This window comes from Panicum virgatum, chromosome 7K (assembly GCF_016808335.1).
Source record: "Panicum virgatum strain AP13 chromosome 7K, P.virgatum_v5, whole genome shotgun sequence".
Classification (NCBI taxonomy): Eukaryota; Viridiplantae; Streptophyta; class Magnoliopsida; order Poales; family Poaceae; genus Panicum; species Panicum virgatum.
This window is the reverse complement of record NC_053142.1, coordinates 46,119,624-46,187,808: the sequence shown is the minus strand read 5'-3', so window position 1 is coordinate 46,187,808 and position 68,185 is coordinate 46,119,624. Positions and strand designations below refer to the sequence as shown.

The following is a 68,185-nucleotide window of genomic DNA, read 5'->3' as shown; positions in this document are numbered from 1 at the left end:
CTAACTTCACCCGAAATGACTGCACGACGCAGTCACGCCATCCGTGCCGTCGGCTGAGAATCGGAGGATGCAACTCAGAGCTGCAGGTCTGGCCGCCGCACTCCTCTACTATCTAGGCCTTGGCCTAATAACAAGTACATCCATCGATCGCCTTTTGGCGCTGTTTTTTTCCTTTTTGGCGCGAGTTCCGTCTCTTTTTCCGCGAGAGAGGGTTTCGGTGGCGTCGGAGTCGGCGATCGGCTTTTCCGCGAGCATGAGAGTGAGGCGATTGGCTGCTGCTTGAGTTGTGTCGCCATGAACATGCTTGCAGATCTGGATTCCGTCTCTCCATATGTCTTTAGATTGCATCAATATTCTTCTAATTTGTTTGCCACCCTCCCATCCGGTCACCTCGTGTTAGACTTGATTAAAGAAACATCAACTTGCGTTCATCAGAAAATAGAATCAGAATATGTGAGATGGAAGAAAAGAGGTGTGTAACCCATGCTTGCTTCTTTCTCCCTCATACAGTCTGATATATTTTGGTTGCTTATTATACCCCCACCAAATTAAATATCTGTTTGCTGTAGGGATGGATTTTCCCCAAGTTTCTTACCTCAAATTGGCATGGAATTCTGTAGTACAGACGAGGCTTGGATGTTTTGGGTTAGCTATGGTGGACAAAAAGATTTTGAGGTTAGAAAAAGGTACTTAAACAAAAGAAAATTGGATGGAAAGATTAGGTCGAGCAGATTTGTCTGTGCTAATGAGGGTCACAGGTTGAAAGACAAAAGAGATCATCTAATAAAGTGTCCAAGAGCTGAAACTAGAATAATTTGTCAAGTTCACATGGGTCTCATACTAGACTGGGAGCAGGGAAATTACAAAGTCACTGAGCTGATTTTGGAACACAATCACGCCCTTCAGTTGCCACAAACCTCACATTTGTTGGTGTCTCAAAGGAAAATTTCAGAGCTACAAGGTTTTGAAATCGAGACTGCTAACGATGCAGGAATTAGGCCCAAAGCTGCCCATGAGTTGGCTTCCATTCAAGTTGGTGGCTCACTTAATCTCAGTTACACTCTTAGAGACCTCAAGAACTATTTGAGGGCCAAACGCCAACGTGAGATGGCATATGGTCAAGCTGGAAACATGCTTATGTATTTTCAAGAAAAAATTGCTGAGAACTCGTCATTCCAATATGTATTGCAAATGGATCGGGAAGAACAAATAGCTAACATTTTTTGGGTTGATGCTAAAATGCTCACTGACTATACATATTTTGGTGATGTAGTCAGTTTTGATACTACCTTTGGAACAAACAAGGAGAGTAGGCCTTTCGGAGTATTTGTTGGGTTCAATCATTTTAGGGAAACTGTGGTTTTTGGTGCTGTTCTCATGTATGATGAGACATTTGAGTCATTCAAATGGCTATTTGAGACCTTTTTAAAAGAACATAATGGCAAACAGCCTAAAACAATATATACTGATCAAGATGCAGCAATGGGAAAAGCTGTTAAGGAGGTCTTTTTAGAAGCTTGGCATGGTTTGTGCACTTTTCACATTATGCAAAATGTTGTTAAGCATCTAGTTGAAGCTGACGATGAAGAATCATATACTCCAAAGAGAAAGGCCAGGAAGAGAGCAAGAAAGGCCAGCAAAGAGGAAGGCTAGCAAGAGAGCGAGATGGGAAAAGCTGAAGCTGAAGAGAGCGAGAAAGAACCAAGTATTCTCGCAGATTTTAGTGCATATATGTATGAGTATGAAGATGAAGCAACATTTCAAGAAGCATTTAACATCATGAGGACAAAGGCCAGCAAGCAAACTTAGTTGGATAGTATATATAAGGTAAGAGAGAAATGGGCTGAATGTTATATGAGTAATGTGTACATATTAGGGATGAGGAGTACACAATTGAGTGAGAGTCTAAACATTGACTTGAAGCGACATTTCAAATCAGATTTTGATATCATTCGCTTTCTTAAGCATTTTGAAAGGGTCGTGGAATTTAAAAGAAATAAAGAATTGAAGCTGAATTTGAATCAAGGAAAAAAATAGCAAGACTCAAAATGAAGACACCTATGCTAATCCAAGCTAGCAAGCTGTACACTCCAAAAATTTATGGAGCTTTCCAATGTGAATATGAGAGGTCCATGGCAGCAGTGACCACGACGTTGGATGGTAAAAATGAATATCTTGTGGCAATTGGGAGTCTTGATGAAAATTTTACCCTTGAGAAGATGTACAAAGTTATTGGTGATCTGGCAAACCAAACCAGCACATGTAGCTGTGGGCAGTTCAATAGAATCGGAATATTGTGTGGCCATGCTTTAAAAGTTCTTGATTTGATGAATATCAAGTCACTCCCGAAACAATATATATTGAAGCGATGGACCCGAGAAGCACGCAATGGGACAGTACAAGACAACCATGACCGAAACATCATAGAGGATCCAAAATTAGATAATATGATTCACTACAAAAATATGACTCGCAAATTTCTTAATCTGGCACATCGAGGTGCGAGTCATCCACGGTGTGCCTTATTAGTAAACAATGCACTTGACATGGTTAGCAAGAAGAACTCACAGGTTTTCCTAGTGCAATGGATCCAACCAATGTTCCCACAAATGATTCTCCCCCAATTGATCTGTTGAGTACAGCAAGCCTAAAGAAAAAGGAGGTGGAAACTAAAACCTCAAAGCGTAAAAGAAATTGGCTTGACAAGAGACGCAAAGTTGCAAAGAAGGGAGGTAAGAAAAAGGAAAATGGCTCAAAGGTACGTGATAACAGAAAATATATTTGATTCTCTTTCACTGTGTTCAATTCAATGTGGAAATATGTTTAATTTTATTTCTTTTGTTTGAAGGAACAAGAAACTGCAAAGAAGGGAGGTAAGAAAAAGGAAAAGGAAGTAGCAGTACATGAAACAACAGCAGTACAAGACACTGCAATAGTGCAAAATATTTATCCTAGTATTTCTTTGCCTATGAAAGAAATGTCTGAACCATATATGGCCATCAATACCTTCTCTCAGATGTTGACAGTAATATTTCAAATCAGTACATCGGTTTTCTAAACCATACGTGGCATAAAAACATTCTCTCAATTGTTTTTTGAATCTTTTATTTCATAGGTGCCAATCACAGATGATGTTATTGCTGATTTCTAGTAGTATGGATATCTTTTGTCATCGATGTGCAATCTGAATATCTTTTGCAAGTTTAATTTGTATGACTTTCTTTTGCAATCTGAATATCTTTTGCTACCATGTATGTATGTTTACTAAAATGAGAGCATCTGAAGCTCTTTTTCAAACAAGACATGATCATTATTATGCAACAATCTGTACATCCAGTCATTCACTTGGGTAATTCGGTAATCACATTCTCAAATTTCTAGTCACAATATCGCTCTACAATCTCACAGTCCTATCTAACGACTCTTCTCTAAAACTACCAGCAGCTCTGCTATTTACATTACTGTCTGAACAACTGAACAGCATGTCCTTCCCCTTGGAATCCTGAAGCACATGGAGAAGGATGGAGTGTTGGTGGTGCTGCGTCAGTTGCGGCCACGTTGAATGGATGGGCGCTATTTGCTGCATCGTGTACCTCCATGCGGAGCAGTCGGAGGGGAAGAAAGGTGCGGACCACAGAGGACGGCACCTACCCATGGACGGCGATGCGGACAACGGAAGCGAACACTCGGCGACGAGAGCGGCAGCGCGGCGCATGGAGGCTAGGAGCTGCGCGGCACGTGGCAGGTAGCAGCTAGTTGCGGCGCAAGCGCACGGCGGCTACCGGCGGCACAGTGCTAGATGCCGGCGGCGGCAGCGCTCAAGTGCTCCGGAGTTGCGACTCAACGAGCTGTGGATAGCATGGGCTATAGTTGGGCCGGATTAGCAGGCCGTGAGTGTATAAATTATTGACGGATGCTGGCAGACGTGCGATCTTCAGCCGACGGCTCAGATGGCGTGACTGCGTCCTACAGTCGTTTCACGTGAAGTTAGACTATCTTGTTGCAGCCGCTCTTGAGCGCGCTCAGGAAAAGCAAGGCCGCCGGCAGGCGTGCGTGGGTTCGGTTGGCGACTCGGCATCGGGTTCCCGTTGACTTCGCGCGAGCTCCCCACTTCTTGTTGTTGCTGCGGTTCCTGCCAGCGGCAGCGGGTGTCCGTGCCTTTCGTCTTTCTGGGTTTGGTCCCCGGGGCTTGATCTTGTTTGGTGCTAGAATTGTAGCGCGCTAGGAATAGTAACAACTTTGACCGCTAATTACGGTGTCAAACAAAGTCAGTTTACAAAACCAACTTCAGAACCCTTGCGCTAGTGACCATAAAGAATCTAACGAGGCCTTTGACCGCGCGATTAGATGATGATTACTGTAGCATCACTGTAGTAAATCATCGATTAATTACCGTCATTAAATTCGTTGTGAAAAGTTACACCCATTCCTAAAAATATTTTGGAAATAGACTTCATTTTGTGCTTCATACATGCGAGATTTTTTTTCCGAGAAGTGTGCGTGCTAGGAATCTTGCGGAACCAAACAAGCCCTTGTCCTCCTTCGGCTGCGACGCGAGATCGCCCGTAGCCCCCGTACTCGTTGGCCGTGTGCGCACCGCGCGCGTATTCTCGTTCTTCCTCGCGCGTGTTCTCGTTCTTCCTCCCCGTTTACTCCCGGCACGACAGGGACGGATCGTTTCATTGATGCTCTTACCTTTTTCGGGTTTTTAGTCATTTTGCCTCGCGCACACTCGTGGTTGGCGCACCCGTGATGAATCCCAAATCGGGAGAGTAGTACGTTTCGTCCAGGAGGAGGTGTCGGTCAATTTTGTAATAAGTAGACTGTGGGCTCACAAAATAATACTACTATGTGTAAAAAAAAGTAATACAAGGCTAGTCTATCTTTTTGTATAAGAAAATAGGTGTTGGGTCTGGGAAAAGGATTTGCTGCTGATGAGGTCTTTTGGCACTAAGGTTGCTGATCATCTAGAAAAAGAAGTCCTTTCAAAAAAAAATCTAGAAAAAGAAGTTGCGGATTTGAATGTGTGTATATATGCAGGACTCGGTGCTAAGGTTTGGTTGACCTGTTCGGTCCAGTGGAGTTGTTGTTGCGTGCATCTCGCGCTCTTGGACTGACGCTCTGTCCTCTCGGCAATTCGGTGATAGAAAGGGGACTGGACCTGACACGTGCCCGTCACAGAGCCACGCGCGCCCGGTGCGACGCTGCACGGAGTTGACAAACGAGCCGAGGCACACACGCGCACGCATCCAATCGGTGTTTTCCAAAAATTTGACAAACGGAATCTTGGCATTTAGAAGGACTAAATGAAATTTATTTATAAAATTTTTTACACGGATGGGTTCTAAATCGCGAGATGAATCTAACGAGTCTAATTAATTCATCATTAAAGATTATTTACTGTAGCACGACGTTGTCCAATCACGACCTAATTAGACTTAAAAGATTCGTCTCGAAATTACACCCGGAGATTATGGAATGAGTTTTGTCAGTTATCTACACTTAAGACTTCTAATTAGTGGTTAAACGTTTAAAACTACTCTAGCGCGGGAAATTTTTTGGACCTTTTTAAGGAAACTAAACACGGCCTAAGGAGGACAAAATCTAGTCGTCAACCACGTACGTACGTTGTTGGTACACGATCAAGGTCAGGTGCGTGAACTGAACTGGTAAGAGCGGCGGCACATGTCACAACTCTTCACACGGTTCAGCGAACCGGGGCACCCAGCCGATGCGTCAGCAAACTTTCGTGGTACATGGCACTGTCGCGCGCTGACTGACCGGGCGCGACGTGCGACGGGGCGTTCTCTGTGGCCATGGATCGTCGTCGTGTTGTATGCGACCGTGCCGTCGCGGTCACGGCGAACGAGCTCGTCTCGTTTGCTTTGCCTCGAAGACACCGGGCGGGGGATCAGGCCGCGGAGCAAACAGCCAGCAGGGCGCGTGGCATGGCGAGGCTTGGGAATTTGGGATGGTTCGGCGACTTGGGTTTGTCAGTTCTGGGCACACGGCTGCGGCGCTGCGTGAGCGCGTCGCACTCTGAAGTCTGAAGTCTGAAGTCTGAACCCGTCGACGATGGAGCAGAGGAGGGATGCGCTTCCAGGAGGAGACGCGGCCGTTCAGTGGCACCGATCGCGAACTGGATCAGTTGGGTAGCGAAAGGGAACGCAAACTGAACTCTGCTGCCTCAGTTTGACGCCACACAGGGTAGCGCATTTTCTTTCGTGGCACTCGTTGCAACTAGAGGTGACCTGCCGATGGATGGCTCCTGGCTGCGGCCTTTAGCAGTGAGCCCCTTTGTCAGTGATTTCTCAGCTCCCCGCCACTCTGTACTGTGATGTGCTGTGGACCTGTGGTGTTATGCTCTTTGGGCTGACAATTAATGGGCCCGTACCCATTAGTTGGCCCTCCAACCTCGCAAACAAAAGCACAATTACAGCCCAGTTATTAAACTAAGGCCTAGGGCCTCAATATAGTTGACCGGCCCAGTTGTTAACAAGTTGCACTATCCCATTGCAGAATCTCTCTCGCTCGCTCGCTCTCTCGCTCTAAGGACGAAAAACACACCGGAGGAAAAGAAGAATACAAGCGAGATTCTGGACAGGAGAGAGAGAGCCGCTGTGCTCCATGTAATTTACTCTGTAAATTTGTTTCTATAGTAGTGCAATAAAGTTCAGGCAACTCAAAGGTTGCCGTAGTTTTCCTCAGAAAAGATTCTGGACAGGACGCAGAGGTGGCGTCCATGAACCGTGGTCAGGATTTTTTTTAAAAGAAAACCGTGGTCAGGAATTTGAAGCGTAGATAGCTTTCCTAGGCTACTTTTGAACTGCATCCAATGATCCAAATGGCCGGGCATCTGGTAACAGGAACTTGCCCCCGTGACCATACTTCCAGTTCCAGTGTGGATTAGCTGTACGGGACCCATTCTGATGGCACCCCACGCTCAGCTGGCCAAGTAGTAGCCAAGGTCGGGAGGCCTGCAGATGACATACACAGAATATTCAGGCTTCAGAGAAATGTTTCGAGATGAGACGCCACACCACGCGACCTGTATGCCTGTATGCATGGAAATGCATCGGGACATTGGTTGCAGAAGAACATAGCTAGCCCCTGCGTTGGATTCTCATGACGTGCGTGACTCATCAACATGAATCGACGTGTTACATCAAAAGAAAAAAAAGAACTGACGTGCATCTTTTTTTTTTTGAAAATTAGGGCAGGAGCACTGCCATGCCATTTAAACAAGAAGAGAATGCGAGTGTCTTATATATATATATTTGTGATTACATAAAAGAAGCATAAACTCAATACTCGAAAGAAATTTAACATGGGAAACTAAGATACATCAGGGGCACCGCAGGCCCTGTAGCGCAGCTGCATTTCCTCCTTGATAAAAGTTGCAGGATAATCTTCGGCTCGGCTGCTTTACCTTCCAAGACTCTTCTATTTCTTTCTTTCCACAAGTTTCGTGCCGTGTACATGAGATAGGCTGCTGCCTGCTGCCTGCTGCCCGCCTTCTTTCGTTCCATGACGTGCGTCTCTCAGCAGCAGATCGTCCGAGCAATACAAAAGCAGAGAGACACGCACTCATCCCTATAGTTCCTTCCCAACAAGCCAAATCCATTCGCAACATCGACACATAGAACGAACAGCAACATCACTACTAGAAAACGGGCCTTGGGCACCGGCTGAGAAGGGCCAAAGGCACCGGTTTCCCAACCGGTGCCCCACAACCGCGACCATTGGCCTCGACTTAAGACACGGGGTTTTTCAACCGGTACCTTAGGCTTCCATTGGTACCGGTTGGAAATACCAGCCGGTACCAAAGAGGCTGCCACGCTGACGTAAGGTGGCAGCCCCTTTGGTACCGGTTGGTATTTCCAACCGGTACCAATGACATTTTCCCTTTTTTCCCAAATCCAGTTTTGTTTGTTATATTTATTACTGTTTATTCTTTTATAATTGCTAAACGCAATCAAGCTCTACAGTACTCTACGTTCATTGGTCGTTCGTGTTCGTTTTCAGAGAATATTTGAAACTAACTAAAAGTGAAATGCGAGCATATAATTAAGCTAATTAGATGAACTAATATATTTGCAAATTTACAAACATCAAGGCATAATGTTTAAAAATATTTACAAATGTACAAGTCATGTTAGTCGTCCAACTACTAGTCCCCTCAGGATGTCGATGGAAGTCCTCTATAGATGTGACCGTCGTGGTAGAACTCGCCTCTAGGATCCAAGATCTCGCTCAAAATGAATCCGGCGAGCTGCTCGCACACGGCGTTGATCCGATCAGTAGAGTAACATTCATCCCCCATTTGAGATATCTATCATTTAGGAAAAAAGCATTAACATTATGTGCGTTAGTATAATTATGAAAATATACTAGTGAACGGTTTAGGCGTACTCTCGTTTCTTCATCAGTAGCCTTCCCGCATGGAGTCATGATGTGCAAGTAGTCGCATACGTAGTACCCGCACCAATCAGTTCCTTATTGTTGTCTCGCACACTTAAGGAGAAACAAATAAATTACTCAATTTAGAACAATTTGGGATTATATACTTAACTAGACAAATCTTTATGAATGAACATACCGGATAATCCATGTTAACGTTCAGTTCGGTCCTCCATTGACCACGTCCTTTGTTATTTTTCACAATTTTTTTCCAAACCCTGCGCTCAAAGTTAAGTTTGATATTCAGGAATTGTTATTAACAGAAAAAGGATTTGATTGTGCAAACTAAACTTACCTGTTCAAGGGGTCTATGATATGTTGGATCGCGGACTTTGGATTTCTCATTGAGTCAAAGACTATAAATTTGCCGGTCTCTACGGAAAGTATGAGTAAAATCTAATGATAACTGCAGATATAGATAGGATATATACATAAATGTATTAGACAACTTAGTATTTATTTAGTAATATAACAGAGGTTTGAGTCAATCAAGGCTTACCCAAAGTTGTATGGTATGAATATATAGGATTTGTAACTTTGCCTAGTCAACGAATCGTACATGTTTTCGCACGTTTCCTTGTAACTTTCGTTGATCAATTTCTGGTTGACTAGCAAAGGAGACATGAAGCCGATCTGATGACATCCATGTTTTCGGCTTCTTTGGGTCTCCTGTCTAAACGATGCAATAGAAATTTTATAATGCACACATATAATTATGTTCTTGTTAATAAAAAGTATTAATCTTGAGGTAAGTGATACTTACAAAACCCAAATGGTGATGATAGAGGCGTCGAGGGCTTGTCGATGGTAAATGTGATATAAATTTTGGAAGTACACCCAGAAGTCGTCCTCCGCGCGGAAGAAATCATGGTCACGATACTTGACTCCAAACATTTTCCCTTCGTCTTTCGCCATTCGCAGGTACCATCTATGCAAATTGAACATCTGCGTGCCTAGACTTTTCTCCTCTTCCTCAGTGACAAAAGGTTTTCCATGCTGGAATGGAGTAATAGTGCGAGCGACAGGGATTTTTACCTCCACATGCCCCGTTGCCTCCTCTAGCGTTAATCCAGTTTCAGAAAGAAATATTGCGGCCTGTAGGTCCGCCTGGAGTTGTACGTCCGTCGGGTGTAGGAGTGGCAACCCTGGCACCCGGAGGGGCTCGAGTTCTTTTTGTTGTGTGCCAAGCTGAGGAATGGTCTTGCCACATTTTTTTCTTCAGATTTCTCACCTTGTGTGCCTTTGTCAGAGTACGATCATAGTCCGAGGGTAAGCTTTTCGGTTTTGGTGGGTTGTCTAGGTTTGCGAGAAGCTTTTTCCCTAGTTCTAGAGGTACCTTTTCCCTCGGCGGGGGGACTTTAGGCTTCAATTGTTCTTTTATATATCGAGCAGTCTCCTCTTCCAACTCCTCAGCAGTTTTCTCGTAGGTTAATTGTCTTTCGACCGTTTTCTGCTTCTTCTTTGAGGGTCCAGCCGCTGGGAGGGATGCTGTCTTTTTCTTTCCCTTTTCTGGTGCAGGAGGAGTTGGAGTACTCGTGGCCCTTTGCGCCGGCGGAGACGGTGGTGAAGGAGGTGGCAGTGGGGACGGCAGTGAGGTAGGCTGCGGAGACGGGCGATCAGTCTGCACGGGAGCCGTTGTGCTTGCAGTAAGTTTGATGTCGGCCTTGCGCCATAGAACGACCCCATGCAGTGCGTCTCCCAATGTCTTCTCTCCATCCCCTCCAACGAAGTCGAGCTCAAGATCCTCATTGTTTCCAACTATCTGCTCGACTGTGACGGAGGTGTAGCCAGGGGGTATCGGCCTTCCATGAATTGTAGTAGAGGGATTCAGGGGCAGGGCTGACCCGTATACGACATGAATGGATATATTTCTTGCTCGCACGGTGTCGGCATGGTGACATCATCCACTGGATACCTCTGGTCATCTACCGCCGTTGGCTCAATCTGGGGTTGCTTTTCCGCTTGTACGTCGGGCGCCGCTGTGGATGCACAGCTACTGCGTCGCTGAGAGGCCGGGCTTATCACAACATCCGGGTGCGACCCAGCAATGCCCCTTTGGCTCAGAGCTAGCTGCACCGCCTCATTGACCCTGGCGTCCATTTGAGATTCCAAGGACGCAACCTTCTTGTTCATCTTTTCTTCTATGGCACGAAGTTTCTCTTCCTGTTCGGCTTTGCTCTTTCGGTGAGTCTTGTAAGGGGGATCTCCGGCCCAAGCAACTTTCCATGGGACCACGCCGATGCCGCGGGCTCGTCCAGGGTGTTGCGGATTCTTTAATGCCCTTGTCAGCTCATCATTCTCCCTTTGAGGAAGGAATGTTCCTTGTTGAGTCTCATCTATTGCAGCGACTAGATCGCGGGACACTTCTTGCATATGCTCGGGCACGACCAAACTTCCATCCAACTGGTTTAGTGTCACGCCATTAGCAAATAACCATCACTTGGATCTATCCGGCCAATCCCAAGTCGTTGGCCTGATGCCTCTATCCATAAGGTCCTGCTCCATCTTCTGCCATTTTTTAACTGACTTCTTGTACCCGGCAGCCCCAAGGTGGTGGTTGTACTTCTTATTTGCTGCATTCATCTTGGCTTGTTCGGATTTTTTTGGGCTTCCTCTGATAGTTTATATTGTTTGAACTCCTCCCAGTATGGTTTAACCTGAGGAAGATCGTCCCAGTTCGGCTCCTTATCCTTCTTGATGTAATTGGTGTACAACTTCTTCTTGAAAGTTGCAAAGGCACATTTCTTCACAAGTTCTTAGTCAACTCCTTCAGAAAGAGTGAACATATCCTTGAGTTCTGCCCATAGCATTTCTTTCTGATGTGCAGGCACGGCGTGTTGCTGTTCTTCGGGTTTGGTCGTTTTCCATAGTCTTGTGGTGATCGGAATTCTTGCCCGAACAATAACCCCACATTGGTTGACAAATTTTGTGCTAGCATCCTCTGGAGCACTTGGACAGCCCTCTGTGTCCACTTCTGTGATGACCTGTCTTCCCTCCATTTTCTTGGTTGGCCGGCGTCTCCCTTTTGACTGGCTCAACGAAGTCGATGCGGAGGTCGACTAAATTACAGAAAAGATATGTTAATCGCAAAACTAATCTACCGAAGTCACCATGCTGTTGTTAATCGCAACTTCTTCTTGAAAGTTGCAAAGTCATCATCTTCTTCATCGGCATCTCCAGACATATTCAGGAACGAATCAGCTGTCCGAGCATCTTCTTCAGCAATTGGCTGGGTGGTGTTGGCCCTCATATCTTCGTTTATTGCGTCCAACATGTATTGCCCGGCAGCCTGCTCATCACCGAAGGGGTCCATCCTTAACTGAAACCGTAAAAATGTGTTAGAGTATTTGTCCATCCTTAAATGAAGTAGGAGAATTCAATTCTTTGAACGAATATGCGTGTTTGAGAGAGAGTGTGTGTGTATGTTAGAGGGACAGAGAAAGAGAGAGAGAGTTAGTGTGTGTGTTAGTGTGAGTGTGTTAGAGTGTATTAGACAGTGTGTGTGTGTGTGTGTGTGTGTGTGTGTGTGTGTGTGTGTGTGTCGTGGAACGGGGTCGAGGAACTGGGTCGAGGAATGGGGTTGAGAGTCGAGGGTCGAAGAACCGGGTCGAGGAACGGGGTTGAGGGTCGAGGTCTAGAGTTGAGGGTCGAGGGATGGCGAATGCGTGAGTTAGAGAGCGAATACGAAATTACTCGTCGTCGTTACTCATCGTTACTCGTCGTCGTTACTCGTCGTTACTCTTCGTCGTTACTCGTCGTCGTTACACGAGTTACATGATAAATACATGAGTTACAGAAATACATGATAAATACATAAATACAAGCATTATTCACTCTCTATTTAAATACATGATTAAATAAAGTCTCTCTAATAACTAAATTCTATAACTAAATTATACACTTTATATAAAGGATATAAAGTGGCTCGGAAAGTCCTTATAGGTGTACAGTATTAAAATGCAGTATGAAAATGTATTTAAAGTGATAGGTGTTGTTCATGTTATACTTGTCTTCCTCAAACTGCTCCTACTGCTCAAACTGCTCAGAAGATGGCTGCTCTGGGTACTGGTACTAGGGGCTCCTCAGATGGATCAACGTCTACTCACGAACACATGGCCAAAACAATACACAACATAAACATACATGCAAACAATGGCATATACTAAGAAACAGTACAACAATACATAAAAACAGCAAACAAAACTAAACTAGAACTATTCTACGCGTTACAACGATCGCGTGGACATAAAGAACGCCTAAAACGGAGCTAGAACGCGAAAACTAGGCCTAAAACAAGGTCCAGGGGCTTAACTGTAAGAAAAACAGAGTTTCTGGGGGTTTTCTGCAAAAACCAGGGACTAAAACGTAAAAACCGAAAAGATCCAGGGGCTAACGCGTGAAAAGGTCAGGGGTGGACGGCGGGTTCTAAAAGGGAAAAACACAGGGGCCTAAGTGCTAAAAACTGGGCTTAACTGGAAATATTTTTGAAGGCGCATGGACTGCGGGTTGATTCTAAAGAAATGGAGGGGCTCTTTAGAAAAAAAAGGTGGCGCTGACCGGTATCTGGTATGTTTGACTCGGGCTCGGGTTGACTCGGGCCGTCCGATCTGGATCGTGCGGCCTGGGAGGGACTCGGCGCGCGGGCGGCGGCGTAGGGTCACCGGAGCTGAGTCTCCGCGGCGGCGCGGGGCTGGAAGCGCGCCGGCGTTGGCCGATCTAGCGATCCAGAGCTTGGTTCGGCCGGAGGTTTGGCTCAGAAGCACGAGAACGACACGCGTGGTCCACCTGAGGCGACATTTGGGCACGAGATGGCTCGGAGCGGGGTGTTCGGCGGTGAGGGCGGCTCGGCGTGGCGGCGCATCGCCGGCGCAAGGTGTTCGAGGGGTTCCAGTGTGGGAACCGGGGTGCAGGGGGGTCGTGGGGGAACAGGGGAACGCGTGGGTGCTCACCGGGCCCTGGAAACGGGAGGAGCGTCGATGCAGAGGGGTCGACGGCGAGGATCGGCGACGAGTTGCGGGCGGCGCTCGGGGATGGGCCGCTGTAGAGGTCGTTGCAGAGAGCAGCGAGCTCGGGGAAGTTCTAGGCGTCGAGGCCGAGCGCAGAGAGGAAGAAGCGGCGGCACGACTATGCGACGGTGCGCGTGCGGAGATGGAGGACGGCGGCGGTCAACCAGAGGAAGGTGACGAGCAGTAGAGATTTGGGAGGAAGAAGGAAACGACTTTATACTCGTGGCCAAGGGTACCGGGTAAAAAATCTAACTGGTGCCTTAGGCAGGCCTTAGGTACCGGGTCTCCGCATAACCGGTTCCTGAGGGCCCAACGGGCGGGAAATGAAAAGACCCTATGGTACCGGGTGGATATCCAAAACCTGTACCTTAGGCCATTTAAAGTTCACTTTTCACAAATCTTTGACCCAGTTTGAACGTAATTCTTCAGTATCTCAATGGTAACGCACGGTTATTTGGGCTCCGCGGCCACGGTTCGACTCCCGCGCGACGCCCCACTTTTTTTTTACCCAAATAGGACCCTAAGGTACCGGTTGGATTTTCCAACCGGTACCAAAGGTTCTCTTTTCTTTTTCTTTTGTAAATCTATTAATTGCCTCATAATTCATAATAAATATGATATTTGCATAATAAATCTGATAATTGCCTAAAAAATCTGATAATTATCTAATAATTTAAATAATTATCTAATAGTTAAAATAATTGTCTAATAAATTTGTTATTTTCTCAATAAATTTATTAAGTGCCTAGTAAATCATTCAACTAATAAAATATTAACTATGGTTTTAGATGCACAATAATAAATCGTTTAAATGTGTTATTTGCTCAATAATTTTAGTTACTACATAATAAATCATTTAGGTGCATAACTAATTATTTTAATTACATAATAAATCAAATAATTACATAATAAATTATTTAAATGCAAAATAATTCTAAATACTACATGATAAATCATTTAGGTGCATAACTAATCATTTTAATTGCATAATAAATCAAATAATTGCATAATAAATCATTTAATTGTTCAATAAATCAATTCATTGCATAAGAAATCTAATAATGTTCACAGAAAATATTATAAGACATAATCATTCAACTAAGGGAATATTAACGATGGTTCGCTTTACAATCGTCCCTTCATTATGATCATGACGTGCGTACGGAGCCTCCTCTTCGGCTAAAAGAATACTTGTGTCAACCTCCACTGCGAACGGAGTCATATCTTCAACCTTATTGTATTCTTCTTCATCTGTGACATCGTCGACTCCCACAATTTTTCTTTTTCCTGCCAGAACAATATGGCACTTTGCCTCATCTCCGGCACCTACAAAACTTGATTTATTCCTGGACTTATCCTTTCTCGTTTTGCTAGACATGTCCTGCACATAGAAAACTTGAGTGAGATCTTTAGCTAGGACGAATGGTTCGTCTCGATAGCCAAGCTCTTTGAGGTCTACCGTTGTCATTCCGTACTCGTCGATATCGACACCTTTTCCTGTGAGTTTAACCTATTGACAACGAAATAGAGGTATCTTCAACGGCCCATAGTCGAGTTCCCAGATCTCTTCAATGTAACCAAAATATGAGTTCGTTTGGCCACTAGAGTCGGTGGCATCTATACGGACAACACTATTTTGATTGGTGCTCTTGTTATCTTGGGCTCTTGTATAAAATGTGTAACCATTAATTTCATATCCTTGGTACATCAGGATTGAATTTGCCGGACCCTGGCCAGCCAAGCTAGCTGCTCATGAATTTGATCGTTGGCCATGACTTCCTTCTGCAACTAGTGGCGAATGTATCGTTATGATGTTTTGTAACCCATGTCTCAGACTTCAAAGGGTATATACTTCGCACAATTTGCATGTGCTCCTCCATGTATGGAGCCACCAAGGCTGATTGTTGCAAAACTGTGAGATGTGCTTTGCTCAACGTGGCATGATCTGTGGCATTTACTGATTTTGTTCCAAGTGTGCCCTTTCCAATCAGCCGCTCCTCATGACGTGATACTGGAATCCCAATTGGGCAGAGTTCTTCCACATAGTCAACACAAAATTCAATGACCTCCTCTGTGACGTAACCCTTCGCAATGCTTCCTTCTGGACGAGCCTGATTACGAACGTATTTCTTTAGTACTGCAAAGTATCGTTCAAAAGGGAACATATTATGAAGGAAAACAGGACCGAGAATACCAATCTCTTTGACCCGGTGAACTAGAAGATGTGTCATAATATTGAAGAATGATGGAGGAAATATCATTTCAAGACTGACTAGACTTTGGACAACATCCTCTTGTAGCCTGCTTAAACTCGATGGATCGATTGCCTTCTGAGAAATTGTGTTGAGAAATGCGCATCGCTTTATGATTGTTGCTCAAACATTAGCTGGTAGAATACCTCTAAGTGCAATTGGAATCAATTGCGTCATCAACACGTGACAGTCATGGGACTTTACGTGTGCGAATTTCTTCTCTTTCAAGTTCAGTAGCCTCTTTATATTCGAAGAGTAGCCTGATGGGACCTTGATACTGTTCAAACAGTCAAACATACTTTGCTTCTCTTCCTTACTAAGAGTGTAGCACGCAGGACCTAGATAATGACGTCCTTTATCCCTTTTTTCTGGATGTAGGGGCCCGTTGTTTCATACGTTGAAGATCTTGCCGCTCTTCCAATGTATCCTTTGGCTTACCGTAGACACCAAGGAGGCCTAGAAGGTTCACACAAAGATTTTTTGTTAGGTGCATCACATCAATTGCGTGGCGGACGTCTAAGACTTCCCAATAAAGTAACTCCCAAAAAATACTCTTCTTCTTCCACATAGGTGCACGTCCGTCATCACTCTGCACTGATCTGCTGTTGGGTCCTTTTCCGAATACTACTTTTATATCTTTGACCATTTCAAACACCATTTTCCCACAATGGTGCCTAGGCTTGGTACGATGATCTGCCTTTCCGTCGTAGTGAGCATGCCTCCTCCTTAATGGGTGCTTGATCGGAAGAAATTGACGATGACTCATATACACGATCTTCCTACAGTGCTTGAGGTACATGCTGTCGGTTTCTTCTAAACAATGGGTGCATGCCCTATAACCCTTATTGGATTGTCCGGAGAGGCTACTTAGTGCTGGCCAATCGTTGGTGGTTACGAAAAGCAATGCACGCAGGTTAAAATGATCCTCTGCGTGCGCATCCCACATACGAACACCCTCATCTTTCCACAACAATACAAGATCCCCAATCAGTGGTTTCAGATACACATCTATATCGTTACCGGGTTGCTTCGGGCCGGGGATAAGCACCGGCATCATAATGAATTTCCGCTTCATACACAACCAGGGAGGAAGGTTGTATATACAGAGTGTCACAGGCCAGGTACTATGGCCACTGCTCTGCTCACCGAAAGGATTCATGCCATCCGTACTTAAGCCAAACCTTATATTCCTCGCTTCATTTGCAAATGTTGGGAATGTTCTGTCCACTTTTCTCCACTGCGACCCATCAGCGGGGTGTCTCAACATATTGTCTTGCTTACGTTCTTCTTTGTGCCATCGCATCAATTTAGCATTCGTTTTGTTCATGAACAAACGTTTCAGACGTGGTATTAGAGGAAAATACCACATCACCTTGGCAGACACCCTCTTCTTGACACGCATCCCCTCAACGTCGCCTGGATCATCTCAAGGGATCTTATACCGGCATGCGTTGCATACATGGCATGAATCCAAATTTTCATACTCACCTCGATATAAGATGCAGTCATTAGGACAAGCATGTATCTTCTATGCCTCTAATCCTAAAGGACAAACAACTTTTTTTGCCTCGTATGTTGTCTCCGGCAAGGTGTTACCCTCAGGGAGTAAGTTTTTTTATAAGTTTTCAGCAACTCCTCCAATCCCTTGTCAGACAAACCATTTGATGCCTTCCATTGCAATAATTCCAATGTGGTACCCAACTTCTTTTGGTCTTGTTTGCAATCAGGGTACAACAATGTTCTGTAGTCCTCCAACATACGCTTCAGATCTCTCGATTCCTTTTCTGTTTCGCAACCTTCCTCAGCTTCGCGCAGCATCTGACCAAGATCATCTTCTACAACGTATCCTTCAGTATCTTCTTCAGGCTCACCCATTGCAGTGTCGTTGAAAAAGGAATTATAATTGGCTGCAAAGTCAGGAATCATGTCCTCTTCTTCTACATTATTATCCAGCACATTTCCTCTTTCGCCATGCTTGGTCCAAACATAGTAGTTCGGCATGAAACCACTATTGAACAAGTGACTATGGATGGTTCTTGATGATGAGTAATCCTTCTCATTCTTACAGAATTTGCATGGACAACGAACGAAACCACCATACTTGTGTTTCTCGGCCGCTTCTATGAATTCATGCACGCCATCCATGAACTCCTTTGAACGCCGGTCGGCCATGTACATCCATTGCCGACTCATCTGGGTTCACAATACATTTATATACATCATTGTACTGTACAAATAGTTCATTTATACTACCAATTTATAACAATATATTTATATAATTGATAATGCATATAACTATAATAAATAGATGTTATTCACTTATCAAATAAATTGAAAAAACATATAAATACAATAATTTGATAGTATTCAAATATCAAATAAATTGATAACGTATATAACTACAATAAGATGCTACAAATAAAAATAATTACCACATATATAAACTAAATCAAGTAATAACTATTTCTAAAAATTAATTGCTAAGTTATAAAGAAAAATAACTGCCATGAACAGTGAGTTCACGGCAGCTTGAGAGGGGGAGGGGCTGGGGTATTTATAGGCTCTGGCCAAAGGCACCGGTTGATTTCAATGACGCGGTGCTAAAATTAATTCAATAGCACCGGGTCAAGGCACCAACCGGTGCCTTAGGCCCGAGCTCCTGGCAGCTTCCACGTTTCATTTCCATAGGAACCGGTTATTCCTATAAACCGGTGCCTTTATCGCCGTCTTCATTTGGTACCGGGTGGTGGTTCAGACCGGTTCCTATGGTCATGCATTGGAACCGGTTGGAACCACCACCCGGTGCCAATTGCCCTCCACTAGATCGGTCGATGGCCAAAGGTATCAGCTGCTGTTGCAGCCGGTACCCCATCGGTACCGGCTGCAACAGCAGCTGGTACCTTTGGCCAGGACCGATGGCCCGTTTTCTAGTAGTGCATGCCAAGATCGCTGAATGCTCTTGCAGGAGCAGCAGCTAGGGTTGCAAATAAATAACTCTTAGATGCACCTTCAACCCTCTTTAATTCAAAATATTATACTAATTTTCCAAACTTTAATACAATTTTGAAGAAGTAGTACAAAGTTTTGAACTGAAGAGAGTTGGAGGTGCCCATAAGTGTCAATCATTGGCACTCCTAATTATTGTACCATGATGTGTAATGCAAGCAATGCCATTCTGCCCCTTTTTTCTATTCATGCCCCCTTTTTTTATTCATGCTCGACGTCCATGGCGGCCACCAAATCGAGGTCCCCCGTTCCTAGCACACGGGATCAACGAACAAGCCACAAATCAAGTTGGAAGCAAGCAGCTCGAGCAATAATCATAACAACTTCAGTTGGGGGAACGCACACCCTAAGCAACACGGATACGGATACGTGTATCATTATCGGAAGGATACGGATACGCGGATGCGGCAATTTCCCAAACAACCTGATACGCGGATATGTTTTAATTATTTTTTAATAATTAATAATTGTACATAATACATTACAAAATAGATATTCTAGTTTAACATAGAGACATTAAAGGTCTATTACACTCAAAATAACATGATAGCAGCAGGTTCTAAGTTAGGAAATAATTAAAAGGCAATAGCAAACTAGCATCAAGCCATCAACATCAAGCTTCAAGCTTCTTCCTCATTCCCCGTCTCCTCCACAACTTCAACCTCGGCATCACCCAATCCAAATGATACAGCCTGCAACTCAGGTTCATCAACGGAGAGGTCAGCAACTTCAAGAAGACCTACACCACTAAGGGAATCAAAAGAATCTCCTCCAACATCCCACATTCTTGTCTCTCCTTTCTTGTATGCATCAGTTCTTTTTGACAAATGTCTCAGATTTGAGTGCACAAAGACCAAATCTTCAGCCCACTCAGGAGTTAAGACATTTCTCTTGACACTATGGATGAAGCTATATGTGCTCCAATTTTTTTCACAGCAGAAGAAGAGGTCGGTTGGCTGAGCAGTTTCATGGCCAAACTCATCAAAAAGGGACAGATTGTCCATGATTTGTCCACCATGTCATTGGGGAAACAGCCCATCTATCATGTATAGAATCAGGGCCATTGAATTCGTCTGAACCACTAGAAAACCTTGCGTATTCTTTCTTTACTGCAGCCAACTCTTGCGGTATACGAAAGAATTTCTTGAAGCAAGTCATCCTCATTTGTGATATTTCCTTGTCCTTGTGGGGGTGGGGTGGGGGGTAGTCGGCCAGCACCTTCTTGAAGCCACATGTTGTTGTAAAATCTGGAATCGGTAGCAATTTAGATCATGATCAACTGAAAAAATAAAGAGCAAAGAATCTGAATTTTGGTTGAGTGCATGAGCCAAACAATGAAGTGGATCATTGCCTTTTGTCCACCTAGCAATCAATATATCATGAATAACAGAGTAAGGTCTGACTCCTCATTTGGTTCCTTCCCTTCATACAAATATATTTCTTTCTTCACTTTCTCAATCATTGAATCTCACATCTCATAGATTAAGTGAAGACACGGGTTGTCGGTGGCCGCAAAGCGTATCATATCATAGATAGGACTGGTGATATAGAGTATCATATACCTTGAATAAGGGCATGCTTTCTTAAAATGCCATGTAGTGATATAGAGTAGGTTAGAAGAACTTGTGCGAGGTCCTTCACATTTTTGGCAGAATAAGCTTATCGCATCATATAGTGACAGAACTCACAAATACAGGATATTAAGAATTACATACTTTAGTGATATGAGCTGGCTAGTTGTATGATCTCTGACACTGAATTCTTATGTCTAGTGCACCAATTTTCAAAGAGTTGTTTGTTATACAATTGTGTTTGCATTTCTAATCACTCTTTAGTTATTCAGTATCCCAACCTGAAAGATTTTTTTCTTCTATTATTATGAAATACAACGATGAAGAATTGCAACTGTTGTTATTAAATTGGATCGCGGACAATGGTTTTTGTTGTCCTATAAAAAAGATAGAAGCCTCCTCATTTGATTTCGACCAACTTCAACCATGTTCAAGCAACAAACTCTACTTTTTGGTAGAGCTTCAAAGGAACAAGGATGATAATATGAGAAGGACTTTGGGTGATTATAAGTTAATTCAGTCTACTGTTCACAGAGAAGGAGAGGTTGTCCAGAAAAACATATTCCGGTTTCAAAAAAGAAGAGCTAATTTAAAAGGAATAAAATTGGTAGAATTTAGTAAAGCTGGTGGGCCTAAGGTATGCCACTTTACATTTTTTTTCTACACTTTATACTTGAAATTTTCTACACTTTACCTTTTTTATTTATTTTTATTTTTATTTTCTTAGGATAAAGTTTTATGGAAAATTATTTTCAATAAGGATGAAAAAAAGGAGGAAGGCCGAGAATGTGCCCTCGAGTTCAGTGGTATGGTCGGTAATTTTACCCAACTTCACAAAAAAGGTGGGGTGAAGCTAATTTTTTATGGAGTGGAGTGGAGCAGTTAGATCTGTTTGGGTATTCTTTTGCGGAGTGGAGTGCTCCCAAACACTCCCTTAGAAACCGTTCATACTTTCACTAGGCTAGGGATCTTAGAAACTGTAACAGACCAAAATGAAATGAATTCAAATAGAAATCATCCAAATAATTTGAATAAAATTCATTTGGTTTTATTTGGGTCTTCTCATGTTTTTGTGCATAAAAATTCCTTTTTGTGAATCAAAAGAATTACTAGTAAAAAAAGATGAGTAACACCCTGCTAAAAGTGCTAGGTTAACCTTGTCAAGCTTCTCAATATTTTGAACAAAATTTTGTTTGAATTTAAACTCTATTTTGAATCCTTGAAAATTCAAATCAATTCAAAAATACAAAAAAAGAGCTCCCTCTTTCTGGGCCGAAACCCAACCCAAATCGGCCCGCAGCGGCCGGTTCCCCTCCACTTCCCTCTTCTCACTCCTGGGCCGGTTCAACCCGCCGCCGCGGCCCACTCCAGCCCAGCCGCGCCTCCTTCCCCGCGTCGCCGATGCGCCGGGCCCGCGCGCCAGCGCCAGCGGCGCCGTCTTCCTCCTTCCACCCCGCGCCGCCCGCTGCTTCGCCACAGCCCGGCACTGCTCCTCCGAGCCGCGTCACGCAGTAGTACAGCGCGGCCCGACCTTCCCCGTCCCTGTGGCCGCCGCCTCGGTCGCCTCCTCCTTGTGATGCGGCGGAAACGGCCGGTGCCTCGCTATCCAATCGCGCCGCCCGGAGCCAGGGAATGCGCTGGACATGAGCATTAACGCCCCAGCGTCGCACGCCATCCACGCGTTGCCTCGCTCCGACCAGCTCGCCGGCCATTCTCCTTTCCCCTCCTTCTTTTCCTCTCTCTGTTTCTAGTCAAGGTGGAGCTCGCCGCCGGGCCCCGCCATTGCCATCCTCATCCCCTCTCCTCTGCTCTGCTCTGCCTGGCTTGACTGCTCCGCTAGCTCTCCTCCCTCCGCGATGATTCCCCCTTCCCCTTCTCTTGCCCCTGCATCGGACCACCACCACTCGCCACCGAGCTCCACCCACCATGGTGCCAAGCCCCGCCACCAGCAGCAGCTCTCCCTTGCCCCTCAGCCCCTCCCTCTACTTCCTCCCTCAAATCCAAGAGCAGCACCAGCAGCCGCCCATGCTCCACCGCTCATCTCCTTCCCCGTCTCCTCATCCCCTATTTCTGTACAGAGGACAGGGGCTGGAAACGAGCCGAGCCGAGCTGAGCTCGGTTCGGCTCGGCAAGTGAACGAGCCGAGATCGGCTCGGCTCGCTATTTTTGCGAGCCAAAAAATCTGGCTCGGCTCGGCTCGTTTGAGGCTCGCGAGCTGCTAAGAGCCGAGCCGAGCCGTTCCGAGCCCGAGCCGAGCTACGAGCCACGAGCTATTTTTCCAGCCCTTCACAGCACCCCTCGTCGATCTCTGGCGTTCGGCCACCACAGCTCGATTGGTTCGACGGTGAGCATCCCCACACCTTCCTCCACCTCTCCCAAGCTGCGACCCTCCCTATCCCTTCCTGTACAGAGCCCTCCACGAGCTCGCCGGCCGCCACCCATGGCCGCCCGTGCCCCCCCTTTTCTGCAGCAGCCCTCGTTGGGAAGCCCCAAGATCGAATACCCTCCCTCCTCTCTCTAACTGTGCCCTCAGTTTTAGGAATGGTGGCCGGAATCACCACTTCGTCGGAGCTCAGATGAGCCCCTGTCTCTGGCCATCTATGTAGCACCGATATGGATAGGCGTATCAGTATCGGCCCGATACGGATACGTGGATACATCAAATTTCTGCAAAACTTAAAAGCACATAGGTGTATCGAAGTATCGGATACGGATACTGATACGGGGTCATGCTGAAGTATCGGGGTTACAGAGCTGGCCATGGCGCGCTCAACCAGGGGAGCACGAGCCTCCGGTGCTGTCCGTGCCTCTCACCTGTTATTTCCCTGGGCTGGTCCACTTGTGGGCTCAGGCGGGAACTATTGGGCCATGGGCCATTAGTTCTGGTCCACATCCGCACAAACCAAATCACCCATCACCCGCGACCTACTAATCCAGTATGCACTAGTTACATCATTTTAATTTTCGGAATTAAATAATAGCTACACACTATACAGCCATATCTCGCACATATGAACTCCGATTCCACCGATTCTTTTTCCACAAATCATCTAAAATCGTGCTCTATCAAATAGTGATTTTACTTTTGTCTGTTGGCTGCTATAGTTAGCACTTTGCACATGGCACGCTTTTGTTCGGTAGAACGGACGCCGAGCCGTTCGCCGGACGAAACGTTGCCGACTCGTTGCCACGCGCCAACCTCCTCCTCAGGGTGCCCCTCGCGGTGCAATCCCCTTTCACTGAGCACACGACACGTGCGAACCGCACTCAAATGCGTCGCGACACTATGGCCCCACGATGAGACCGCACGTCACTGTTCGGCAGATTTCGGCGCCGTTCCATACTGCGGCCCCATCTCGCTTTGCCGCCCCCGCCGGCTTTGCCGTCTCGTCTCGTGTATGTCAGCAACGCCACTTCTCGCTACAGCGTTGTCTCTGTTCTTGCACCAGTATCCAGTCATGCCACTGTCGGTCACTGCCTCCTCTTGGTCTATAAAAGGTGCATTCGCGTAGCTCCTCCATAACTCCCAACTCATTTCCGACCAACCTGGCTACCTTTCCAACCTGAGCTCACTCGCCCTATCTTTTCCGCCAAAGTTAGAATTTGCTCGCCGCTCTCTCATCCTGACGAGCTCGTCGTGTTCTTGGTAAGCACTGCATGCTATCTGGCCTGATTCTTCTTCCTAAATTCATCTAAAATCTAGCTCTAACTGTCTTTGTTAGTTTTATAATTTATAGAGTTCAGTTTGCATTTATGTATGTTTTGTTTGTATGATTTGTGCCGTGTAATAGCCGCGCGAGAGTTCGTGAACGACGACAAGAAGAAGAAGTCTAGAGTCCGGTGCCGCGAGATAGGAGGTTCGTACAGCAAGCAGGAGCTTGGAGCACGTACCGCGAGCACGAGGACTAGTACCGCGAGCCGAAAATCGAAACGCGTACCGCGAGTTGAACTACCCGTTTGTTAAGCGAAGGCAAGTCCAACCATTTCCCTTTTGATCATATTTATCTCGGTTTTTAAACACAACCCGTAGAAGCCTATTTAAAAATGCATTCAATTTGTATATGAAACCTTGAAATATTTTACTGCTTGATGTAGTTAACCAATTGAAAGGCCATACCTTGCTATTGTTTACATCTTGATTATTCTTTGACAATCTAAAATTTATCTCTAAACATTATTATCTATGTTTAGAGGAATGCCTTGATAAATAATACTAGAATGCTTAGGATTTATTTATGCAATATTACTCACTGTTATTTATCAAATGTAATTATTTACAAATGAGAAAAATGGGATGGTTGTTTTAAAAGGTGTGAGTTAAATTTATAAAGTATAATGAACATGATGATGATGATGGTGATTACGCAGAGATGGGCGGAATAGGATCCATGTGTGGGACTACTGGAGATTTGACTCGAGCCTGTGTGGTTCGGTCTTTAGTTATCCGCCTTGTCTTGATTAAGGACCGGTAATTGGCAGGATTCTAGTCAAGTATTACAGTGCAACCATACGGCTAAATGGACACTGGCCTTAGCTTATTAAGTCAGTCGGCCCGAGAAGATGCTACCGTCCGAGTGCTCGAGGAGTTCGTCAATATCGGGGTAGCTAACCAGGTCAGATGTATGGAGCCGAGACACTCGTACAGTCTGTCGTGTAGCATATTTTGGGTCCGGTTGATGTAACGGCTCTGTCTTATTAGCTTGCCGACACATATAAGGAATTGTATACATGCGCGCTGGCTACGCGCTGGCATCAAAGCGAAACATGTCGTATGGGTAAAATGTACAACCTCTGCAGAGTGTAAAACTATTCGAATAGACGTGCTCACGGTCAAGAGCGCTTGAACTAGACAGCCGGTTTTAGAGCTTTTTAAAACCTTTTTGATAAAATGGGACTTGGGTCTGATTTTGGAAATGTCCGTCAAGAGTGCCGTGGGCTACTGCGGACGGAGTGTCCGGTAGCATTAAAAGTTGGACTCACTTCTTTTTATTTATACTCATAAATATGACTATATTACTCTTTTGCTAAAATGTCTTTACCAAAATCAACCATGCATGAGTAAAAATCTGTTTTACGCAAAATAAACCTCAGCCATTTCCTTGTACTCTGTTATGTATGAACTTTTATCCCCCTCCGTAGGGCGGGGTTGGTCTTGCTGAGTACTTTTGTACTCACCCTTGCCTGCGTTTACAGAGAACGGTTCAACGCCGGAGAAGTCCATCCGTAGTCGTCGCGTCCGCACCCGACTTGCCTGTGGCGTGGAACATCACGATGCTGAGTTGCGATGCTGAGCGCTTCCTCTATGTTGTTTTAGCTTTAGCACTAGCTTACTTTCTTTTTATTCTTCTTTTATTTTGGATTGAAATTCATAAACTGCTGCCATATCCATTCTGCCGAAATGTGTATACCAGCCTCCTGGGACTGAAATTGTACCACATGTGACTCCTGTGCAAGCGGGGGTCATGACAGAAACCATTCATGCTTTCATCTTAGAAGTCATCTTTCATGTTCCATGTTTGCACGAGTTTAGAGTTAGATTGTTCCAGACTGTATTTTTAACTCTAAGATTGGATCAAATCATTCTAAAAACCAATGTTATCAGTAGCTATGTTGCTAGTCAAATGCTAGAAATAAATTTGGACAGAACCTATCTCCTGGACAATTGCTAGAAATAAATTTGGACAGAAGTTATTTCGCTAATAGAAGTGGAACCACAACAGCTTTATATAAGAATGAATGAGAGGAAAGAAATGAGAAACGTATAAGATAACACCATCAAGTGGGGGCCATTTGCCCATATGCGCACATGATATTTTTCGATATTTTTTTGCCTTCCATCTCATGTTGTGATATTTGAAGCCAATGTTCTTTTCACATCATATTTGGTTACCGTTAGAAGCTTCTCACAAGCTATTGGTTGCCCATGTTGTGATATTTGTTCAGCAGTTGGGGTGCATATTTTCTGTAATGTGCTATCATTCATGTGGTCCAGAGATTTTTTTTTAGCCCCTGTCATATCGAAAGGAATCTTACTATTTTGAAGTATCAAATAAAATTTGTTTATAAAACTTTTGCACAAATAAATGCTAATTCGCGAGACAAGTCTAATGAGCTAAATTAGTTCATAATTTGCTACAGTAAATATTTGCAAATTATGAATTAATATACCTCATTAGATTCGTCTCGTAATTTAGCCACCCCAAAGTTATGTAATTAATTTTATAATTAATCTTTATTTAATATTTCTAAACGTTAAGATTCTCTTTGATGTGACATGGTTAAAGTTTAGCACTTAGATCCAAACAACCCGGTGTGTAACCGGAACAGGATAAAATAATCCATTCACTGGCGCTCACGTACGCATGTGCGCATCATCTTGTTCATGAAACAAAATAGAAAGCAGTTGATTTCACGTTCGCTAGCAGCCTAACATCATGCGCCGAGATGGATATTGGACAGAATTTTGTGCAGCATGTTTCAAGAATTGGTGCTTACTGTTCTCTGCATGTCTTCTTGGAGCTGCGGTCTGGCATATGAGCAAGCCTTTTGAGTCGGTCTTCATTTGAAATTGTCATTAAGCTTCTAGTTTAGCCTACACGCCCAGTTGCCACCATTATCCCAAACCGCTGACTGACCCCGGCTGGTTGCAACTCTCCCATGGGGCACCAAAGAACTGTTCAAACAAACAAGAAAGTTGATCGCAAAGGGATAATTATTGACCAGCAGCGGTTCGGGATGCCCACCAACGTGTTCGCGCAGGGGAGAGGGAGCCGGGAGCAGGTGTTCTACCTTGTTTTTGAATGTTTGATCCCACCGCAGACTTCCACAACTACACCGTCCTCCGGAACCCACACAACATGTGAGTTCACTGATCGTGCATACATGTCTTGAATATATACACACACTTACAAAAAGATTCGTAGTAACTCTAAATAATACATCTACGAGCTGCACAAAACAGCATGAGATTTTCTTCAAAACCAAAAGGAGCATGGTCTTCCGGGGGAAACAAACTAAGATGACAACAAAAGGATGTGGCCTAGGGCACGAATTTGGGCAAGAATGGGGGTCTGGATAGCATCTGCTCGAGTGGGAAACCTGTTGTGGACATGCAACAATTAATGTCAGGAATCCGAAATTGTAGCTTGTTTTGAACTGTGGGACACTATAATACTATATTACCTCCACGGGGCGAATATTCAGGGGTATGGCCTTGCTCGGGCGCCAGTGGTCCACCAGCTTGCAATGCTTTCTCTGAAGAATATATAAAGAAATTTTACAGTTATTGCATGAAGATTCGAATAAAAATGTGAGGTCTTCTTGTTCAGCTAGCTTATGTGCACGAGAGATCTAATGCAATGATAAAATACGTGGGGTTCTATGATACTATGGTACCAGATTATACTATGTTTTTTGCACATCATCAACATGTAAACTAGAAAGCAAATAAAATTATGTCAGAAACAGGGCAGACCGGCGAACTTACCAAGTAGCATCAGCTGCATCCAACCCCTTATCTTTGCTGAACCTGCTTCTGAAAAAGCTCCTTCAGTAATCAGCAAATAAAACTATATTTTGATGAACTAAACATATTATTCCTATTTTGTGCATATAATGCTATACGAGGTGATACTATCTAGAGATGCCAAATAACATGTGTTACCTGAAAAATTAAGACTTGCCACTTGAGTCGAATTAGGCAATCTGCACAATTCAAAAAGCCAATAAGCCCAGCGTGAGTGCAGCTAGTGTTAATTGTGCAGCTAGAGTTAGTGTTACCTCTTCTTCATCCGAAGATAGAATTGTGCATAATCGGTTGACTGTTTGCGCCATACAGTATTCACATGACGCCTTCGATGAAAGCTACCAAGATCAGATCACATGACCAATCATGTCACAGTTAGTGTTAAACGATCGTGCTATACTTGAAGAAGAAGCTTGCCCAAGCAAGTACCTGGACGCAATGGGCACTACATGGCACAGGTTGTGCGGGCCTCGCGGGAAATACAACCTGTCCTTAAGCTCCGGCGTCTTGCAGACCATCTCCTGGATCATCTCTGGTCTCTGCCGCCTTGTTTCTGACGAGCTGCCAGTTCAGGAAGTCCCTGAAGCAGGAATAATCTCAGAGAATCAAGATATGCCGCACAAATGGATTGATCGTACTTGGATACACGGGGCGAAAGGTTGGGCGGCCGAGTTGGCTAGCCCAGCCCGGTAGCTCCCACGAGGTTATGAGTTCGAATCCACGAATTTTCGCTCGTGGGTAAAAAAAAAATTCTCTCGCTGTGCTCGCCGCAAGGCTTGGCTCTCTCAGGCATGGGCCAAGGTTCGGAGGTTTTTCTGTGGCCGGGAGAAGCCGTAGTCGCTTCTCTTAATGAAAAATGGTGGAGTTCACCCCTCCGGCCCCTTTTTTTTGGTACTTGGATACACGGGAGGGGCATCTTGGATAGACCGTACCTGGCATGATCTGAGCGCAGGAAGAGGACATCGGCAACGAGGGTGGCAAAGCAAGGGTACTCCGCGAGCTCAGGCTCTTTGTAGATGCTTAGGACCCAGTCCGAGAGCAAGCATGCCATGATGGTGACGCCTTGGGCGAGGTCGCTGAGGGACATTAGGTCCTGAATGAACAGCAGGAGTTGTGTGGCATCGTCGCTCATTGAGTCGGAGGGAACGAAGCCGATGATGTAGGAGGCGGCCACCCGCCATTTCCCTGTCTTGACCAGCTTCACCAGGTCCTTCACCTCGAAGATCAAACGCGTCCTCCTGTTCATCCTGCGAAATTGATCCGCCAGCAGATCGATAAATAAATCCTATCAACGGGTGATCGACGGGCAGACAAATCGAGCAAAGAGGGGTTTCCCGTGGAAGACATACGTTGTGTAGACCTCCTCGTGCGTGTACCGCCGGTGGTAGGCCAGGAGCCGGCGGAGACGGAGGCGCTTCGTGCAGGGATAATCCAGGCACCGCAACAGGGAGCTTCCGCCGTCGCCGTCGCCCGCCATCGCTCTCGTCAAGGTACTGGGATTTCTTCGATCTCGTGTCTCACTCGGTGTGAGTGGGTTGGATTGAGTTGGGGATTGGGGGCATTGGGCGTGGCCGGGAGGGGGAGGGGGAGGGGGAGGGGGAGGGGGCTATGTTAGGCTATCTCCAACCATTCCCCCATCCAACTCCCCCCAAACATACTATTTACTATATTTTACTATTTTCCTCCAAAAGATTCCTCCCCCTATAACTCCTTCTCTCCAACCATTCCCCCATATCTATTCCCCCTATATTCTATCACTCATTAACTAACTATTTATTTAACATTTTTGAATTTAAAAAAAATCATACAGTATTTGTACTGTCATAATACACATTATCATCATGTTACGGGACTCAAACGTGATTAATATCGTGAAGAAACGGTGTAATTAGAGATATAGGGGGAGTTGAAACTCACCCTATATATGGGGGGAGTTTCAACTCCCCCGTATATAGGGGGAGCTATAGGGGGAACCGTTGGATCGGATTTCCCCCTATAGCTCCCCGGATATGGGGTGGGGGAGGGATGGGGGGCACCGTTGGAGCTAGCCTTAACGTCGGGGAATTTTTTTTATTTTAATCTTTTTTAATCTAATATTTTAATAATAACTCATGCAGATCTAAATTTCCAAAAACTAACCATTTTGGTCGCTCCAAGCTCCATGGCGCGACTCCCTGGAAATTCGTGCCACATGCTTTGGCGCGACTAAGCTGCCACGCTGGAACGCCCGCGGCCAGACAGCTGACGTGGCAGCTGACGTGTCAAGGCTGAGTCGCGCCACATGCGTTGGCGCGACTGAGTCGTGCCATGCGCCGTGGCGCGACTCAGCTGAATATAGGCCCACTCGCTGGACGGCCTCTTTCTCCACCTCCCTTTATTTTTTTCTTCACTCCCCACCCGACCTGAGCTCCATGGCGCCGCCCGTCGCAGTCCCCCTCTAGATCCACTCGATCTTCCACCCGATTCAAAGGGGAAACGAAGGGAAATCGATCCCTGAAGGTAGCTCCTCCACTCTATCCGATTGGTTTTCCTCCATTTCATGGTTTTGTTAGGGTTTGAGCTGGCTAGAGTTTAGGTAGGGTTTGAGTTGATATGGGGGATTGAGTACGAATCGGGTAGGATTAGTTGTGGTGTATCGTGCAATTGAACGATGGTGACACTTTTGTATCGTGTAATAATTGCTGCATGTATCAATTTGGAGGTGATAGTGTTGTTTACATTTTTTATTACAAAGAGTTATAAAGTGTGAATAATCGTCATAGTAGCAAATCTATTTTATGTGTATTTTGGTAAAAAAATCTTATGTTATGCTATATATAGTTATATTATCTTAATCGTGTATGAAGTAATGAAGTGTGTGGTACTTATAATGAAATAATGACATATATCTTCTTCATTTTGTGTATATGTATATGTGTAGATGGATCATTTAGTCCGTTTATTTTCGGGTGGGACGATTAAAGAAAATGAAGAGTTTGCAAGAATGAGGCAAGAAGTAGCTTTGATGTGGCACCTTCATTCGATGATATAATGTGTCGAGTAAATTCATTTTTTTAAGTAGAAAATAAGCATATGGAGTTAAGCCTTTGTGGTAGGTTTGATGCTGAAAAGGAAAGGTCACACTATGTGATGATGCCAATTGGTTGTGAGAATGATTGGTTGTTTTACAAAGAGTTGGTCAGAGGTTCGCAAGTGGATTGTGCAGAGATAGTTGTTGATGTGTGCAATCGTAGTATGGATGCCCCTACTGAAGATGGTTATGATTACCCCATTGAACATGTAACTCAATAAGCCATTTCACCGGATCATGATTCCGATGCACCCGAGGAGGAAGATAAAAGTTATGGTGATGATCTTTCTCATGACTCAGATGATGATGACAGTGGTGATGAAATTGGATTTGACACATGCCATGTAAACAATAATTTCGATGAAGACGACTTTGACAATGAGAAGGTCGATGATGATGACATCTCAGAGCTCGGAAGGAAATGAGGGTGGTGAAGACGACAATGATATGTTACTTCCAGAAACAGATGGAACACATATTGCTTCTGTAGGTGACGTCACTCCTATAGTATTCTTGTCCTTCGTGTCTTCTGGTGGTTCAGGTGGGTGCCCTCCAAACAACAACTCCACTCTATCTCTCCATCCATTTGGACATATGCTCTCGGTCACAAACCATTTGTAGGAGGGGATACCGTGGGTGCTGTGCCATCTACATTAAAAAACAAACAAAAATCAAAGATCATATTTTTTTTCAAAATGATTAACACAGATACAATCAAAGGCCATGGTCCTTAAGCTCAAATGAAAAAAAATCATACTTGAACAAGATTAGGGAATATGCTAATCAATGAAATAGTTCATTGCATTTTTTCCACTTGCAATTAGGTATAATCCTTATATAATTCAGTAATAAAATTTAAATTTTACCGAGAAATTCAATTACCAAGAACATAAATTACATTCTAAATCTTAAATTCAACAGTTAAATACAAATACTTCAAACATACTAGTTCATGAAAGTCTCGATTATGTCATTCTCATCCACCTAAAAGAAACTATCCCGCTCAATGAATTTGACAAAGACAATCATAAAAAAGAGCATCACCCAACTTATTTCTTTTCTTTTCTTTGACTGAAGCTTTTCTTAGCAATATCCCCATTACCCTTTATAGTTCAATTGTTCAACAGATTACAGACAAAGTAATAAAGTGCATCAATAATCAATGATATGGCCAAAATCATGTACCATATAGACTATAATTTTAAACAAACCTTCAGAGGGAGCAGGATCTAGGGGGCGTTGGCCTCCAGACAGGCAGCAGGGGGCGCCGGCCTCCAGGGACCAGGCGACCAGTCGGCCTGTAGAGCAGCCGGGGGCACCGACCTGCAGGGAGCCCAGAGTGGCCGATGAGGTCCTGCAAGGAGGGGGCGAGGGGCAGGGGCGGCATCAGATCTGCAGGCGCCATGGCCGGCAGTTGTAGGCAGGTTAGGGTGCCGAATGGGGAGGACAAACCGGGGAGGCGTCGCCGGAGGGGAAGGCGAGGGGGAGGAGGTCCACTCCCGGCGGCGGCGGCGGCAGCAAGGCGGCGAGCTCGGAGATAGCGTCGCAGACCTTCTTCGCGATGGGCTTCGGGGGGTCGGACTGGAGCGCGGTGAGGAGGTGCGCCTTGAGCGCGGACTGGCCGGCGGGGGAGAGCTGCGTCCCAGAGGAGGCAGAGGGCGCCGCCGGGCGAAGCCCCTCCGCGGCGTCCCAGAGGAGGCAGCGGGCGACGCGCCCTCCGCGCCCGCCCAGGGAGGCGACGGCCGGCGGCTCCAATGAAAGAAAGGAGACACAAACAGAAAAGAGAAAGGTGGGCTAGGATTCCTTGTTGGTCCCAATGTGTATCAAGCTGAGTCGCACCACGGCGCATGGCGGGACTCGGTCGCGCCAATGCATGTGGCGCGACTCAGCCTTGCCACGTCAGCTGCCTGGCCGCGAGCGTTCCAGTGTGGGAGCTTAGTCGCGCCAAAGCATGTGGCGCGACTCTTCAGGGAGTCGCGCCACGGAGCTTGGCGCGACCAAAGGGGCTAGTTTTTGAAAATTTAGATCTGCATAAGTTATTATTAAAATATTAGATTAAAAAGAATTAAATTAAAAAAATCGCCAGCGGGGGTACCGTTCGGGCTCGGCAGGGCTTACGCGGCATGTATGGTGTGCGCTTCAGATGGGCTCGCCGATAGCGTCACGAACTTGTGGCCGTGGAGGCCCACTCCAGTTTCGCTTGAACTAGTTAATGGGCCGTCAGAGTTATGGGCCTAACGCCCAGGTTGTATCTTCCTAACTCTGGGCCGCCGCTCTTGTTGGACGGTCCGCGCGAGCATTCGGCCCATAAAACATCGAGTCAATCCATAACTTCTGAACCTCACCATTTCTAAAAGCCTAAAAAAACAATTTCTGAACATTCATTTTTTTTCTCAACGTTCATTTAGACGGGCCTCGCTGTGTTCGGCCTGATTCCTCGGTATCGGCGCATGATCATGTGTTGATGGAAATCTTGAGGTGGTTATTACTTCGATATTACAGCCAAATGATTGTGACGACGTGCAGGAGTGTTTCAGTACCTTCAGTTAGCATACTTCGAAGCACGAGCAGAGCACATGCGTGATCCTTTTCTTCCCCTGTTAGTTTTTTTTTATAAAAAAACCGCTGGAAATTCGTGGAGACGCACATGAGAAGCCTCCTCGCACAACATGGCCATTGGTTAAGCTAGCCGCGCAGGGAAAAAAATGTCAAAAGAGCAATTTAATTTCCCTATGACAAGTCAAATACTAGATTCTGCCGAAGTGGCTGGTTTCGAGCATCTGAATCAAATCTCGCGGAATTTAATAGTCTCATTAGATTCAAATCTGAATCATTTTGTCCATCCGTGCTTGAATCAGCGTGGATTGAATTAATGGGTTAGATCTCCGAAATCTCACCAACAGTATCCGCCCTTGGTTTTTCTTTTCTAAAAAAAAAACTCTTTAATCGCAACGCTTTGATCGATGGCACCACAGCTGGTCGGTGGACGGCGTGCCGGTGCGCGTGTTCAGGAACCACGAACCCGCCGGCGCGCCGTACCAGGGCGCGGGCAGGCCTTGCGGGTGCACGGGAGCCGGCCTGCGGAACGACGAGAGCTGGGGGACGCAGGGCGGCGCCGCGTCAAGACCAACAGGTCCGCCGCCGCGCCGTTCGTCGCGTCGTACGGCGGGTACGCGGCCACCGCGTGCGTCGAGACGGCGGGCGGCGGCAGCGTCCCGACGAACGCCTCGTCGCCGCCGGGCGACGCCGACGCGTGGATGGACCGGCAGCTGGGGCCCGAGTGCGTCGCGTGGGCGCGGGAGAACTACATGATCTAAGACTACTGCGACGATCGCTGGCGGTTCCCGCAGGGCCCGCCGGCCGAGTGCAAGCTCGATCACCTCGGCTAATGGCCACAGGGTTTGTGTTCGTGTCGCTCTGATGGAATAGTGCTGCTGGTCTGTTGCTTGGTACTCGCATCGAAAAATGTTGGGTTCTGAAGAAACCCTGCTTGTAAATGAAGGCGCAATTCATGAAGAAAGCTTAATCTTACAGAAGCTAACGGAGACTATTCCAATGCTGTAGTTTGGTTTCTCGGAACAAAAATGTGGAACCATGCATTTATATCATGGTTTTACATGACGAATCAATAATGCTAGAACAAAGCAACAGCTCTGTCAGAGAAATGTTGATACATCTGATGACCCGAGAAGGAGTGAAGCAGCAGCCGGAGCTAGGGAGACCAAGCAAATCACCAATCTAATAATAAAGAATCAAAATTGTACCTGTGTGTCTTGTCTTCAGATGTACAGAAACAATCAGCGGATCAATCGAGAGCCCAACAACAATCGTCGATCGTCGCCGCATCAGTATTGGGCATCATCGTCTACGGATGCAAGCAATGCAAGCAATCAGACCCCAGCTCGCTGCAGGTAGCACTCCTTGGGGAAGTCGGACTCGTTGAACCTCTTGTGGTCGGTGCAGTAGTCGTAGATCCGGTAGTTGGCGTTGACCCACTGCAGGTCGGCGAGCGTCTGCTGGTCGAGGTCGAAGCGCGCCGAGTCCTTGGGCTCGGCGCCGCACCACGAGACGCCCGGCGACGGCCGGCACCAGGTGGTGTTGTAGTTGCGGTAGTAGGCGACGAAGGGCGCGTTGGACCAGTCGGTCTTGACGGCGCCGCCCTGCGTCGCCCACTCGTCGGCGTCCCACAGGCTGCCGTACACGCGCTGCTGCTGCCACGTCGGGTACGGCACCCCCTGGTCCTCGTAATTCTTGAACGCCCGGATCGCCTTCCCGTCAACCCGGATCCTGCAGTATGCATGTAGTTCGCGATCAGCTAGCTAGCTAGCAGCTGAGATCGACGGTGATGTGGATGCATGGTAGTAGCAATGGCGGAGTACTCACACGATGTACTTGGGGTTCCACTCGATGGAGTAGGTGTGGTAGTCGGCGGTGGGGTCGAACCAGAGGTAGTACTGCTGCTCCCGGCCGCCGACGCCGTTGGCGAAGATGTTGGTGTGGAGCGTGATGGGCTGGCCGGAGACGTTGCCGAGGAACTCCAGGTCGATCTCGTCGTGGTACGACCAGGGGCCTTCGGAGATCGTCTGCAGGGCATGCACGCGCATCGAAAGATTCCACGTGTCAAAAAAGTCAACTCGATCTCCACGATGCACACTGGCATGCACGCATCATGCATGTGTCTCTCCCCGTTGAAATTAAAAACGGGGTGACTGGCATGACAAGTTAGCTAGCCGCCTGAGGGGGGAAAAAAAGCTGAGATCTAGATCGATGATCGAGATCTTACGTAGATGGTGGCGACGACGCCGGCGGAGTTGCCCTCGACGAGCTTGATGTCCATGCTGATGGTGCCGTAGAGGTACGTGTTCTTGGAGCGGAAGCACGAGCCCTGCTGCTCGTCCAGGGAGAGCGCCAGGGACTCGGTGTCGGGGCCGTCCATGAAGAAGTAGGTGTGGCTGGCGCCCCAGATGAGCTCGATGTCGTCGTCCAGCGTCGCCGCGCACGGGCGCGTGCTGCTGCCTACTAGCAGCACCGCCACGCCGGCGACGAGCAGTAATAAGCTGCAGTGCCTCGAGAGGCTACAAGGCAAAGCCATGGCTAGCTAGCTAGGTTACGAGCTGGGGAACTAGCTGCTGGTGGCGCGCGGCTAGCTAGCTTCCGGACCTCTACTAGCTAGCTAGCTAGCTCCCACTGTGGAGAGGTCAGAGGCCTGTTTATTTATAGGGAGGGAGTCAACGGATGGATGGAGATCGGGGACGACGAAGGTGGCGAGGAATTGAGGACCGGTACGGTGTGCCAAGAGGAATTTGCGGAGGAGCTAGGGCGCGGCAACGGCAAGGCTACCAGTGAGGAATTGAATGTCAGGCTGGCTGCCCGAGCGGACGGAAAACCTAGTTCGGGAATCCAACACAGGAGCTGATCATTCGATCGACTTGGAAAATGCCGGCCGTCGTCACGCGCCGAGCACATGCAAAAAAACGGGGACTTGTAGCTCTACGGATTTGCTCCATGTCAAAGCATGGACGAATGAAAATCGACCGAGCGCCCCATAGGCTGGCCGGCCGGGCTGGCTAGATCTCGATCGTTTATTAACTCGTACGTGTAGATCTTATTGCGCTGACCTGCGAGCGTGTACACACCACACACCTCAACCCGGCCAGATTTGTCTCTTGTCAATGAGATTTAAGTGAACCGGGCAGAGTATGGTTTAGACTTTAGACTCTGCTCGATCACTCCATGCTAAGCTGTCTCTGAGCTAGTGTGCTCCTTGCATTGTAGTAGTTGTTGATTGCGAGTTGGTTGACTTTGGTGAGGGGGCTCAGCTCAGGTACTGACGGTGGCTACAAGCAGATCTGACCGGCCGGCCTGTCAAGGCTAAGAGTAAGTATTATAAGTGGCTGCAAGAAAGCTAAATGCTGAGGTGGAGGAGAGAGAATAGGAGAGAGAGGAGCTTGCAGCCAGCTTGGGCATAAAAACTCAGAAACTTTGTGAGAGTGACATGTGAGCCTTATATTAATAATAAAGGACTAAACTATTATACTAGTGGGCTGAGAGGTGGACTATAAGAATTCTTACAGCCAACAGTTGGCTGAATTATTAACTTGCTCTAAGCTATGCCCATCGCACGCAACGCCATGTCAAGGGTAGTAATCTACTCTTGACGAACACGGTTACCGTGAAAATGACATGCATTTCTAGATCAGGAACAATGCGTTTCAGCAAGTGTTACACTGGGATTGGTCAAGGACGTCCCACGCGGTTTCTGAAGGCACCCCACGCGACGCATCGCCATCGCCAATCACCGCCCGGCCGGTGACGAATGCGCCGGGAGATATTTACCGCATCGGGAGGCGTCTTGATCTCTTCGATTTCTTACACGGCCGGGAGCCACGACCCGCGCGCGTCGGGGCTCGCATGTGCCGCAACCAGCTCGTGCTAGGCATCTGCAGGGTGCCGCCGCCGCCGCGATCGAGCAAGTGAGGAGTACGGCACGGGGGTAGTGCGATGGAGGAAGCCGCAGCCCGTAGCGGCAGGAAAATCGTTCCGGGTAACATGGGGGCAGGGGACCAGGGATCCATGGCGCCTCTGCCATCGGGGTCACCACCAGCCATTGCCAGTGGATATGTCGGCGATGCTGCTTCGGTTCTTCTCCTCTTCTGTGCCTGCTGCGGACATTTGCGTGGGCGCCATGAGTGACAATGCGGCGAGGTGCAGGAAACCAGATCGTACGTACGATTGCATCCAGAATCAGGCAATGAATAACCGGGAAAATCACTGTGAGTACGTACCCACTTGGTTACGGCTCCACAGTAAAGTCACAAAGCAGCACAAGTACGCGAGAAATGGTGTAGAATAACCAGAATGGATGCTACAGGTAGTACGCTACCCCGGGTGCAAGCTGAGGGAGCTGGACAGCGCTGGATAACTGTCTCTGCGATGAAATCGGAAGAACAGAGGGAGAAGCAGAGGAGGCAACTTGGAGAGAGGAAAGATAGTTTGGGGAGGAAAACTTTTTTTTTTTAAGTTTCAGGGCAAACTTATTTCATTTCATCATTTCTTCATGGATAGCGTTTTCTACTCAGCAGTCAGCAATACGCCGTCCATGATTTACGCCTCCTCATTGTTAACAGCCATGGGCCACAAGCCCATCACAAGCTATCAAACAGGTCATGGCCCATACTGCACCACCGTTTATTGAGCCCGTCATGAAGATACTGGCGCGGTGTGGGTGTGGGCCGGTGAGGACGTGTTCGTTCAAGTTGACCGGACAAGCCAATAAGGCCTCGCACTGATACGTACTTGGATTACTCTATCTGATGACATACAAAACTTATGAACCGGTTGACTTCTTACGAGTTGTGGCCTTAGATTAGGAAAACCATCATTGCTTGATGAAGTAACTTACGAACCGGTTGACTTGCCAAGCCAAAAGAAAAGTGGCAATAAACCGTGGGGGGAGAACCGCCCAATTTGCACTTGGTTTAAGTGAAAATTATTGATTAATCCATTAAGATGAGAGTTAACACATGTCCGTCTCTCGACATGCCACGTGTTAATCAACATCTTAGAGGCACTTAATCAACACAATTCACCTAAAATGAACACAAATCCGGTAGTCCCGGTACGTGTTTGCCACATGCCCAGGATTAAGCACACGTACCGTTATACAAGCACGTATATTGCCGATGATCCACAAGAGCAATTTTACACATTTAACATCACAAGTTCGATATAGGTGGGTTCAAACTTCCTTTACAAGCCTTGGGCTCACGAAAGACATATTAAACCGAAATTTAAAGTTTATTGAATTTATATACTCTCACGGAGCTCGATTACGATAAAGACATACTAAGATAATAATGCCTTGCTCAAGGACATCATTACAGCCACAACGACTTACTCCTCCCCCGCATTTGAATCAGCGGGGTAGAAGTGGCCGTACACCACTTCCGGCGCACCTGCAACTAGGTTTAAAAAACAACCTGAGTACAAAAGATACTCGCAAGACTTACGCGATTAAATAAGCAAGAATTATGCAAAGGCTCAATTGAAAGCTTTAGGGTTAAGTAATTATCTAAACTATTACCTAGCAAGATCAATTATTCTTGCCCAAACCCCAAAAATTTTAGTTGATTAAGAGCATAATATATAATTAGTCACAGAAGTGCCATGAACCATTTCCAACCGAACCGAACTTTCTACGAGTTCATGGGATAAAGAGCTTGCTCATAACCGAGAGCGCGGCAATTCGAATTGTTTAAAATCTTGCAAGAGTGTACTACTTTACCCACACGACGCGAGAACCATGCGGCTCACCCAACCGATCACGTCGGGCAAGGGGCACTCACGTCAACCGTTCCCAACAAGGCTCGATCATAGAAATCTTCACACCTAGCTTATGCGTAGAGACTTAGTTTCCACCGGGGGACATCTCTAAACTTTCCTACACATAGGTCCACCCGGGGACACCTCTAAACCTCTCTGCATAGCCCTTAGCCACGTATCTAGGACTGCACATCCGTGATCAAGTCAAAGAAGGTAATTGGCTCATCCGTACCATTATATTGGATATGTGGTAGCACAAAAAGTTGCTCAAAACCAACGTCATCCACGGACGGTCCTTAATCGGTCCAAGCAGACTATACCCATGTGACTTCATTCTCTAGGCCCTACCATTCCGCTCGAACCTCGATACCACCATACCTTTACCACCAAGCCGAACCAGTACGATCAAGGGTAACCGGTAAATGTGATCCTCCAAACTATTCCTGTCTAGCGAGCAATATAAATATTCTAAGCAGGGCTAAGCATCTAGTCAAGTTAAGTGATTAACTGACTAACGAGTGACAAGGACATGGATAACAAATCAAGGAACGATAATGCACACAAATAGGTATAAGAATGCAATACATACATACTATATATAACCCAACATTACCCGGTGAGATAACTAATTGAATCAGATTAGATAGGAGCAAGGATTCATGCTTAGCTGCTTGCCTCGGTTAACTTCAGGCTCGGCCGCGAACTGGACTCCGGGTTCAGACTCAACGGACTTGGCGGGCTCCACGGGTTCGACCTCCGACAGTTCGGTCACTAAAATGCATGAAGCGATGTGTATGCATTAGCATGATGCGGTGACATAGAAACGACATGCTACAAGTGAAACATGATGAAGCACTATGCAAAGACACATGAACTCAAAACATGCGGATGCATATACGTAACCTGCGCGACGACAAACGATCACTATGCAAACACGAACAAGGAAGCTAGAGCAAGAATTAGAAAATAAACTTATACAGCAAGCATAAATCATGGAATAAAATTGAGCATGAAGAGAACATTGCAAGGAACCCAAAAAAATTAGTTTTGCAGCAAAAACATTTTCCTATAATTAATCATAAATATATTAGTTTTCAACTATTCAAAACAAGATAAATCGGAAAAGGCATGCAAACTTAACTAAACAAATCCAGAAAAATTATCATAGATACTAGGCATGAACACAAGGCTAACAAAACTAGTTTTGCCATTTTATCACTTTCCAGCAAAAAGTTCTACATTAAATTATTTTCAGATAGAGCATATGAAATCACACTAAAACCTTAACAAACAGCAAGGAAACATATTAGCAATCTACACTACTGGAAAGAACATCTCATAAGGAATCTAACAAAATTTAGTTTGCATTTTTCTGATTTTTCTACGATTTACTATGATTTTTTAAAGTTTTAGCCGATTTATTGCAAAAGAGCCCTTCGCAGCACTATTCACCTGAGTCTTGGTTTGTGCAGTTAGCCCCCTGGACTTGCTTGAATTGCTGCACGAGGTCCTTCACGTAAACTGAAGCAGAGGAGACACTCAGGGAGCTCGATTTTGACAAGGGGAGGCCATGCCGGCTGCAAGGGAGGGGGTGGGGGAGCATGAAGGGGATGAGGGCTAACTGTAGGTGTGCTCGGTTAGAGCTGGGGTGGCCGGGGGAGGGCTGGCGGCGGGAGCAGCACCTTGGCGGCGGCGGTGGCGGCGTGCGGCCGCGCTCCGGTGAGTGGTCGACGACAGGGCGGCCATGGGAGGTTCAACAGGGTCGGACGGAGTGGAGGCGCTAAGCGGCGCGGCATAGAGGCGTGTGCGCGTGGCTTGCGGCGAGCAGCAGCATGCCGGCGGCGGCATGGCTCGGAAACGAGCGCGGAAACAACGGGAACGTGTAAGAACGAGGAGAGCACGAGCATTAGTGAGTTGAGGGGAGTCTATTTCTATACCTAGGTTGGATGGAGAAGGACCGGAGGTAGGACTTCGACGGTGAGGGGCGGAGCTACTGTTCATGGTGGTCTAGAGCTTCGATTCCCGTCGATTGGGCCGAGGAGGAGTTCAGTTGGGGTTTGGGAAAGTTGGAGGAGGTGGTGGGGAACGTCTGGGCATAAGGAATCGAAGCAGGGCAGCCGGAGGGAGAAGATCGATGGGAGGGGCGGTGGCGAGTCTGCTCTGCGCGAGCTCTTGCACGGGGGAGGAAGAAGAGGGGCGCGTGCGAGTGAGAGAGCAGTTGGTGGCTCGAGATAAAGATGAGGACGGCATGGGCAGCAGCGGAGTGGCGCAGGACGGCACGGCAGCGAGCCGATGCTCGCCGCACGTCGAGCGCACATGAAGGCCGCCCAACATTGTTGACTCGGTAAAATCTTAAACTTAATTAGCATGTGCTCAAACACCTGGGTGTTACACTCTCCCTTCGTTAGCTGGACCTCTGCGGAAGTAGATATGACGGTAACCATTTCTAATTATTGACTGTGATCCTTCAAAACATGAACGAGCGATTTTATAACTTTTATATTTATGTCAAGAAAAAGTATAATGCGGCTATCGTGAAGGATTTTGTTCAGAATCGACACAAGGAAGAAGGCTACAAAAGTAAGTAGAGCTCATGAAACAAGTCATACAATCTTCAAGTAAAATATTCAAAAAACTAAAAGGAATAATAAAAAATGGAGCAATAAAATTTCAAGTAAATATATATAGACCCTACCATACCATCAATGGCAAGGAGATATGCTATCCACCGCGCAGGGCAGGCTTGGAGCGACGCGCCAACTCCTCCACGCGGCCGGAACGGCGCATACGGCCGAAACTAGCAGACGCGGCGGACAGTTTTTGCCAGGCCGGGCTGCGCATGTTCGCTGCTCTGGCCTGCTGCTTGCTGGGTCGGTGGCGCTCCACCCGTCCTGGCGTGTGGGCTGGCGTCCTGTGGTCGGTGCCTACTATACGGCCATACGGGTAGCTTCTCCGAACCACCTGATCCGGTGCTGATCCGATTCGATGCCAGGGAGATGCTGGGACGACCAGTGGCGGAGCCACGTTGATGCCTAGGTATTTCTAGGAATATTCAATTTTTCTACACCAAACCAAATATACATCAAACATATACACATGTTTCTTATATATTAGCTATCGAAATATTCTAATACAATCAATTGACCACATTTTGACCATTTATAAGTACATGACAGATTTATGATTAGTTTTTTTGTATAACTTTTACCTATAAACTATTTTATATAGTTTTGGACTAGCCTTTTTTTGTTGGAATACCCAACTTTGAAATGCTAGCTCCGCCACTGGGGACGACGACGACGATGTCGTGGCGTGCAGACACGGGTCACCAGCAGTCAGTTGCAACCGATGGATATAATACGAGCATGGTATAATTCGTCGTGCCCCCGCACACAGGAACGGGTCGAGCTCGAAAACCCACATGACCGTATCGGCGAAGGATCCCCAGAAAACAAAAACGTCGTACTCCAATACATGGAAGGAGCACCATGACCATGTACCGGATCGCTGTACCTCCCTGATTTTCGCCACACGCGAAATCACGCTCGCGGCCTCCAGTTGGACGCCAGCCGCCGCCCGGCCGCGTGGCATTCAATCCGGTAGTTGGGTTGGGCAATGGGCGGGCGCCGGTGCCGCTGGCTCCTGCCTGCGGTTTGCGCGTGGTCCGTGCATGTATGGCAGGCAGCGCGGCGAAAGGAAGACGACCACAAGTCCGGAATTCAGGGTGCTGGGCTGGAAGGAAACGAACGCGTCCGCCGCCGGACCCCGGTCGCCATCGCGCGTCGCGGCCTTGCGGGCCCCGGCGTCGTCGTCTCGCGCAGCTGCACCCGCGGGGGCAGACAGAGAGAGAGAGACCCAGCCAAGCCGTCCTCCCGTCCCGCGCACTGCCAGCCGAGCTCCCGGAACGAGACGCGAACATGCGCCTCAGCCGCCGCGCCACCCCTGCACTGTCCGCCTGCCCGGTGCCCCTGAACTCTATAAAAGCCTCCCGACTCGCGAGCCACACAGACACGGATCCATCCATCTCTCCTCTGCTCTCTCCCTTGAATTCAGTTCGTCTCAGAGAACTCTTCTTTCCGAGACAATCCGAGCTAAGCAGTAAGCAACGGCGATGGCTTTTAGCCCGAGGGCTCGCGTGCTGGCGGCGGCGCTGCTCCTGGGCCTCTGCTGTGGCACCGGCTTGCCGGCGGCGGCGGGAAGCAGGATCGACGAGGGCCTGGAGGTGACGTGGGGCGACGGGCGCGGGAGCGTGTCGCCGGACGGCCAGGTCCTGACGCTGTCGCTGGACCGCACCTCCGGCTCCGGGTTCCGCTCCAGGGACACCTACCTCTTCGCGCGCGCCGACGTGCAGCTCAAGCTCGTCCCCAACAACTCCGCCGGCACCGTCACCACCTTCTACGTACGTGAGCCATTGATCTCGATCGACGACGCGTTCCGCGTTCCGCGACTGGATGGTTAGTTTCTGACGAGCCTCAGGCCGTGTGGTGCAGTTCATCTCGGAGGGCCCGTGGGACGTCCACGACGAGGTGGACCTCGAGTTCCTGGGCAACGTGAGCGGGCAGCCCTACACGCTGCACACCAACGTGTTCGCCGGCGGCAACGGCGGCAAGGAGCAGCAGTTCCACCTCTGGTTCGACCCCACCGCCGACTTCCACACCTACTCCATCGAGTGGACGCAGCAGCACATCCTGTAAGTTTTCAGCAGCTCATCGATCGCGATGCAGCAGGATCCCAGCATTATTTTCACAATTTCACCCGTGGATTGCCGAGCTGACGATCTCTGGTTCGACCGACCGCAGCGTGCTGGTGGACGGGACGCCGATCCGGGAGTTCAAGAACCACGCGGACCGCGGCGTGGCGTACCCGTCGACGCAGCGGATGCGGCTCTACGGCTCGCTGTGGGACGCCGAGGACTGGGCCACGCAGGGCGGCCGCGTCAAGGCGGACTGGTCGCAGGCCCCCTTCGCGGCGCAGTACCGCAACTTCACGGCCGCGGACGCCTCGGCGTCGGCGGCGGCGGGCGGGTACGGGCAGGAGATGGACGCGGCGGCGCAGCAGGCCATGAAGTGGGCGCGGGACAACTACATGGTGTACGACTACTGCGCCGACGGCAAGCGGTTCCCGCAGGGCGCCCCGCCCGAGTGCTCCATGCCGTAGCGTAGCGTCCAGATGGGCCAAGACGCGCGCGCTTTGATTGCGAAGTCGATCAGAGGGGGAGCATTAGGGCAGGTTACACGCATATGCTAGGTCATAGAATCCATTGGTCTCATTCATTGTTTATATATTAATCGATTCTTTGGTGTGAAGAATATATATAATACTCAAGATTCTTTTCATCTTTTGGGAATTGCAAGAGATTTGTGAGAAGCAATGTGTGGATTGTTTATACTCAAGTTCAGTTCAGTAGCCTGGCCACTGCAACTACTGGAGCAGCAAGAGCTTTGTTTTAGTTTGGTCAGACATGCACGCCTCTAGACCTTGCTTTCCTTGGGAAAGCAGAGAGCCGAGCATCGAGTGTTCCTTGACCGCAGGAGCTGCTTTGCGTGCGTGCAATTCGCATGAGCTCATGCTCCGCAGCCTGGTCGATAGCTTGCTTAGCCGCACTAAATAGAAGGGAAAGGGAATCCTCTGACTGATTAACTATTCCAGCCGGCAACGCAACTTGATCGATCGCTGGGCACTGGCACTGCGCAGGGCACGGATGGTTAGGTCCTCCAAGTCGGAGAAGAAACAGAGGATCCCATCCCAGGCAGCGATAACGAACGGCTGAAAGCCAAATCTGGAGGCCCAAATAAGAACATTGGGCTGCTCTCACTTCTGTTGGGCTAGGCCGACTATTGGGCCTCCGGCCCACCGCCACCCTACTCACTTCAGAATATTCACGGTCACTTTTCAGTTTTCACCGCGCGGCAGTCGTCCACCGCCGCCCCGCCCGCGGCCGCGTCCGGCTCGCAGCTCCGTGCACATGCCGCCCGCCGTCACCACCGCCGGAAGCCGAAATTCAATCCCGAACCTTAACCGATCCCACTCGATGGTGAGCATGCTGACGGTGAGGTCGTGACATCACGAGGAAGACGGTGGACGACGCACAGGCGCCAGCGCCATTGCAGGCTTCAGTTTGCAGCAGCAATGCAGCATGCTTGCTGGCTCGCCGGCCGGCTGAAGAAACACAAACCAGGCCGTCTCCGTGGACGTAGCCGGAGCGCTACTAGTCACTAATCCGCAGACACGTGATGACTGCGTGCGAGCAAGGCAAGGCTCCAATGGCGGGTGGGCGGGGACGTTGGCACCGGGCTAGCGACACGCGCCCACGGGCCGCGACTCACACGTGCCCGTACATGCTCCAAGCTGTTGGGTCGCCACACACGCACCCGAACGCACAGCAGCGGGTCTTATGTCTGTTGGGCCGACACTCACCGCAAAAAACTAGTCTTATAGGGGGTTGCACCCTCACCATATAAAACCATGCTTGCCCACCCACAAATCTCAATGTGGGAATATTCTCAACAATCTCCCCCTTACACATTGAGAGACACTGGGCCAACCTGAGCTCTGATACCAATTGTTGGCACCGGGCTAGGGACACGCGCCCACCGGGCTGCGACTCACGCGTGCCCGTACATGCCCCAAGCTGTTGGGTCGCCACACACGCACCCGAACGCACAGCAGCGGGTCTTATGTCTGTTGGGCCGACACTCCCCCTAAAAAAACTAGCCTTATAGGGGGGTTGCATCCTCACCATATAAACCGTGCTTGCCCACCCACAAAACTCAATGTGAGACTATTCTCAACAATCTCCGGGCCAACCTGAGCTCTGATACCAATTATTGGCATCGGGCTAGCGACACGCGCCCATCGGGCCGCGACTCACACGTGCCCGTACATGCCCCAAATTGTTGGGTCGCCACACACGCACCCGAACGCACAACAACGGGTCTTATGTCTGTTGGGACGACACTCCCCAAAAAAACTAGTCTTATAGGGGGTTACATCCTCATCATATAAACCGTGCTTGGCCATCCACAAATCTCAATGTGGGACTATTCTCAACAGGGGACCTACGCCGAGCAGCTGAGCAGATGCGCGCACGGCCTCCGAGGCTGGTATGTAATTGTAACGCCGGCGCAGGTCACGGCACTCGTGCTGGGCGCACATGCTCAACAGCTCAAGGGTGTGTTCCGTGGCAATTCCAGACTTCAGTATTCTAACCAATGCACCGCTGCAATATTCAGTAACTGTGTGAAACTCGCAAATAGTACAGCATGTAAACTGATTTGTGAACCTGTAGGACACGAGATGCATCAGTTCACTCACATGTTGCCACATGAGATCAATGTCAGTGGCAACATGAGAAAACCACAAACTCAACCCCAAGTTTTATATTCTGGCGGCCTACAAAAATTTGGTTTGTTTTCTGTATCTTCAGCCATTTTGCCCGGAGGAGGATCTGCACCAGCACCACAAATTTCTGATTACTCCAACATCTCTCCTCAATCTCCATTCTCTTTCAAGCCTAGATACCCCAATCAGAAGCCGCTATGCCTACGCATTTACGCTCCGTGGACACGCATGTGACCAGCACATTAAATCAGGTCAACTTCTCGCTTCGTCCCCCAGCTCTGTTCCCCTTTTGCCATGAATCTCTCATCCTTTTCTATGCTTAGGTCTTCGTATGCCAGCCATGGTGCAAGCCTGTTTACACCTTCCAAACAATAACCTATTGCGTCGCCGAGTTCGAGGGGATCGATCCTGCTGCCTGGAATTTGACCCTGGTAGTCCTGCACCTGCAGGCCGCAGCCCAGTCTCTGCATAAAGACCCCGCACTTGACCAGTGCCTCGGTGCCCCCCCACCACGCCACTCCCACAGTCGCATCACTGAGCACTCCGCGCCGCCGGCAGCCGGGAGCCATGGCGCCGGCTAGGGCCTGCCTGCTGCCGGCTCTCACGATGATGGCCGCCGCCGCAGTCTCCTGGGTGGCTGCCGGTGGCGGTCGCATGACGGACCAGGTCGACATACTCTGGGGCCCGACGCAGCTGATCAACGGCAGCAACGGCGACCAGACCATCGGGCTGTCGCTGGACCGCGTCATGGGGTCGGGGTTCCGCTCCAAGACCTCCTATCTCTTTGCCAGGATCGACATCGACATCAAGCTCGTCGCCGGGAACTCCGCCGGCACCGTCACGACGGTTTACGTGAGTGAGCATATATGCAAAGACCTGCTGCAGGCACTCTGACATTCTTGATCGATGATGCCGATTTCTGAATGAGACCATATACATGCGTTTCTCTCTGTTCGACTAACATTTGCATGACTACTATGCTATGTGCTGGTGTGGAACGCGCAGCTGATTTCTGAAGGGCCGTGGAAGATCCATGACGAGATCGACCTGGAGTTCCTGGGCAACGTCACCGGTGAGCCGTACACCCTGCACACCAACATCTTCGCCAATGGCTCCGGCGGCAGGGAGGTGCAGTACAGGCTCTGGTTCGACCCCACTCAAGACTTCCACACCTACTCCATCATCTGGAATTCAGAACAGATCCTGTAATAATAAGCCTCTCTCTCTCTCTCTCTCTCTCTCTCTCTCTCTCTCTCTCTCTCTCTCCTGCATGCAGTTTCTTCAAGTTTCTCTTCGATCAGAAGTGAGTCAACTACTCAATCATCTGAAGTCTGAACTGATGCTGTGTTCATTTCAGGATCCTGGTGGACAACATGGCGATCCGGCGGTTCAGGAACCACTGGGACGCCGGCGTGCCGTTCCCGGTGTACCAACCGATGAGGCTGAACGGCGTGCTGTGGGACGCCGACGACTGGGCGACGCAGGGCGGGCGCGTCAAGACGGACTGGTCGCAGGCGCCCTTCACCGCCTACTTCCGGAACTACCGCGCCAGCGGGTGCGAGCCGAGCGGGGCGGCGTGGGTGTGCGCCCAGGACCCGTCCGGCGGCGACTGGTTCGACGGCGGCGCGGGGCTGGACGACGTGAGGCAGCGGCAGCAGCTGAGGGAGGCGCAGGAAAGGTACACCATCTACGACTACTGCACCGACGCCGCGAGGTTCCCCGTTGGTGGATTCCCCAAGGAGTGTGGGTTGCCGTAGGGTACAAGCAGTGCTGGTGCGATTGTTTCATTCTTTTTTCTTTTGGGGGTTCCCTTCTCTAGAGGAACAAAAATCAGAACGAAAGTCTGCAACCATTTCTAGACTAGTACTATTGGTCATGATTGGTAGAGAAAAAAGACTATTGGTCATACGCAAAGATTGTATCATGCATTACTCATATTCAGAGTTGATAAACATGTGTCGGCTGCTGAAATTCTCCCAAGAGTGTGAATGTTTAAGCGTGAGCTCGCGGCGCTCACTGCTCATGCATGTGGATTGCGTCGATGCTTATTAGCATTCTGCAGGTAGCACGGCACCTTCGAGGCATGCCGAGGACAAAAAATCTGGAAGAAGCGTAAGGTTGCATTGAACACACATTTGTGATAGTAGCATCTTTAACATAAAAATTGTTGTGTTTCATCTATGAATTTCATTGATCACGAGCGCGCCGATGGGACATATTTACAGATACACTACATATATTTGGAAAACTCTTGTTCATTGATTTGTTTGGGCACAAATTTGCCCCCTCAAAATCTGAATCGTAGAGGGAAAACGAAGAACATCAATTCAGCACGCGGAGGCGAGGGTGCGAGTCGTCGTCCTGCTTGGGCATCCGGGACTCGACACTCGACCAGGCAGAACAGAACCTGATGCATGTCGTCGTTCTTGTAGAAGCGCGCGGAGCCCGACCCAGCTCGCGGTCGTACACAGCCTTGCTGCCGCTCGCAGTCCCCGCGGCTAATCGGACAGGGGCATACCGTCGTCGCCAGCGTCTCGATCGGTATCGAGCGCAGGGATGCCGGCCGGGAGGGTGGTGCATCGCCAGGATCGGTGGCGTGGGCGGCGCGCGCTGGCCGCCGGCCGGCCGGCCGGTGCGCGCATCGGAGTCGAAGTCCAAGCGCGTCTGCTACGCCGGCCGCTTGCGCCTGGCCATGGGCGTCAACCCGCGAGCATGGTCGTTTTGACACAACATACTCCCTCCGTCCTAAAAAAAAAATTCGTTTTTTGAAGAGTCAAATAATTTCAATTTTAATCGAATTTATACAAAATAATACTAACATATATATTACAATATAAGTATCTTTAAATTAATCATGTAATATATTTCTATACTACATCAATTCGAAGACACAAATATTTGTATTTTTTTATAAATTTAGTCAAAATTATTTATATTCTTTTTGAAACGGAGGGAGTAGTAGCTCTAAAAATAGTGGATTGTTTTTAAAATATAAAAATGCAAAAGGGTTAAAAATAAATAAAAATTCCCTTTTACCCTCGACTAGTGCTCTCGCGGTCTCGCCCCGCCGCCGCCGCACCCGGACGGCGCCGCTCGTCCCACCCAAGGTTTTTTTCCGACCGATGGACACAAACCGCCGGCCACCGGTTCCGGTTTACCGGGCCGGTTGGACCGGTAACCGGTTGAAACCGGACAAACTCAAAATTGAGTTCAAATGATCCCGTTGAAACAGTCGGAACCGGTTAGCCGGCCGGTTTGGTGGTCAAACCGGACCGGTTTGATTGGTAACCGGTTAAATTCAATTTTTTTTGTTTAAATTCAAATGCCCGCAAAGTATACTAAATAAATGTTTGTATAATATATTTTAGTCTAAATTAACCCTCCAACCCTCTTTTGTACTACTTTTACATTGTATTTGTATACTTTTGTATGCACATTTTTTTGTTTAACTTCAAATCCCCGCAAACTATACTAAATGAACGATTTTTTGAGAAAATTTAACACCATTAGATTCGTCGCACCTTGAAGTATTTTTAGAAATTTTTTTTGAGAATTTTTCATTTTTTAAATTTAAATTTAAATTTTAAATTTGGGTCGGTTTCTAACCGCCCGATACCGGAACCGGTCCGGGCCGGTTCGACCGGTAACCGCGGTAACCGCACCGGTTCCGGCCGGGTTTTTTAACCCTGTCCCACCACGCTGCTCGCGCCGGACGCACCCGCTCATCCCGCAGCGCTGGTCATCGTCTCCTCCCCCATATCCACTACCTCCCTCGCCCTATCCTGCCCGTGGGATCAAACATTTTGCACCACCAAACCCTAGCCGTCCGGTCGGCGCCATCTCCATCTTCCATCCGATTCACCGGGCGGGGCGCAGCAATAAGTCTGTCCGTACCCACATGTACAATTCGTTCCGCCCTAGGCAACGCAACTTGCGCGTCGCCGCAGAAAATAAAAGGTTGCCCGACTCCGTCTCGTCGTTCTCCAGTTCCTGCAACGAAAGAACCAGGCCGCCTCCGATCTCCATCTCACATGGTTTGAAACTCTCTTCAATCTAGTCTGATCTTATTAACATCTTGTGTGATTTTTCTGTTAACCTCACATCTAATCTGTAAGTTTTGATTCTTTTAGATTTCCCCCGCATAATAATTTTGTTGCTTTGCGGGTACTTTTTTTTTTTGAGCAAAACGGGTACTTTGTTGCAGAGTTAGGATAAGAGATTTCTATGCCCACCTGTAATGTTTTGCCATATGGTGGTTGTGGAATTGGGAAATATGATTCATTATTTGGACCATTGAATCAATATATGATTCTACATTGAACTTTCCTGGTTGTCATTTGAGTCGGACCTGCTGGAGGGTTTTTCCCATTCTGTGGGTTGAAGCTGCAGGGGATCATAGCAATAAAAAGTGCCTTCTGGCTCTGGCAGCTATATATGGCTGATGGGTCCAAGAAGAAGGTCGGACCCAAGGCTCTGCGGCTTCACCATCTACATCCTGTAAGTGCTCCTGAAGCTGCACTTCTTTGTAGAGATTGATTCACGTGGATATTGAGTTATTCACTTTGTTCCACAGGATATCCTACAGGACATACTGTCGCGGCTAGAGTTCAAAGAAGCTGCGCGAATGAACATACTGTCCAGCAATTGGCGACGCCTTTGGAGGTGCTACCAGAACCTGGTCTTCACTAGGGAGACAATGTTTAGCAGTGGCAGCAATGCCATCATAAACCGGCGTAGATTCATCATCAATGTCAATAGTGTCCTGCGGCATTTAAGCTCTACCACTGTGAAAAAGTTCATGGTTAGATTCAAGCTCCGCAAGCCACATTCCCACCATGTTGATAGATGAGTTCGCTTTGCTGCTGGGTCAAAAGCAAGGTACATTATCTTTGATTTATCTCCAGGTTCATGGGGTGATGACCATGACAGCAGGTACATCTTTCCGTTGCATCATTTCAGCGGTTCCAATGGTGCTCCTATTAGATCCTTGCGCCTCATGTTTGTCTGTTTGAAGCCACGGCCTGATTTCTGTGGTTTCACAAATCTCAAGAAGCTCAAGCTTGATGCAGTGTCGATTTCTGGACATCTCCAGTGCTTGCTGCCAGACTGTGCCGTTCTTGAGTGGCTAAGCATTGTACGCTGCACCCTGCATGGCTTGCAAACATCCCAGCCATTGCATCCAAGATCCATACTTTGCAAGCCATTGCATCCAACTTCTGTTTTCAAGAGGGATATCATGGCAGCTGTCTCGGCGGTCTGGAGTAGGAAAATGGGTAACTTTGGGGTACTCAACTCAGCGTATATCACATTGATACCCAAGAAAGAAGATGCCACAAACATCAAAGAGTACAGACCAATCAGCCTGGTACACTCCTTTGCTAAGCTCATCACCAAGCTGCTAGCTAACAGGCTTGCTGGTCGGCTTGATCAAATGATCACCCCAAATCAGAGCGCATTTATCAAAGGCCGGTTTATATTGGATAATTTCATGTTGGTCCAGCATACGCTTCGATATCTTCATCAACAAAAGCAGCCCCGTATACTCCTTAAGCTAGATATTACCAAGGCTTTTGACTCAGTCTCCTGGCCCTTTCTCTTGGAGGTGTTGCAAAGGTTGGAGTTTGGTCCCATCTGGTGTGACATTATTAGCAGACTATTAGCCACCTCTTCAACCCAAATTCTCTTGAATGGCTGCCCTGGGGAAAGAATTGCTCTTCGACGGGGTCTGAGACAAGGAGACCCGCTATCCCCAATGCTCTTCATCTTGGTCATGGATGTCTTGTGCAGATTAATTGAGAAAGCATCTGAAGAAGAACTCCTCCAGCCTCTGGCTCGTAGAGCGCTGCAACATCGTATCTCCCTCTATGCTGATGATGTGATAATTTTCCTACAACCATCCGCTAGTGATATCAGAATCACCCTTGACATCCTGCAACTGTTTGGGGAAGCTTCTGGGCTCAGGACAAATGTTCAGAAGAGTAGCGTTCACCCCATCCAATGCTTGGAGGAACAAAGAATGATATTGCAGAATCATATTCCCTGTCAGATCTCAGAATTCCCCTGCAAATATCTTGGAGTACCATTATCCCCCCACAAACTAACTAATGCACAGGTTCAGCCCATTGTTGATAGGATTGCTGACAGGCTTCCTGGCTGGAAAGCTGATCTTCTCACAAGAGCTGGTAGATGCACTCTGGTCCAATTTGTGCTAACTTCTATGATGGTCTATCTGCTGCTAGCAGTGGACTTTCCTGCTCGGGCGCTGAAATCCATTGACAAGATTAGAAGAGGTTTCCTTTGGAAGGGGAGGAGAGATGTGAGAGGAGGACACTGCCTCGTTGCTTGGCCCAAAGTCACCAGGCCATGGTTTCTTGGTGGGTTAGGCATCTCTCACCTCCAGCACCTAGGATGGTCACTAAGACTGAGATGGCTCTGGCTACAAAAAACTGAACCTGACAAAACATGGGCCTTCCTGCCTGTCAAAGCTCAACATCAAGTGCAAGCATTTTTTGATGCAGCTGTTGTAACTGTAGTAGGAAATGGCAAGAACACAATATTTTGGAAGGATAGGTGGTTGACTGATCAGAGTCTAGAAACTCACTACCCACACCTGTTCAAGGCTGTGACTGCTAGAGGAAGAAAAAGGAAAGTATCTGATGCTCTTGAAAACAGAAGTTGGATCTTGGATATAAAAGGAGCTCTTACAGTGGAAGTCCTCGCTGAATACTTGCAGCTTTGGGACCTCCTGGAGGGAGTTGAGCTGCAATCAGAGATTGAGGACACTCACATTTGGAGTTTCTCCGCCTCGGGTAATTTCACTACAAAGTCCGCGTATGAAGCTCTCTTCATTGGATCTATTCATTTTGAACCTTGGGAAAGAATCTGGAAAACCTGGGCTCCTAGCAAATGCAAATCTTCCTTTGGACAGTGGCCCACAAGAAATGCTGGACAGCTGACAGATTAGCAAGAAAGGGACTAGACCACCCGGCCTCCTGCCCCCTTTGTGCTCAAGCAGGGGAAACAATTGATCATCTTTTAGTAACTTGTGTATTCAGTCGGCAAATCTGGTTCACTGTCTTACAAGACCTTGGCCTGGAAACACTGGCACCACAGGTTGTGGACATGTCCTTTGTGGAATGGTGGGCTGCTGCGAGCAGCAGGGTTACTGGGAAAAATCAGAAAGGCCTCAATTCCATTATCACCCTGGTTTCATGGTCCTTGTGAAATCATCGCAACCGTTGTGTGTTCGATGGAATTTCTCCTAATCTGGCATATGTTGCTGCATCAATCAAAGAGGAGGCGAGACAATGGTCTATTGCTGGAGCTCGAGGAATCTCTCATCTCCTCGCCCCAGCAGCTGCTGTCACCTAGGTGATACGGGTCTTGTTTGTTTGGTCAAGCTTGTTTCTTTCTCTTGTAATAGTTGACTATGTAACTCTTTGGGGCTCTTTTCCCCTTTATTCTTCTTAATATATTGATACGCAGCCCTCCTGCGTGTTCGAGAAAAAAAATTGCATCGATTGAGGTACCTGCATGTGAAAACCTGCAGTGGGATGCAAAAGATTGAGTTACAAGCCCCAAACCTTGCTACATTCAAGTTTCACGACTGTCCGATGCCAATCCGATGCCAGTCGTACTCAATGGATGCTTGAATATAACAGAGGTGACTGTTGCACTTGTAGCATCGTCTGATTGTTTTAGTTATGCCTTCACAGAGCTTCCTAGTGGTATTCCTCATGTGCAAAAACTCTCCATGGAACTTGTTATGGAGACCAAGGTTTGCTCAATGCTTATGAAAATTAATTTGTTTTTATATGCTTTAATTATTGTTTGTCTCTAAATGGCTCCCATTATGTATCAGATGCAAGATTATACAAAATGCCCTACCATGTTCTTAAACCTGAGGCATCTTGTCTTGACCATGGAGATTTTTAGACACTACGAGCATACTGGTGGTATACTTCGTCTTGCTTACCTTTTGGAGTTGGCTCCAGTTTTGGAACAACTGGAACTGCACGTAGGTTCTCTTCAATACCGATACTCGCTCTGTTTGAAAATATGTACATTTCTAGCTTTGGTGTCATGAATGTGGTTACTCTCTTGTATAAATCCAGTCAAATTTAAGATGGTTTGACTTAGGACAAAGCTAGAAATGCACTCATTTTGGGGAGGATAGAATAGTTGTTTTTGGCAAAAAAAATCGTTTATACGCTTTAAGCACAAGATAGTGAGACAGTTTATACTATTCCATCTATGGTCTCTTTAAAGTTTATACTATATTCTATCCTAATATTTGTGTTCATGCAATATGGCACCTTAGCTTGTTGTGAATCTTTTTCGTTTTATGCAACTGAATACTTAAACTTCAAATTTGTGCATGTTTCTTTCAAAAAAAATTTGTGCATGTAAGTCAATTTTGTTAGGAGAATTCTCAAACTTTTGAACCAGCCTGAGTTTGAATGTGACAGTATGAACTTTGCAGAAAAAAAAGGGGGATGTGGCAACACTGACTCGTCTTTTCTTTTCCCTAGTAGCTGGAATGAACTCAGCAAATGGCTGTGGAATACTCAGCATCTATAAGATAATATAATATGGTAAGCTAACAGAAAAAAAATGCATCGCCACATTGATTTGAATAAAAAGTTTAGCTTCTATACTGCTATAGTAAAGGATGTCAATCATTGGCAACTTGTTGAACATAAGTTCATAAATGATTGTTAAACACCACGGAACTAAACAGTATTAAATAAATATAGTAAGTCGTTTGGTTTTCCTGTGCTCTTGATCTGATGTATGCTTGTGTTGAGCAAGAATTTAGCAGCCCATTGAAGTCCTTGATATATTAGATAGGCTTTGCTGTTTCTTTAGTACAGTGGCTGTAAAAATTAGGACATGCTTTCCAGTCACATAGAAGGCTAAAGTAGTTTGCATTTTTTTTCTTGAACACAAAATGGTTTGCTTTTTACAGCTGTGTTGTTAACGCATTTACTTCCCCTGCTATCACCAACCAGCAAATTTGAATAGTTTTATGACCTGACAACAATGTTTTTAAATCGCCTAATCGTTTGATCGAACAATGGGTGGACCAAACGACTAATTGTGATTAGTCGTCGACTAGGGTCGATTAGTAGTCGGGTCTGATCGACCCTAGTCGTCCACTAGTCGTCCAGGATATATATATATATATATATATATATATATATATATATATATATATATATATATATATATATATATATATAGTATAGGAGTTTAAGTCCTGAAGTACTAGTATATATTCTCATATATATTTCAGGCCAAGAAAGTGTCTAGTTTTCTATGTCTAGTACTGAATATAGAGCAAATGGTGACTGCCTGGCTGGGAGCCTCTCCAGTCTTGCCTCTTAAGTTCTAACCCTAGTGGGCTTTGGGCCTCTCATTTTCTCACCAGCCCACAAGCAATCCAGCCCAGTTACACAAACCTGATCGAGAACACCCCTAGTCGGACGATTAATCGCCTCTAATCGCCGATTAGTCGGTCGATCGGTCGATCAGGCTTCCTGATCGAGTCGTGGACCCTAATCGAGCACGCTGGGCCGATAAGGTCGATTAATCACGATTAATCGCGATTAGTCGCTCGATTTGAAAACATTGCCTGACAATATAAGAGGAATAGAAGATACTAAGAATAATTTACAGAATATTACGCATAGTAGCCCTGATACAACACCTAATCATAAGCAGTGGTCTGAGCGTAAGCTAGCACAGAGTTGTAGAAAGGCCAAAATAGGATAACTTAATGATGCACAGTTATAGATTTCTACATGATCTCAGCATCTTCTTCTGTACATGAATTTCTCAGTGAATCCTATAATTTGATCACAAGGGCAAGCCCATAGGAGGGTCCTGTCCCAGTGCCTTGTAAGAAAGCAGATGTTCCTACAAGAAATTCGGCCCAAGAGTGGAGAAATAGTAAACTGCTTCATCCCATTTGCTCACAGAGAGTACTGCAGATATATACGTGTCGGAGGAAATTTGTGGGAGGAATTCACACCTGAACCTATGTATTGAGTCATCAAACAGTGAAAAAATCACACCTGAACCTAGGTATTGAGGCATCAAACAGTGAAATATAGACTAGCTCGATACGCCTCCATCTTGAATGCAAACTAATAACTAAGGCAATGCCGATAATAATATCACACATAATAATATTACATATGAAGCAGCACTGTAAACATCTTTTCCCCCCTACTAACACAGCAGACAAATAAAACAAAAAGGAAGAAAAATCGATATCATTGTTATGGCATGAAAACAGTCTCCAAAAGGATAGCTGTAGGCTGTACATGGTGTACATATTAGATGGAAATATCCGTGAATTAACCTGCTTAACAGACAGCAAAGTTTAAAGGGAGATACGGTTGATCCTGGGGATGGTGCAGTCATGAAGGCATGTGATGAGACATGACAGAAGTTGTGGCAAAGCCCGAGAAGGTCGAGGTGGTAGGGTCTTTGGTGTCATGATGACCCAGCAATGGGTACTGGGATATGGAATGAGATTGGGGGAAGGTAGGAATGGAGGTGTAGTTTGGGTGGGCTTCTCAAGCTAAATGGAGGGATGAAATTCATCAGTTGGGATTGGCAGTCCATATGATCTTTTGTGATTGCAAAGGCCACATGAAACTTTTTATGATGTGGCTGACTCTGAGATGATATAAATAATAACACTAGTTGCAATCCACATATAATTACGTTTTTGTAACATGTGTTTTTATTTCTGGAATTGTCTTTTACAGATGGAGTGGCACGGCAAGGGAGAAATAGTCTTGTAACTTGAGGAAATACTGCCACGGAGGCCGCACAATCATCTGAAGGCGCTTCACATTACAGGAGCGTACAGCTACCAGAGTCTGCTTGATCTAGCACTGTATATTGCTCGTAATGCAACAGCACTGGAGTGCATGGTCATTGATCCAATGGTGAAAAATAACTATGTTCTCAGCCATCATGAGGAAGAACAGCATGCAGTCAATTGGGGCCGGCAGATGGCTAAACAACACCTGAAGTGACGGGGGTTTGATGGCATCCTTACTATATTGTAATAATAATGATGAGGCAAAATTTCAGAATAATAAGTGTTCTTTTAGCAAATTTCAGACACATCATGAGAAATGATAATGTTACCGTTCAATATAGTGCTTGTGGTTTAAAGGTGCGCTGCCTATTTGGTTTTCTAATATTTTAGACCAGAAAATAGTATCAATGAATTATTTGCTTGGTTCTATCCGCATCTCTATTTTTTTATTGGTGGGGGTTGCTTTAATTAAGCGACCTTTGTTAAAAGCGAAAGTGCACTTTTTGTAGGAGAAAATGTGATTGTTAAAAGAGTACTTATTTTAAACGGAGGGAGTGTTGTGCAAACAGCAAATAATCGGAGCTCCAACATGTGAGGTTGTGTTTATGGCTGCCTCCATTCCGAGTTACATTTCCTTTTGGCTTTTCTAAATGTTATAAATTATTTTGGTTTTTTCTAAATATAGTAGTTTTTATTGTACATCCAGATAGACACTATGTCTACATGATCCATAATTTATAACCGAGCGGGTAACATTCTATTTGAGCCCATCGGATATTCTTAACTTATCAACTGTCTTTTAGAGGGTTTAGTTCAAGATCCGGCAGGTAACTATTCCAAAAAGAAAGAAAAAACTGGCAAGCAGCTCCGCCCAGGAGCAAACCAAACAGCCCCTGCTCCCTGCGAAGATGGGAGCGGCAAGTTCTTTATATTATATTTGGGAACTTTTTATTTGTTTGGCACAATTTTGAGTCCCTCAAAAACAAAAAATATAAATTCCGCATCGGGTACGAATCCGGTCCATTCGTCGCCGTGGTAGAGGAACAAACCAGGGTTGAGCCCTGTAGCCTCTAACAGAGATGAAAATGAAAAGATAATGACTTATGTTTCGGCCGGCGAATGTAAATTCCGCATCGGGTACGAATGCGGTGTTTATCATAGTAGGCCAAAAAAATACTATTCATATGCAAGCAATTACAAAACAGAAGAAAGTTATAGTTTTTAAACCATCTATCAAATTCAAATTTTGATAGCACAATTGTATTTATGTGAAAGAGACCTTTAAAACAAGACCCCACTTGTATATATTCGACAATATTTTCAAAAACACATAAATCGCTTACATATGTTAGAAAAAATACCAACAAAAATTAGTAAAAGTGCTCAATGAACTTATTAAAGTTGCCTTTCGCTAATCATGCAATAAACATCCGCATACCCGCAATTGTTTACCATCATCGTCTAAACCATCTAATCTATTTTCTAAATATCAACATCAATATCCACTTAACTAAACTCATGCAAGTCAAGGAACATCTTGTAAAGCGATAAGAGACTTTTGCAAAATTCATAAACAAATTAGAATACACTTTAATCATTCAAACATAGTGTTGTTTGCTATTGTTTTGAAGCTCTTATTAAAATGAGCGCAATTGTGTCACCAGATTTTGATTTGGACGCTCGGTTTTGAACTTACAGATTTTTTTTTAATTTAAAATCATGTGCATGCACACAACTATGTGTTCTCTTTCTTCTCACATATGCATGCATGTGCTAACATCATTCATCTTTTCTTTCTCTCTCTACCCATTATACGCATGCGCACATTTTGAGGCTCCAAACTGATTTACCGCCAGTTTATAATACAGCTGACTGTAAATTAACCGCATCCAAATGAAAATGGTGCGCCATAGACCGTGAAGCATCCCATTTCCGGGTCCTCTTTGTCAAAATGGTGCGCTCGATTTTGCTAAGAGACACATGCGCTCGTCGCTCGCATGTTACCTTTTCCTGAATCCGTCTTTCACGGATGGCCATCTACTTCGCCCCTCTCCTCCCAACCCTCCCCGGATCGTTCTCCCCACAAGAATTTCCCAATTCGATCGACAAGAACAGCACTCTGGTGGTCCGGCCTGAGGTGAGAGACTGATCGGAATCCTTCTTCGTCTTCTTTTTTATCCCCTTCCAATGCCACTCTCTGTAGTCCGTGCGAATTGATTACACACGAGGTTTCCTTCGAGCTATGTTGTTACAATCAATCATTTTTTATTGCATAATGCTGGCATTCTTTTGATACAAAATCAGGCGAAGGCTCTTCAGCAACATCCAACATGTCAGTGTCTATGAAGGATTTGGACCCGGCCTTCCGTGGGGCTGGGCAAAAGGAGTATCCTTTTTTGCTGGCTTCCCTGCATCATATGATCATCATGCCTGACAATTTCCATCCCATTGAAATACATTTTCAGACCATAGCATAATTCTATATATAGTAGACTACAAAAGTGTGTATGACAAGATGTAACAATTGGGCTAATTCATTATTACAGTACACATGCTGCAGGATAGTCTGAGAAATATAGAGAAGTTCCATAAACTGTTTTTGAGTTCAGCTATAATTGCACTTATATTGTTTTTTCTTTTTCATTTCTCCCATGTAGTGATTGTGGTCAACTATGTTTGGCATGACTCTAAAATCATGTAAAATGGTGTACACTACGCATAATAGTTATTCGTTGCCATGATAGTTACAAACTTACAATGTTTAACACAGTATAACTTTCTCTGACATGAAGTGAGTGTTCAGCTCTATAACTAAACTAAAAGTGTAGATATATTGTATAGAGGACGACTAAACTAATTAAAACCTTTTTGATAGCCAAACTAAACAGAAATAAGGATGAAGTTGGAGTAAAGATTGAGGAAACACCGATTCTATTAATTTTAGTCATTTACCCAAATGAGCACTCCATTGTTTCTATATTGTTGTTCACTAGAGTTCAAGTATTGCACTCCTTAATTTAATTTTAGTGGCCTGGAGGTATGGCGTATTGAGAATTTTAAGCCAGTTCCAGTGCCAACATCTACTCATGGAAAATTTTACATGGGTGATTCATATATCATCTTGAAGGTATGGATATATTAATGCCTTATTATGCATGAAGATTACTGGTGCATCATAATTGAAAGGCAAATGATTTGATTGAGCGTGAAACAAATTCTTTATTTGATGCTCTAAGAAAATTGTGATAAAAAAATACTTCCTTCCTTTTGGTTTTCTATTTCTCATCTCGTATCATATAATGCAACCATTTATCACTTTAGTCCATGATATGCTTCATGGCCATGAATCCCTCATCATGATAGTGCAATCTGTTTATGGTTGATATCAGTGTTGCTTTTATGTTTACTGCAATGGATATTTGTTTCTTTTTTTTTCCGTGCAGACAACAGCATTAAAGAATGGTTCCTTTCGCCATGACATCCATTATTGGCTAGGTAAAGACACTAGTCAGGTAGATTTGCAAACCACTTGACACTGCATTACTTCATTTTACTCTTGAGAGCTATTATACGTCTTTCTGTTGACTAATAGCTCTCCAAAAATACCCCTTGTTTTTCTTGGTAGGATGAGGCTGGAACTGCTGCAATTTTAACTGTGGAGCTTGATGCTGCGCTTGGAGGACGTGCTGTCCAGTATCGGGAATTGCAAGGCAATGAAACTGAAAAGCTTCTCTCATATTTTAGGCCTTGCATCATGCCACAGCCAGGATGTGTAGCTTCTGGGTTCAACCATGTAGAAGTCAATGAGCAGGAGCATTTTACCCGCTTATATGTGTGCAAAGGAAAGCATGTAGTCCATGTTAAAGAGGCAAGCTATCTAATCTAAATATCTGTTTTTCCCAAATGAGGTTTGCTCATTTCTTGATTATGCCTTCTATTCTACGACTAGGTTCCTTTTGCTCGCTCATCCCTTAATCATGAGGACATATTTATTTTGGATACCAAGTCCAAAATTTTCCAGTTCAATGGTTCCAACTCTTGCATTCAAGAGAGAGCAAAAGCTCTTGAAGTTGTGCAGTATATCAAAGATACTTTCCATGAGGGAAAATGTGAAGTTGCAGCGGTTGGTAAGGAAATGCATTAATGTACCTAGAATTTTAGAATCACAAATGAGATGATATGATAAATTAGATTTCTCTCATAGAGGATGGGAAATTGATGGCTGATGCTGAAGCTGGTGAATTTTGGGCTTTGTTTGGTGGCTTCGCTCCTCTTCCAAAGAAGTCACCTTCAGAGGATAGTGGGGAAGAGAGTGAAATTGTTGTCAAATTGCTACGGTAACTCACTACCATTATTCCCATGTCCACAAAACATCAGCAAAAAAGTTGTCAACAAGAATAATAATCTTCTATATAAATTATGCATATTTTGGACTAATATTCTTTTGATTTTGAGAAACTGAGTGGATAATTTGTTTGACTTCCCAGCGTTAACCAGGGAAAGTCGGAGCAAATTAATTTTGACTCCTTGGCGCGCGAGTTACTTGAGTCAAACAAATGTTACTTGCTCGACTGTGGTGCTGAAATGTATGTTTGGATGGGCAGAAATACTTCTTTACAAGAAAGAAAGGGTGCGAGTGAAGCTGCTGAGGTTACTTGTTTGCATTAAAAAATTCTTGATAGTTTTTTAGAAATATTCATGTTTGATATTATGTTTCTCTACGCACTCAGTTCTTTTTGCTTCTATACAGAAACTACTCATTGAAGGTAGCCGAACAAAATCACATGTTATCAAAGTAATTGAGGGATTTGAAACAGTCATGTTCAAGTCAAAGTTTGTTGAGTGGCCACCCACGCCTGATTTGAAATTATCATCTGAGGATGGAAGAGGCAAAGTTGCAGGTTATTGTCTACATATTGTCTCCAGTGCATGGTATATATACAAGCCTAATTCCACGCATTTATCCATCATTTCTTCTTGCAGCTCTCCTCAAAAGTCAAGGATTAGATGTTAAAGGCTTGATGAAATCTGCACCTGTGAAAGAAGAAGAAGAACCAGTGCCTTATATTGATTGCACAGGCCATTTACAGGTATTAGTTTTGCTAACTCTTATAGATCTTTTTACAAGGTGCTAGGTATCTTCCTTGTTTTTGGGCTCTTGTTGGGTTCTTTCTCTAGCTTGCCCAACTTGCTTTGGACAAAAGGCTTTGCTATTGTTTCTAGGTCTCTTCTAAGTTCTAACACTCCGTTCTATCCACTCAACTGCACTCCTGCAGAATGACATGAAACTACCTAGTCCTTGTATACATGTATACAAATATTTGTCTCCTTTGATGTCCGCCCTCCAACCAAAGTTTGTTGATAAAAGTTTGTCATATCCTTCATCCATTTACTTTTGGGGTAACTCTTGTGGTGGTTTTATGTCCTATATATTGGCTTCAGGTCTGGCGTGTAAATGCAAATGAAAAGACTCTTCTATCAACCCCTGATCAATCAAAATTTTACACTGGAGATTGCTACATTTTTCAATACACATATTCTGGAGATGACAAGGAGGAATGTCTTTTTGGGACTTGGTTTGGGAAGAAGAGTGTTGAGGTAATAATATGAGTGTCCAAAATCATCGTTACTTATGATCTGTGGAATTTGAATGCACATAAATTTGTATAAGTGAAGAGAGATTTTGATAATTTTGAAAGTTCTGTACCAGCCTATTTCCAATTCAATGCATGTTACTCCATATGAACGATCTTAATTGCTTTCAGGTGGAGAGGGCATCAGCAATTTCTCTGGCTAGCAAGATGGTTCAGGCTGCAAAGTTCCAGGCTGTCCAGGTAATCACCTGGTTATTTGTATATTAAATCAGAATGTCAGTATCTAATACATTTTTCTTACGCACAGGCTCGCATTTATGAAGGGAGAGAACCAATTCAGTTCTTTGTCATATTTCAGAGTCTTCAAGTGTTCAAGGTTTGCTTCAACTTTGTAGTCAAAATCTTTGACCTGATCTGACATTCTAACAGACTTCAAGTTGAATGTTCCTTCCTTTTTCAATGTCTGAATCTTCAATGTAGGGTGGCCTTAGCTCTGGATACAAGAACTTCATTGCTGAAAACGGTGATGCGGATGACACTTACTCTGATGGCGGGATTGCACTGTTCCGAATTCAGGGCTCAGGATCAGAAAACATGCAAGCACTTCAAGTAGATGCAGTATGTCCAAGATCATATACTTTTGTTTGTAAAAGATATATGTGAAAATCTTAGTATTGAGCTACTTCATCTCTTTAACCTTTTTGTTAGACGGCTTCCTCCTTAAACTCGTCCTATTGTTACATTCTACACAATGGAAACAATGTGTTCACATGGACTGGCAGCCTTACGACCTCACTGGATCATGACTTGGTTGAGAGGCAGCTAGATGTAATTAAGGTGCGAATATTCTACCTTATTGGAGCAAATATGAATCTTACTTATGCAACTTTACTGACTGCTTGGTGTACCAGTAATTTGGTACCAATGGAAAACCTTGATTGACCCCCCCTGCAAACCGAAGAACATGTTGTAACTCTATTTTTCTCTTTTTATTGCAATGACATATGCGGTTCTCTGATTAGGCCAGCATACTGTTAGTGTAGCAGCAATTCTATATTTTCTGTTTACACTTTAGTATTGGAAAACTAGAAAAAGCACATCAATGGGGGACACTTCTCTGGACCGTTGGTTTAGTTGCTCCTTAACAAATGTGTATTGGCTTCTAGATGTATGTTCTAGGTGCACTGGGTGTTTCTTTAATGTATGGGTGTGATTGATATAGGGCGGCATGGAAACGATGTATTGCTGTTCCTCTGAACTCAGATCCAACAAAGATAAATATTAAATGTTTGTTCCCTTACTGTTATCTTCGCCATGCTCGCTATCACAGCAACTTCTGTGGTGTTATTTCGTTATTTGGATACGCTATGGATTATCCTTCATCTTGACTCTTTCTTTGTGCTTTTCTTTTTGATTGTACAGCCAGATCTGCCTTCCAGGTCACAAAAGGAGGGGAGAGAAACCGACCAATTCTGGGAACTACTGGGTGGTAAATCCAAGTATACGAACCAAAAAGTAGGAAGAGAGCATGAAAGTGACCCTCATCTTTTCTCATGCATCATATCCAAAGGTAATACTATATATTGTATTATAAGGATCTACTAGGTGGAGCTCATTATTCAACATCTGCTGACACTTCTTCTTTTGATGTTGGGGGGTGATGAAGGAAATATAAAGGTAAGAAAAACAAAGATGGCAAGTTTTATGGCTGCATGTGTTCTTGTAATGTCTAATACAAACTTTAATTTTCAAATACACTTCGTCAGGTCAAAGAAATACACCACTTTACTCAGGATGATCTGATGACAGAGGATGTTTTCGTTCTTGATTGTCACTCGGACATATTTGTTTGGGTTGGCCAGGAGGTAGATGCCAAAGTAAAATCACAAGCTATGGATATTGGAGAGGTAAAAATAAAATTCACCATGTATCATCTAATTAGGAATCGCGATTTTTTTTAAAAAAAATGGGTTTCTTACTTTCTTTCTCACTGTAACTGCCAGAAATTTCTTGTTCTTGATTACCTTATGGAAAAACTTTCACGAGAGACTCCAATATTCACTGTGTCAGAAGGCAGTGAGCCACAATTTTTTACTAGGTTCTTCAACTGGGATTCGGCAAAATCTTTGGTAAGTAGTCCATGTGTGCTGCGCCTACTTATTGTGAATTATCATCACATATATTATTCCATGAGATTGACACCTAATTATACCTGATTATTTATTTTTGGAAATTAAATGCATCTTACCGCTTTTGAATTTTTGTTGCAGATGCATGGTAGTTCATACCAGAGGAAGCTTGCCGTCCTCAAGGGTAGAGCACCTCCATCACTGAATGTAAGTCTGTCAAATCATCTTCCAATATTTTGGTGGAAATCATTCTCCACCTATTTGTTGTGAATTTTAGGTCAGATTCACTTCCAATATTTGGCTGCAAAAGATCTTTTTATTCATAGTTTTTGTTTCAATGAAACAACCGGCAAGAGGTACATGAGTCTTTGTATTAGTATAGCACGAAGAGAAAGACCTAAATGTTCGAGGGACCCAAAATTTTATTCATTGAGATATAGTCTTTATATCTCCATTTTTATTGGCACTCTTGTTTTACCAATATCCATATTTCTTTGTGCTATGCGCATGGGACGACCATTAACTTCTTCTGCGGGCATATGAATGAGTCCATTATTCAGATTAAGGTTTTCAGCCTTTTAGTTAGAACTATCATCTGTATGAATGAGCCCTAAGATATGCTGATCATAAGATTTGGTAAAAGGGCTACAGGGTGACTGAAAACAGCATCTGAGTGGAAGCCCTATCTAAAACAACTTTACTCTCACCATGTCCATGTTTTCAGAAACCAAAGCGACGAACACCTGCATTTACAGGAAGAAGCTCGGGACAAGATAAATCTCAGCGCTCGAGAAGCATGTCCACCAGCCCGGACCGTCCGCGTGTTCGCGGAAGGTCTCCAGCCTTCAATGTGTTAACTTCAGCCTTTGAGAACCCAAGCAATACCAGGAATCTTTCCACCCCTCCTCCTGCTATCAGAAAGTTGTTCCCGAAATCTGGCGAATCAAAGGTGTCACCCAAAAAGTCAGCTATCAGTTCTCTCACCAGTTCTTTTGAAGTTCCCATGAGAAGTACAATACCAAAGTCAGTAAAAGGTACAGAGAATACTACTCTTTGGTTTCCAATTCTGCCAGATCATGGAAGATCAAATGTTCAGTACTTTACCCTTGTCCTTGAAACTTTTGCAAAATGAAGCGAGCCCTGAAGCAGAGAAGGCTATACGGGAGGAATGCGCCACAGGTGACGGTGATGTGGGCGAAAATGAGACAGAAGATGATGAAGGGCGTACTATCTACCCGTATGAACGTCTGACGACCAGAGCTGAAGATCCTGTCCCTGACATAGACGTGACCAAGCGAGAGGTGTGTAACCCATCTTCCATTTCGCATTCTTCAGATTAGATGATGACATTCACTTACTGTTTCAACGGAATGCAGTCCTACTTATCATCAGCCGAGTTCAGAGAGAAGTTCAGCATGACGAGGGCGGCGTTCTACAAGCTTCCTAAGTGGAAGCAGAATAAACTGAAGTCTGGTGTTCAGCTCTTTTAGCCTGCCCGAGGTCAAGACAGCAGCCTTTTGTGAGGACCAAGGACACCAGTTTTTGTTTTGAGTTCTTGTATTCCCTAGTTAGAGCTTTTTTTCCTTTTATTTTCGTTTTTTATTTGCATGCGCTACTTGTTCTCTCCGTCTGTAGGATCTAAGATTCATTCTGAGCTCACACGGGTTTTGAACTCCAGAGCTCGGTTGTGGCGCTCATTGGATCATATGTACAGCAAATAGATGAACCGACGCACGCATAGATGAAAGTACTCCTATATGAGATGCTTAATTTGACTTACCATTTGCTTCATATAAATGAGAGTTCAGCCGCTGTTATTTCTTTTTTTTTCATTGACCTTTTTTTTACCTTGTCAACGTTAAGACAAATAAAAGTTGCAGCATTGTTTAGTTTGCTCTTTCAAATCCATGCAAGGTGTCTGCTAGTTATTTCATGGCAAGGATTGATGCCATGTCGTAGTTGATCATGAAGGAGGGCATCTCCGCCACCAGTCCGCCACGGCGCGGGCCGAGTTGTCATCCTCGCCCGGCCGACACTCGAGCAGGCAGAACCCTGCTGCCGCCTGTCGCCCCCAAATGTTCTCAATACCAAAGGGGTCACTCGTACTTTAGTATTGTCCAAATTCAGAACAACGTGTTCAGCTCTGTGGCTAGTAGTTTGTACCCAGGTGCACTAATAGCATACTATGTGTTCGTTGGACATACTTCTATCAAGTTTCTTTCAACAAAGGCTTGATTGATAAAAGCATGTGTTTCAAAAAAATTTGATAGAAGCATGTGATGCACCAGAATCAAAAAGAACAACCGCGGAGCAATCGTTGAGAGTGAATGTACCATCCATCACGGGCTCCCCCTATGGGATTTCTTCCACATTCATGTAGTGAACTCGCCGGAACTTCTTTCTAACAAACTTTGACCCGAAGTTTGTCTAGTAACAGGAGACTTCCCTTGATTGCTCGCCTTCAAAAACCGACAGTCCCGAGAAAAATGCCCAGGCTTGCTACAATTATTGTAGTAGGGTTGCTGGCCAGACGATCCAGCTGAGTCACGATTCTGTGGTGGCGGTAGCACTATAGAACGCGATGCTCCACATGTAACTCTCGGCACCCATGGCTGTTGTTGCTGCTGCTGAGGAGGACAATAATTGGGTGTAGTCGGAATGCGGTAGACCACTCTAGTCCCGTAGGCAACACAGGGATTTGATCCTTCTAGTGCATTCTTTCTCTTCAGTGATGCCTCTAATGCCACCATCTTAGCCTCAGCCGTGATAACTTGTTTTTTTTAGGATGGAGTGAGTACTGTTAATAGTTGAGCAAGAAAAAATAGTACTTTTTTCCAGAAAAAAAAAACGAACGGATTGGGGAGGTGGCTCAAAGATGTTTGATGGGCCTGGATGGATAGCCCACCACCGGATATGGCCCGCCTATTTAATCGGCTTTCGCTGCACCGCCTTCTCGTTCATTTTTTTATCTGGAAAAACTAAATATTTAAAATAATTAAATTGCATCAGTATACTAAAATAAATTTATTTATTAATCAATTCAATCTAATTTAATATAAACTATTTCGTGGA

General features: G+C 45.9%; 7 protein-coding genes and 1 long non-coding RNA gene across 17 annotated transcripts; 5 read left to right on the top strand and 3 right to left on the bottom strand.

The window, feature by feature from the left end:
* Window positions 1-26,717: 26,717 nt before the first annotated feature.
* Window positions 26,718-29,388, bottom strand: LOC120643113. Of its 6 annotated transcripts, none has more exons than XR_005662851.1 (9): window positions 29,170-29,388; window positions 28,753-29,067; window positions 28,250-28,400; window positions 28,075-28,158; window positions 27,959-27,999; window positions 27,782-27,829; window positions 27,478-27,549; window positions 27,085-27,393; window positions 26,718-26,968 (listed from the first exon to the last, which is right to left on the bottom strand). XR_005662851.1 is itself a non-coding variant. In XM_039919637.1 (8 exons), the coding sequence occupies exons 3-8, from the start codon at window positions 28,348-28,350 to the stop codon at window positions 27,335-27,337; spliced, it is 405 nt and encodes a 134-aa protein (XP_039775571.1). In that variant the 5' UTR covers window positions 28,351-28,400; window positions 28,753-29,067; window positions 29,170-29,388; the 3' UTR covers window positions 26,718-27,334. The 6 variants fall into 6 exon arrangements, 1 of the variants encoding a protein (XP_039775571.1); XR_005662852.1 differs by having other exon boundaries at window positions 27,782-27,826; XR_005662853.1 differs by having other exon boundaries at window positions 27,782-27,823.
* A 5,062-nt stretch (window positions 29,389-34,450) lies between these two features.
* On the bottom strand, window positions 34,451-37,160 carry LOC120641686 (xyloglucan endotransglucosylase/hydrolase protein 24-like). Its single transcript, XM_039917883.1, has 3 exons — window positions 35,674-37,160; window positions 35,274-35,473; window positions 34,451-35,177 (listed from the first exon to the last, which is right to left on the bottom strand). The coding sequence occupies exons 1-3, from the start codon at window positions 35,980-35,982 to the stop codon at window positions 34,781-34,783; spliced, it is 906 nt and encodes a 301-aa protein (XP_039773817.1). The 5' UTR covers window positions 35,983-37,160; the 3' UTR covers window positions 34,451-34,780.
* A 2,186-nt stretch (window positions 37,161-39,346) lies between these two features.
* Window positions 39,347-41,430, bottom strand: LOC120643112. The gene is made up of 3 exons (XM_039919636.1): window positions 40,835-41,430; window positions 40,665-40,733; window positions 39,347-39,983 (listed from the first exon to the last, which is right to left on the bottom strand). The coding sequence occupies exons 1-3, from the start codon at window positions 41,211-41,213 to the stop codon at window positions 39,847-39,849; spliced, it is 585 nt and encodes a 194-aa protein (XP_039775570.1). The 5' UTR covers window positions 41,214-41,430; the 3' UTR covers window positions 39,347-39,846.
* A 1,781-nt stretch (window positions 41,431-43,211) lies between these two features.
* On the top strand, window positions 43,212-44,583 carry LOC120641685 (xyloglucan endotransglucosylase/hydrolase protein 24-like). The gene is made up of 3 exons (XM_039917882.1): window positions 43,212-43,611; window positions 43,703-43,902; window positions 44,012-44,583. Exons 1-3 carry the CDS (start codon window positions 43,324-43,326, stop codon window positions 44,367-44,369), a joined length of 846 nt encoding a protein of 281 aa, XP_039773816.1. The 5' UTR covers window positions 43,212-43,323; the 3' UTR covers window positions 44,370-44,583.
* Window positions 44,584-46,892: 2,309 nt separating this feature from the next.
* On the top strand, window positions 46,893-48,533 carry LOC120643111 (xyloglucan endotransglucosylase/hydrolase 2-like). Its single transcript, XM_039919634.1, has 3 exons — window positions 46,893-47,405; window positions 47,559-47,758; window positions 47,911-48,533. Exons 1-3 carry the CDS (start codon window positions 47,121-47,123, stop codon window positions 48,308-48,310), a joined length of 885 nt encoding a protein of 294 aa, XP_039775568.1. The 5' UTR covers window positions 46,893-47,120; the 3' UTR covers window positions 48,311-48,533.
* Window positions 48,534-50,247: 1,714 nt separating this feature from the next.
* Window positions 50,248-51,725, top strand: LOC120641683. Of its 3 annotated transcripts, XM_039917881.1 has the most exons (4): window positions 50,248-51,050; window positions 51,127-51,354; window positions 51,458-51,485; window positions 51,568-51,725. In XM_039917881.1, exons 1-4 carry the CDS (start codon window positions 50,988-50,990, stop codon window positions 51,576-51,578), a joined length of 330 nt encoding a protein of 109 aa, XP_039773815.1. In that variant the 5' UTR covers window positions 50,248-50,987; the 3' UTR covers window positions 51,579-51,725. The 3 variants fall into 3 exon arrangements, 1 of the variants encoding a protein (XP_039773815.1); XR_005662362.1 differs by lacking the exon at window positions 51,458-51,485 and having other exon boundaries at window positions 51,127-51,431; window positions 51,513-51,725; XR_005662361.1 differs by lacking the exon at window positions 51,568-51,725 and having other exon boundaries at window positions 50,248-50,587; window positions 50,758-51,050; window positions 51,127-51,521.
* Window positions 51,726-54,067: 2,342 nt separating this feature from the next.
* On the top strand, window positions 54,068-57,742 carry LOC120641684. The gene is made up of 3 exons (XR_005662363.1): window positions 54,068-54,330; window positions 54,415-54,570; window positions 57,332-57,742. It is a non-coding gene; the product is annotated as an uncharacterized LOC120641684 (long non-coding RNA).
* A 1,978-nt stretch (window positions 57,743-59,720) lies between these two features.
* Window positions 59,721-66,715, top strand: LOC120643110 (villin-4-like). Of its 3 annotated transcripts, none has more exons than XM_039919633.1 (22): window positions 59,721-59,776; window positions 60,418-60,517; window positions 60,834-60,902; window positions 61,016-61,258; window positions 61,340-61,517; window positions 61,595-61,727; window positions 61,878-62,040; window positions 62,141-62,291; window positions 62,374-62,480; window positions 62,833-62,988; window positions 63,156-63,224; window positions 63,292-63,360; window positions 63,465-63,602; window positions 63,693-63,821; window positions 64,407-64,554; window positions 64,651-64,661; window positions 64,751-64,891; window positions 64,988-65,113; window positions 65,255-65,320; window positions 65,838-66,147; window positions 66,248-66,414; window positions 66,490-66,715. In XM_039919633.1, exons 1-22 carry the CDS (start codon window positions 59,721-59,723, stop codon window positions 66,601-66,603), a joined length of 2,844 nt encoding a protein of 947 aa, XP_039775567.1. In that variant the 3' UTR covers window positions 66,604-66,715. The 3 variants fall into 3 exon arrangements, with proteins under 3 accessions (XP_039775567.1, XP_039775565.1, XP_039775566.1); XM_039919631.1 differs by having other exon boundaries at window positions 65,838-66,221; window positions 66,268-66,414; XM_039919632.1 differs by lacking the exon at window positions 64,651-64,661 and having other exon boundaries at window positions 64,407-64,557; window positions 64,743-64,891.
* Window positions 66,716-68,185: the final 1,470 nt, after the last annotated feature.

Bases quoted from the DNA above. Each gene is read 5' to 3' on its own strand.
- LOC120643113 (XM_039919637.1), bottom strand. From the start codon at position 28,350: ATGATCCAGGAGATGGTCTGCAAGACGCCGGAGCTTAAGGACAGGTTG. The intron at 28,159-28,249 runs GTACTTGCTTGG...TGATCTTGGTAG, and splicing joins GTAGTGCCCATTGCGTCCAG to CTTTCATCGAAGGCGTCATG. The intron at 28,000-28,074 runs GTAACACTAACT...TGAATTGTGCAG, and splicing joins TATCTTCGGATGAAGAAGAG to ATTGCCTAATTCGACTCAAG.
- LOC120641686 (XM_039917883.1), bottom strand. From the start codon at position 35,982: ATGGCTTTGCCTTGTAGCCTCTCGAGGCACTGCAGCTTATTACTGCTC. The intron at 35,474-35,673 runs GTAAGATCTCGA...CATGCCCTGCAG, and splicing joins GCGTCGTCGCCACCATCTAC to ACGATCTCCGAAGGCCCCTG. The intron at 35,178-35,273 runs GTGAGTACTCCG...TGCATACTGCAG, and splicing joins TGGAACCCCAAGTACATCGT to GATCCGGGTTGACGGGAAGG.
- LOC120643112 (XM_039919636.1), bottom strand. From the start codon at position 41,213: ATGAACAGTAGCTCCGCCCCTCACCGTCGAAGTCCTACCTCCGGTCCT. The intron at 40,734-40,834 runs GTTAGCCCTCAT...CCTCTGCTTCAG, and splicing joins TCTAACCGAGCACACCTACA to TTTACGTGAAGGACCTCGTG. The intron at 39,984-40,664 runs GTGAATAGTGCT...CATGCATTTTAG, and splicing joins CTGCACAAACCAAGACTCAG to TGACCGAACTGTCGGAGGTC.
- LOC120641685 (XM_039917882.1), top strand. From the start codon at position 43,324: ATGGCTTTTAGCCCGAGGGCTCGCGTGCTGGCGGCGGCGCTGCTCCTG. The intron at 43,612-43,702 runs GTACGTGAGCCA...CGTGTGGTGCAG, and splicing joins GCACCGTCACCACCTTCTAC to TTCATCTCGGAGGGCCCGTG. The intron at 43,903-44,011 runs GTAAGTTTTCAG...GACCGACCGCAG, and splicing joins TGGACGCAGCAGCACATCCT to CGTGCTGGTGGACGGGACGC.
- LOC120643111 (XM_039919634.1), top strand. From the start codon at position 47,121: ATGGCGCCGGCTAGGGCCTGCCTGCTGCCGGCTCTCACGATGATGGCC. The intron at 47,406-47,558 runs GTGAGTGAGCAT...TGGAACGCGCAG, and splicing joins GCACCGTCACGACGGTTTAC to CTGATTTCTGAAGGGCCGTG. The intron at 47,759-47,910 runs GTAATAATAAGC...TGTTCATTTCAG, and splicing joins TGGAATTCAGAACAGATCCT to GATCCTGGTGGACAACATGG.
- LOC120641683 (XM_039917881.1), top strand. From the start codon at position 50,988: ATGGCTGATGGGTCCAAGAAGAAGGTCGGACCCAAGGCTCTGCGGCTT. The intron at 51,051-51,126 runs GTAAGTGCTCCT...TTTGTTCCACAG, and splicing joins GGCTTCACCATCTACATCCT to GATATCCTACAGGACATACT. The intron at 51,355-51,457 runs GTTAGATTCAAG...ATTTATCTCCAG, and splicing joins CCACTGTGAAAAAGTTCATG to GTTCATGGGGTGATGACCAT.
- LOC120643110 (XM_039919631.1), top strand. From the start codon at position 59,721: ATGTCAGTGTCTATGAAGGATTTGGACCCGGCCTTCCGTGGGGCTGGG. The intron at 62,041-62,140 runs GTTACTTGTTTG...GCTTCTATACAG, and splicing joins GTGCGAGTGAAGCTGCTGAG to AAACTACTCATTGAAGGTAG. The intron at 66,222-66,267 runs GTCCTTGAAACT...GAAGCAGAGAAG, and splicing joins ATGTTCAGTACTTTACCCTT to GCTATACGGGAGGAATGCGC.